This window comes from Coloeus monedula (assembly GCF_965178545.1).
Source record: "Coloeus monedula genome assembly, chromosome: 2".
Classification (NCBI taxonomy): domain Eukaryota; kingdom Metazoa; phylum Chordata; class Aves; order Passeriformes; family Corvidae; genus Coloeus; species Coloeus monedula.
In genome coordinates, this window is record NC_138782.1 from 29,493,864 (window position 1) to 29,565,952 (window position 72,089).

General features: G+C 44.7%; 1 protein-coding gene across 1 annotated transcript; it reads right to left on the reverse strand.

The window, feature by feature from the left end:
- Nucleotides 1-8,789: 8,789 nt before the first annotated feature.
- On the reverse strand, nt 8,790-13,501 carry SIX2 (SIX homeobox 2). Its single transcript, XM_082276991.1, has 2 exons — nt 12,535-13,501; nt 8,790-9,978 (listed from the first exon to the last, which is right to left on the reverse strand). Exons 1-2 carry the CDS (start codon nt 13,092-13,094, stop codon nt 9,675-9,677), a joined length of 864 nt encoding a protein of 287 aa, XP_082133117.1. The 5' UTR covers nt 13,095-13,501; the 3' UTR covers nt 8,790-9,674.
- Between the last annotated feature and the right edge of the window lie 58,588 nt (nt 13,502-72,089).

A 72,089-nucleotide genomic window follows, 5' to 3' on the forward strand; every position in this document is an offset into this window, starting at 1 on the left:
TGAAATGGTTGAAAAGCTTTGGAGAGGTCTTTTGAAATGGAGTAGCGGTTTTAAATTTAGATTAATATACAGTGCATACATAGAGTAATATTTTTAGAAAGAGGCTGAGATTGTGTTCACCATTATACGAACAAGAAAAAATAGATTGAGATTTGCAACATTTTCTAAGATTTTTTTTCAGTGTCCTGTTTCTTTAACTTCTTTTAGATTTTCCGTGTCTAAAAATAGGTGACACCAAACTAAACTGGTTTTGACCCGAGCTGCCCTTGTCACCAAAATTGTCCTCGGAAAGCACTGACTTTCACCGGCTCCACATTCATCTAGGGATGATTTGAACATGTGTTTTGCGTTCAAGAATGCCCTGTAAATATAAACAACTATTACTACTGGAGTACATTTAATGACAAAAATGTGCTAATGCCGTGCTGACGACATTCGCCCTTGAATTACATTCCTTATAAGGGCGATGCTGCTCGACCCGGCCGGGCGGGCTGCGGGGCGGCCCCTGCCGCACTACCGTGGCTCCCCTCACATCTTTGTCCGCAGTAAAATAACCTAAAGCAAAGGTGTGTGCCCCACCCTCCCAGGGTACCCCTTCCCAGCCCCCTGCAGGGACGCTCACCGACGGTGCCTCACGGGGTCACCGGGAAACGTGACAGCAAACCCACCTCTCACCCTAAAACCCTTGCTCATCCGAGCCGCGAAGAAATAATAAAATGTTTTTGGAAAATAATAAAAATAATAATAAAAAAGAGACCCTCGGCCCCTCGCCGCCGCAGGACCGAGAAGGGCAGCACGGGCAGCTCCCGCGGGTGTGCGGGCAGCGGCCACGCGTGTGCTGACGACTCGGTCCTGTCCTTCTTTCTCCCAGCTCGCAGGGCAGAACGAGGTGCGGGATGGTGTCCCCGGGGGCTTTTGGGGTTAGAGGCCGTGGTCCCGCTTGGTAGCCCGGCCCCCCGAGGCCCGAGCGCCGACACCGAAGGGCTGCTGAGGGCTGCCCAGCTCCCGGGGCCGCTGCAAGGGAAGCACCTGCCTACCGAGGCACTGCTTTTAATTAGACGCGGTAATGACCTTCTCCTCGGCCAGGGGAGGCGAGTCAAGTGCTTTTGCACTCCCGGCCGCGATCCTGCTTTCAATGACGGCTTTGCCCGGACTGCTCTTAAAGTTGCGGCAACAGAATGGTTAAAAAAGCCCCCGGAGCCCCGGTCGCCGGAGGGGCCCTCGCCGCGTCAGTGACCCCCGGGTCCCACCGGCAGCGGGCGGCGGCAGCGCGGGGCGACGGGCGGGCCCCTGTGCCCCACGTCTTTCTCTGGCACCCTGATACTGCTTCAGATGCAGACCCCTCTCCTGTCTCTCACACGACCCAAAATGACAGAGAGGGGCAACGGGTTTGTTCTCCTGTTTTCACATTTCGAGGAAAAAATCCACTTTTCCCGGCGTTCCCGCTTCAACGTCTTCTCTGAAGGAAAAAGAAAAATCCCGGCGAGGCCCTTGGGCCGGCTCAAGGCAGACGGGTGGGTTACTGCAAGGCCGCCACCGCGGCCCGGGGCTGACGGTCCCAAGGAGGAGCCCCGCGGTGTCCCAGCCGATGTCCCCCGCCTCAGACCCGGGCACGTCGGCGTTCGCCCGGCCACCGAGCGCCGGAGCTAGAGCTTGTCCCTGCTGCTTGCGCTGCAGACAAGCTGTCTCGGAAGGTACTCAGGGCTTGAGGAGCGAGTGGGGAGCCCGCACCCAGGCGGGTTAAGCGGGGGCACGGCAGCTGCCGGGACCTGCCCCCGCCAACATCAAACCGGCACGCGGGGCTTTGTCGGCTCGATTGGCCCCTCTGAGGGGGCATCTTTCGAGAACTGCAAAGAAAATACTGTCTTGCAGTCACCGTAATCCACGGTTTTCATTTACTATTATTCAATCAGGATTTATCTCTGTTTTTTTAGGAGGCTACTTTTCCAGGGCTGTTACTCGATACTGATCCATTAAATCATTCCAGCTGAGAGATTAAATGTATGATTTGCAACCAGCTGGATTTCTTAAATGGTGTCTTCGCCTCCCTTCAGAGTATGAGCAGACCCGACGAGAAAACACTGCTTTGGCATGGAAACTCTCTCATTTGCCCGAAAATTACCACACGGAGTTCATTCAATGCCAACAGTATTCTCTTCCTTTCTCTTCACTGGATTAGATTTCCCCCAGCCATAAAATGACTCCAAAAGCGAGATACCATCGAAATGGCAACGCATGCCAAGCGGGCGGGTAGGCAGCAGGCTTAAGCCTTCCCTCGTTCTAACACCGCAGCCGCTCTCTGCGTCTCTCAGGGCTGCCCCGGCTCCAGCGAGCCCATACAAGCAGCGCCGGGCCCGGGGAGGGGGAGTCGGGTCTCCGCTGGGTACTTACGGGGGGCTGGAGTCCCCCCGCAACGCAATCCTCGGCGCCGATGGCAGGGGCGTTCTGTGTCCTCTAAGGGTGGCGGGGGTCAAGGGCAGGCTGGGGAGCCTACGCGCCCCGGACAGAGCTCCCCGTTGTGCCCCAGCGGGGCGATGTGGAGGCAGGAGCGACCCCTTCCTACCGACACTGTCGAGATAATAAAAACACTCGATTCAGGGTAATTACAGGACAGCGGCTGGCCGCCCTTCACCTACGCAGATCCCCCGTGGGGATGGTATCTCGGAGACCGGCCATCAGATCTCAAATACCCGATAGGTGGGAAATCCATCGTCCCTTTGGCTGTGCCAGTCTCACCCGAAAAAAACAAAAGAACAAAAAACCTCTCTAAGCTAAAAGGGATCTGGGACTTTTCTCCGACAGAAACCACACCGTAGAGACACCACACCTGCGGGGATTTGCCGCAGCTATGAGGGAGAAAGCATTTTCTGGGCACGTTCGGGGAGACGGAGCTGGATCCGCACACACCAGCAGCAACAGAGCCCCGTGTCAGTCAGCGACTTCTCTTCCCTCTGACCGCTTCGGTTTCTGCTAAAAGCGCCAGTGACGTGGGATCATCCACTAATTCGGGGAAGCAGCGAGGTGACCTACTCAGGGACAAAGCCCAATCCCACGCCACTCTCTCCACGGCTACCCGTGGGGCCCCCGCCGCCCAGTTCCGCGCCCTACTCAGCCCTGCCAACATCTCTCTTCCCCACGTCTGGTTTCGTTTGGTTCCGGGCGGTTTCCTAACTGTCCTGCCTTTCCAGTTTTTGATATTTTTGTTGGGTGTGCTCTCGACACGGTCTTAAGAACGATGTCCCAAACTCTTCATAATTTTTCAATGTCCCCTCATTTTCCCCGCTCCAGCCGCGGCCTCGCTCGCTGCGCGGTGCATTGCCCCGAGCAGCTATTGGGCTCCTGGGTAACCGAATGTCTCAGAGCACGGAGAGAAACCCAGCCGTCCCTGGCCCGGCAGCAGCCTGGGAGCCCCGTTCACCGGCTCCGGGAGCCCCTGTGCCCAGGGGAGGCCGTGCCCTTGCCCCGCTCCCCCGGCTTTGGTGGTGGGCGGCGAAGCGGCGCGGGCCGGGAGGAAAGGGCTGCAGGGCGCAGATCCCGCTCCTGACCCGGGCGTGCCCCGACAGTCGGGAACAGCCGGGGCGCTCCGCGGCACGGACAGCCCCCGACGGCCGCTTGGTTCCACGGCGTCGGGGGAAATGGAAGACGGGTCCCGGAGCGGCCCTGCTCGGTTGTCAGGTCGGGCCTTACTCGAGGAAGTCACTACCTCGGTCTCTGGTAATGGCCCGTCACGCAGTTCCCCGGTGACAAAAAGAGGACGGTATTTAGTCACTTTCAATCAAACGCATGCCATTGAACCAGAGGTGTTCAGTCACCTGCCCCCCTCGCGGCAGCACTCCAGCTGTGCAGGGAGAGATGTCTCACCCGCGGGTGACTGACTGGCCGTGCACCTTCGCCGCTCCTTCTGAAAGACCGTGTGTCCCCACGCCGAGGGGGCCACTTCCCCCGGGGCACCTGCCGCCGGCGTTTCCAAAGCACCGGGCAAAAGCCGGGCCCCGCGGCGGAGACAACAGATGGTCACCTTCCGGAGGAGGTGGGAAGGAACGGGAAGGAAAGTGGGGAGCGGGATTGGATGTCCCGTCGGAGCCTGCCCGCGCTGTGTTCGGCTCCGTGGAGATGGTGGCCGGGGTTCGGGAGGAGGAACGATGAAACCTTTACTGCTAAAGTTCTCTCTGATCGAATTCCCTGCTCTCTCCCCCGATCTTCAGCACGACTACATTGCTTTGGAACGGCGCGGTTGGGAGTACCTCTGCCCAGACCCAAACTCCTGCACGACTAGAAATCGCTCTTCCAATATGATTTATTGGACCTTGTCCAACTTTGCAAAAAACTGTAGTCTTGATAAAGTCCCTCTTTATAACTCTTCACACACCCCGTTTTTTTTCTTCCTCCCTGTTGCCAGCCAGTCTTGCCTGGGTTGACACCCAGACGAGCTCCTGACAGTCACTTTTCAGACTCAGATATTCGTCTCACACACGTCAGATCCAAATGCTGCCTCGGTTTTCATGCAGCATATTTTTGGAGAGCAGGGCAGCGCAAATTAATAGTCCTGATGAAGGTGACTTTCAACGGATTCTTTACAAAATCTATTCCCCCTTCCTTCCTCCCACCCCCTGGGTACACACGCACCATACCGAGGTTTGCATTTTTCATGGCGGGACAAGTAAGTCTATAAAAGGCATGTTTGTTTTTCCTGGCTGTTTCAAATATGTATTTCCTGGAGGACTTCGCATCTGATGGGGTCATCAGAAGCACATGTGCGATTTTCATCTTTCCAAGTGATTTCTCCTCTCCTACCGTCCTTTCCTTACCAGCACGGTATGCTGATTTGACATTTTACCTGTCCGTCCACCTTAGCTAAACCAACCTCTCCGTCCCAAACTCTTGGTGAGGTCCCAATTTGTTTCCGTGTGTCTGATTGGGTGGTGTTTTTTTGCTTTTGTTTGTTTTTTGTTTTTGTTTTTGTTTGGTTGTTTGGTTGTTTGTTTTGGGGGGGGGGGGTGTTAAAAGTGATTATTTTCTTTCCTCTCTCTCTTTTCTTTTTTTCTTTTCTTTTTCCTACACTACTTGGGCTAGAGGTGGTCTGCCGGCCAGCTGCACACCGGGACTCCGGATAAAGGCGGATCTGATATTTAGAGCTGAGATGGAGCGTTCTTACCCAAGCCCGGCAAAAAAAAAATCGCTTATAAATAACACCCGCCTCCCGTTTATTTTAATGGTAATGGATGGACCTTCTTCCCGAGCAAGGAGGCGCCTCCTCGATGCACGGAGGGAAAGCTTTGAGCACCACTCCCCGCAGCAAAATAGGAAGAATGTTATCCCGCAGCCCAGCTCCGAGGTTTATGTATTTTTTCCAAATCCCAGAGCTACTCTCCTTCAGACAAAACCCTCACCTTTTCCTTGTGTACTGAAGCACTGAAAGTTCCCTTCAGTATATTTTTCTTGGCTGCCTGAGCCTCAGCGTTTTGATTCACTAAGCAGAAGACGTTAAAGAGCTCTGCAGTAAGGGCCAGTGCCCAGTGTTTTCATCGCCACCCCCCTACATTATTTGTCATGCTCAAGTGAGGGTTTGTTCAAGGCAAAAGCCTGCTCATACTGGGCTGCATTTGTTTCTCCTAAAGAAGGCAAGAGATTTTGTTTCCGGGTCTGGTAACAGGAGCCCCAGTGCCTTACACAAACATCGCTGGATAAGGCAGGGGCACTCCCAAGGCTTTTCGTTCCGGGGCTGCAGCAGCCCCCCTCAAACACACATTGAGACCTTGGTTAGGCCCAAGCTGCTGCACCAGGTCTGGGGAGAAGAGGCGAAGTATCTTTCTCCAGGGTAGCCCACAAATACATGCCGAGCGGGCGACTTCTCTCCTGTGGATCATGTCGAGTGTCTCCAAAACGGCTTATATTATCCAAAGGAGAATGCAGCCACCCAGCCTTGTAGATGAGAGTCCTGGTTACCCCCAAGAGCCTGCAAGGGCTCATAGATGGAAGGTGTTCAGCCAGCAAGCTGTGGCATATGCTTTCCTACACATAGGAAGGCTCTTGCTCCTATAAACTTGCTACCTGTCCCCAGAAGTGTCGGAAAATGTGCCACATCTCCAGTAGCCTGTCGGGATGCTCTCTCATCGCATCCATCAGTATTTCACCGTCAGGGAGACGAGTTGCGCTTTGTCAGGATGGACAGAACCGTTTTCTGTCTCAAATGAGCTATTTTTCTCACGGCTCTCTTTGGCACAGCACCAGGCCCGTGAACGCTCATACAGTAAAATACAGCAGAAAAAAAAATCCGCCCTGGTACACGTGAATATTCAGCTCCCTGCTACCTAAAGGAATGGCTCCATTCACAGTTTGGGGGGCCGCAAATGCTGAATATATTGTGTAATTTGGTAAGATTTTAGTTCGAGGGCAATTACTGCCTACACATATATTATATGTAAACATACATACATATATAGGCGTGTGTATGTATATAAAGGGGTGTGTGTGTGCATATATGAGACAGACAGAGAGTGCGGTTCTTCCCCAAATCGTCCAAGCTATAGGGGATCGGCCGTGCAGTTTGCCCGCCACGTCCTGGCCTCAGTCCGAGGATAGCCAGGGGGAGTTTCACGGACAAAACCTGCCGGAACCGAACCGTCTTTTGATTTATGCCCCGAAACCCATGCGGGCACCCCAGGAGCAACTAACCCTGAGATGAGATATGTCCCATGTAACCTAATGCTAGTGAATCATAACTAATCTGTTTAAAACCAAGGATTAGTCACGTCAGTTTCGGCATATTCCTCTATCAGGAACTTTTTTTGTGCGTGGAAAATTGGAGGGATTTGGACTAATTTACCAAACATCAGTACTAAGGCAAGTACGGTCTGATAAAATGAGTCTTAACATGTTCGGGTTTTCAGGTTGCATTATACACGTCCCATCATTGGGGCTTTGAGCTGTGTGCGCCCTTAATGCCAGATTGACCTGCAGATTTTTTCCCTACTGCATGATTTCTGTTTCTAGCCATCTTTAACTGGCCTCAGCGACTAGCCCTCTCTTAATTTCTCCATACATAAATGATCCTCACTGAAATGTACGAGTTTTCACAGATCCCACTCTCTCAAAGGGCCTTTCTCACCGTGTCAGCTCTCAATTTACTTTCCCCGATCGAATTCTGCCTCCTCTGTGCAATATGACCTTTTATTAATCACGTAAACCCCATCCTGTTTTCATACTGCCTCTTTAAATATTCCCCATCTTGGCTTTACTCTTTCTCATTTTTTCTATCTCCAGCAGGCAAAGCCTTAAGGCTTTATTTCGGTTTCGAGGCCATGTTTTATTAACCCAGACATTCTGTTTTTCTTCCCAAACTCATTTTTATCTACAAAAATACAAAATAATTAACTAGCCAATTAATTAATTCTTTGCAATATTGCACCACTGCATGTGTTATTTTACAGGGAGCAGAGATCTTCTCTAGCTCTAGGAAGCAGTGGTTCCTCTACTTGCAAAATGTTTATTTTCAAAGAATTAAAATCCATAGCTAAAATATTAGATGCCTCTCATTGGCAATAACAGGATCTTCTATTTAGACCCTAATGCACGTAAGGCCACACTGGTATGCTCCCACAGCACAGGCATCATCCACATCATCTCTGCTACTGTAAAAATCACCCCCAAGAGCAGAAGTGGGGGAAACACAAACTCGAATATACCGCATTGCCTCCGATAAAATACTGTGCCCCGCTGCACCCCAGCATAACGAGGAAACTGGATTTATAACCGCGACTAAGGGAGAGCTTTTTTCCGGAGGCCGAGTCTCCCCATTACCGACATCCATACATTCCCTCCTACAGGCTTTTAACGGGACCTCAGAGAAATGTGCTTTTCGCGGACACCCGCAAACGCACAGAGGCGCTAATCCAGACCCAGATTACACCAAATTAGGCCACTGCCCGCACAATACTCCCACTGATTGAAATTTCAGCCAGCATCTGAAACCTGGACAAGATCTTCGCTGATCTACACATACTTCTACCCCGCTTGAAGCCATATCGTTTTCTTGGTTTATTGTTCACAAGAAATTTATTTTAAAGATTTAAAGAAAAAACCAAAAGGAAGATATAAAACCCTTTGCAAGCTCTGAGAACATTTTAAGCACGTAACACATTCGGCTTCTAGCGAAGACGAATAGCGAGGGTGCAAGCTGCAAGGGTCCTGAGCTCTCTTAATGGGGCAAACTGGCAAGCAACCTGCCTGTCTCTTGCCACCCGGTGCTTACAGGAAAGGAAATTAAAAAGAAAGAAAGAAAAAGGAGAGGAATAGAGAAATCCCTTTCCCAGCATCACTCCCGCAGGCGCCGGAAAGGCGTTTGCAGCCCAGCCGTGCTGGACCCGGGAGCGTGGTCTGGCCACGCTCGGTTTGCCCACCCGCCCTCAGGGCGAGGTGGGGAGAGAGGGGGCGGCTTTTTACCGGGGCAGGCGGACACTGGGGCAGAAAAGCCTGCAGCCTGTACGGCCGTGCCCTCGGGAAGCAGGTGGGCGACCTCTCCTCTTCCCTCTGGGCCCTCACCGCCTGTCTCTCCCCGTGCCCTTGGCTCTCCGCTCCCGCAGGGAGACTTCAGCTCTCCCCGGCGCTCGCAGCTTCCCCGGACCGGGCCGGCAAGGGCCCCGACGTGCCCGGGCCAAACGGGGCAGGGTGGCGGGGCTCTGACCACCCGACACCGCCCTCCCGGCGTCCCCACCAGGACGCCCGCTCTGCTCCGCTCAGGACTGAGCCCGAAAACACCCCGCGGGCGAGAGAAGCAACCATACGCCGAGTTAAATTTCTAAATTTTATTATAAAATAAAAGCAGAAATATTTTCCAAATAATGTATTCACATAATATAAACAATAAACAAAACTAAGGTGAGTGACTTGCGGTTGATACTGTCGTTTAGGTCTACACTTGAGCAGCAATTCCTCTTTTCTTTTTAAAGCCCCCTTCAGCCCGCGTTGCACACCGAGGGGAAAATCTACTTCTTCCTTCCTTCGGGCCGGAGCCGGGCCATCACTTCCTTTCCCACCCAGCAAATGGCGAAAGCACCACATGGACAAGGCCAAAGAAGCTGTCTCTCTGCATAGCATCAGCTACAAGAAGATTACGGAGTCTGCCTAGAGCGCGTGTTGCTGCTATATCTTGACTACAACTTTTGAATTCTTAGTTGAAATTGTACATCGTACACCTGCCACGGATACATAACTATAATAGAATAACGGGAGCGATGTGTAACTTTCAAACAGGCATGGCAAGAGCAGCCTTGCGCTCCCCTTTCTTCCCCACCCCCCGAAAAAAAAAAAAATTACGGTGTGCCTCTTCCCACACAGACCGGCCCGATCGAGTGACACCACTGAGAGATTCGTGAAGTTAAGGCTGGAATGAGCTGCTACACCGATCAGCCTTACAGCCAGCCGTGAAAATCACGGCTCCTGTCCAACAGTCCTTACACACCTGAAAACGCCTGTAAGCAACCCTTAAGGCTTTTCACAACATCAGCGGAGTCCACTACCTTGCAAACCTGCAGCCAGCCTGCTGCCAAAGGGCACAACATATCCATTAAAGTGTTTGTCATTGCTTTCAAAGTCCCTGGTAAGATTAAGGGGGGAAAAAAGGAAAAAAATAAGTAAAGGAGGGCTGGCGCGGGGGAGGGAGCGTGTACACGGTTTTAAGAGCCCAGATCGACCAAGTTAGATGACATGGGGTTGAGAATGGAGTCCTGCAAGCTGTGGTGGTGCATGGGGTCGGCGCTGGGCACGGGGATGGCGCTGGGGCCCTGGGGGTGGCCCAGGCCGTGCAGGGGCTGCAGCCCGGGGTTGGAGCTGAGCAGCAGCGCGGGGCTGGAGGAGGTGTGATCCGGGGTCCCTGACGGCGTCTTCTCGTCCTCTGAGCTCCCCAAAACTGTCTTATTCCCGTTCATTGACGCCGAGAGCGGGTTGTGGCTGTTGGAGTTGGAATTCTCGTTGTTTTCCCTATAGGAAACACAAAAGAGGGAGGGAAATCACCATGTGGCCGTCGCTCCGGGGTGCGTACCGCGGGAGCGGGGGCGGCGGGGAGCTGGCTCCGGGGAGCAGCGAGCGGAGGGGAGAGCAAAAACAGTAGGTTTAAAAACTCTGCAAGCCTCCAAGGCCTCTTCATCTGGCACTTAGGTCTAAGGTCCGCTGAGCTTGTAAACAGAGTCTCTCACTAGCCCAGTGGAAAGTGTCACTTTGCCAAACCGTAATTTTCTGCTTCCAAAGGGTTTGCACAGCATGAGGAGGGGGGCGGAAGGGAAGGGAGGAAGACATTACAAGGAAAAAAAAAAAAAGACTTTTTAACTTTAAAACTGCTCTAGGAGCTGAAGAGATGTTCGGCCATGATTTCTCCTGGGAAGGCCAAAGCCCGACGAGCTGCAGGCAGGATGGCTCCGTGCAGGAGAACAGCCTCCCGGGCTCACATCAGGAGGGAAAGTCTTTTGCTTAAGTAACTGGACATGTTTTTTTCTTTTCCCCCCTCGCCGTGAGCTTAAAGCTCCAAACATACCCCAATATGGACGATAAGGAAAGCGAGCAGAGTTAACCCGCTGATTTCCCCGACTCTCGCGGGAAACGCTTGGCACGCCCGCCGCTGCTCCTCCGTCCTCTCCTCGGGCGGCGTGGGCGCAGCCAGGATGGCCCTCGCACGGCTCCGCGGCGGGGGCAGCCGGCACCACCGGTGCGCCTGCCAACAAAGGCTCGGAAAGGCAGGACATGGTTTCGAAATTCATCACCCGGTAAATACCAAGAAATCGCTGGAGGCTGGCCAAGCCCTTGCAGATATATCTATATATTTATATATCTATATATGGGGTTTTTTTTTCGGAAATGTGAGTGGCAAGAGCTGGTCGGGGCTGCTGTCCAGGCAAGGCCTCCAGACACAGCCCTCGTAGAAATAGCTTAGACACCGTTCTGCCTGAAATACTGAAGGCAATACAAGTCTATTTAAAAGCTTCTGCGGAAGTTTTGAAACACACTATCTGGCAGAGGGGCCCTATCCTGCAGGATTTGGTCGAGAGAAGTTAAGCCATTGCACTGGCGGGTTTTCCTCACTAAGGGCTGCAGGATGTGGCTGGAGACACTTAGTGCCAAAAAAATAAAAACAGACAAGAAAGCTCTGTTTGAACAAGTTTCCTTGAGTGGATGGCAATCCCATGAACGGTCTGTTTTCCAGCGTCTGGAGTGTAATATTAGGTTGAGTGTATTTTTCAATGTCAAAAATCTTATTTGTCTCTGGAGACCTTTAAAATTTGATTCCCCGGGAAAAAAAAAAAAAAAGGAATGGAATAAGTGTAACCTTCATTTCCTTTGGATATTTGAAGGTGAGTCCCTGCTATCAGCAATAAAAAAGATCTCTAACATCTCGTAAAACCAACACTTGCGAGGATTTGAAGGAAAATTAAAGCGCTAGCACCATTTTGGGAAATGAATAGAGCAAATCTGTGCCTGAATTTGCCGGGCTGCACAACAGCACGGCCTCGGCGCTGCCCGTTTCCAAAGCACGGTTGGCAGAAACCAAAGATAGAATTCTCCTCGGAGGCGCGGATCTACAGGAGATTTCTGAGCCGCTAATTAACCGCGCAGATCATACGATCATACGACTGTACAGACCGGGCAAGCCAGTGAACTAGAAAGCAGTGAGAGGACCCTTTTTGCTTCTTCGAACCGTCTTCCTAAGGCACAGGGACTGTTGATGGAAAAGTCAACCCGAATAGCCAGGGATGTAGGCATTAACCTCTTCCCGGCGATTAATGGTCCCTTCACTCCACTTAACGTGAAAAACACAGATGCAGAGTCATACTCGGCCTAAGAACATACACCTACTGACATGCGTTCGTGAGCACCTTGCTCGGTAGCAAACAAGAACTGCAATGTCATGAGCGTGGAAAGAAGTTGCTCCACTCAGTCCCTGTCCAGGTCTCCGGCCGCACGCCAGGAGACCACGACAGAGGACATGTTTGCTACCAGCGTTCAGACCCACGCGTTGCCGGCTGCCCCCCGGCTGTCCCTTTCTGCACCAGGGTAACCCTCAAGGACACGCTCTGAGCTGTGCGGGGTGCGGAGCCCTTGTCCTTGGGCCCCGCAGCCGCCGGCCTCTCCCGACGGGCCGCGGACTCGCACGGGCACCTCCGGCCACGGCGCCTGGCTGAGCTCCACGCCGGGTTGCGGCGGGGAGGAGACGGCAACGCTGCTTAACCAGGAGTCGCCGCCGGCCCTAGTGAAGCGTCCCGGGCAGCACGGGCTGCCCCGGGGCCGCCGCGCCGGCTGTGCGGGGAGTGGGGCGTCCGTGGGGAAGGGGTCTCGGCCGCCTCTCCCGGGGCTACTTTTGGCGGACAGACGCCTTCGCCGAGCGCCCAGCTCGCTCGCCTCTGGTTCTCTGGGCGCCCCCGAGGCGGAGAGCCCGTCCCCTCCCGGCGGGCCTTTCGCAGCAGGGGCCGGGACAGAGAGGAAGGCTCGGGACCACCACCGGGGTCGGGGAGCCGCGGGCGTCGGGGGAGCCGTGGGGAGCCGTACCTTTCCTTGGCCTCGGCGGCGCGGTCCCGCTGCCGGCGGTTCTTGAACCAGTTGCTGACCTGGGTGGTGGTGAGGCCGGTGGCCTCGGCCAGCTCCCGCTTCTCGCGGGGGGACGGGTAGGGGTTGTGGGCGTACCACTCTCGGAGGACGCTGCGGCTCTTCTCCTTGAAGCAGTAGCTGGTCTCCTCGCCGTCCCAGATGGAGCGGGGCAGCGGGAACTTGCGGCGCACCCGGTACTTGCCCACCGCCCCTAGGGGTCGCCCCCGCAGCTTCTCCGCCTCGATGTAGTGCGCCTTCAGCCAGAGCTGCTGCAGCTTGGGGTGGTTGTGCGCCGAGAACTGGTGGCTCTCCAGGATCTTGTAGAGCTCGCGGAAGTTGCCCCGGTGGAAGGCCACCACCGCCTTGGCCTTCAGGACGCTCTCGTTCTTGTGGAGGTGCTCGCAGGCAGGGAGGGACCAGAGGAACCGCCCCAGCCGCTCGATGTTGCCGCCTTGCTGGAGCACCTCGCAGACGCAGGCCACTTGCTCTTGGGTGAAGCCAAAAGTCGGGAGCATCGACATGGTGAGCCCTGCCCCGCCGCGCGCCCTACGGCCGCATAGAGGGGAGCGGCGCGGGGCGGCGGGCAGCGCCCGGCATGCGGGGCCGGCCCCGGGGCGGCGGCGCCCGGCGGGGCCCGCTTGGGCGTCACGGCCGGGCGCGGGGGGCCGCGGCCATCGGCGGCGCCCGGCCCCGGGGCGGTCGCGGGAGCCGGGGAAAAAATGCGAAGAGCGACGAAAAAAGTCTCGAGAGCCCGAGCGCAGGCGGCTTTCCCCCCCGGCCGCCGCCTCGTTTTTGTAAGTCCAAGTTGCGAGAGTAACTTCGTGCCTCTTTTGTCTCCTATCTGCAGCGCTCGCAGCGGCCGCGGCTCTCACACCCCCACCCCCCTCGGCCGCCGGTTTGGGATCTCCCTGCTTCCCCCCCCACCCCCCAACGCCAGATCCCACATAATATAGTGCTAAAGCCCTGCTCACTCGCTCCTCTCCCTCTCGGAGTTCCCCCCCCTTTCTTTCTCTCTCCTTTTTTTTTTTTTTTTTTTTTAATAATATTATTCTAAGCTGGCATGAAAAGTGATTATCCGCGCTGTGATTGGTCCGGTTATCTGACCCGGGGACTGCCAGGAGAAGACAATAGTTTTAGTCAAATTATTTGCCATGGTGACGCTGTCAATCAGGGGTAACCCGATCTGTTTTGAGGTGGCTCCCCGGCTGGGTTGACAGATTGCTCAGATCCACTCAGAGGCGGCCCTGCGAGCTGAGATATTAGCTAGCGAGGGAGAAATTTCCGTCGTGATTGACGCTGCAGGCGCCCATCGGGGGAGAGGGGGAGCGCCAAAGCGCGGAGCCCGGGCCCCTGCTCCTCGCCGCAGGGCACTGCGGCGCGGCGGGACGGAGCCGCCGTCCCGGCCGGGCCCCTCCGCCCCATCTGGATCCCGCAGCCCCATCCCGGCCCTGCCGCTCTGGACAGCGGGCTTTGCCGTCCCTGGCACCCGCGGCTGCGGTTGGGGGGAAAAGCCCGTCTCCGGCCCTTGCAAAAAACTTTATTTCTAAATACGTTCCCTTGTAGCCCCCCTCCCCAGCGCCCAGCAACCACTGTTAAGAGAGTTTTATAAGGAAGGGGCCTCTCATGTACAATGGAGACCCTGTTCATGACCTGGGATCCCATTACGCTTCTCGTACCTGCCCGGGAGCGAGAAGAAGGCAGGATGATACGGGGCCGGAGAGGGATTGCCTCTCCATGAATAGCCCGCCGTGCCCCACCACGCTCCGGCGTGAAGGGCGCTGGCATCTGTGATCACGGGATGCTGCACATTTATTTATGCTCGATTTCCAAGAGCGTGTCGGGGTGTTTCATCCAGGAGAGGAGCACGCGTAAAAGTGCAAAAGTCAGAGACACTTCGCTTGATTAAACGGACCCTTATCACCCACGCGTGCCCTTTGCACACGGCGTTTTAAGTTTACCGACTCTGTGGGGCAGGGACTCGCATTGTTTCCCGTCCCTCATCGGTCTACACAAAGTGAAAGGCGAGGGAGAGAGGTTGTGCAAGCTGCAAGGTCGAGGGAGAGGGTGCGATGAGCGGGTTAAGGGAGCCGCGGTGCCTTCTCGGGAGCGGCGCACGGGGTGGCGGCCAAACGGGACCGCCGGGGCGGAGGCTGGCGCCGGGGATCGCCCAGGTGAGGGCACTCGGGAGGAGCCTCCCGGCCACAAACTCAGGGTGCCTTCCATGGCCTGTTATGTTCCCCTTTTGCTGAGAAACAATGATTAATCCCACAAGCTCTTTCTACGCTGTTTGCAGTCCTGACAGGAGAGGTCTCTGCAATTGTGGGTTCCTGCCACGGTACCTTTTTAGCCGCCCCGGCGCGTCAGGGATTTAGCGAAGCCACAAGAGACCGGACTGCGGCTTCCCGCCTCTCAGCCTGAGCCTCCGCGGCAGCCGGACCGAGCCTCCGTGCCGGCCCGGGCGGGAGCAGCGGCCGTCCCCGGGGGGAGGCGAGGCTGGGGCGGCGGCGCGCAGCCCGGCGGCTCCCGGCGGCGGCGGCTCCCGGCGAGAAGCCGCGCCAGGGCTGCGGCCAGGGGAAATGCGGCGGGGGAGGGAGGCAGGAGGAGGAGGAGGAGGAAGAGGGCGGGGTAGGGGGGCAGCGGATCAACCGTGTCCAGCTCCCAGCATGTCCGAACACTTGTGAATATCTGCGGCGTATGCTCCTACTTTCTCGAGTGCACGCCGCTATGGAAGCTGCGTGTCCTCCTACCTGTCCGGCCGGCATTTTCACGAGTGCTGCCGTAAGGAAACAGCGGCAAGCGGGCGGTTCCCGCCCTGGTTCCTCCGGGGATGGAAAATAGAGGCTTCTTTTTCAGGTCGAGAAAAGAACAACTCAAATTCGTTTAAAACAAAATCGGGCATGTTGGTGATGGGTCGGTAAAGCCCCCTCACATGATGGTCCCTCCGTTCCTTTACAAAATGAGCTCTCGACCGTTTAGTGCCTCGATTCCGGCCGATCTCCGCAGGATTCAAACTGTGCTTGTTTGTAAACGAAAGCATCCCAACCCCAGCGCTTCCTAGCCGACCTAAGCTGCCGGATAGTTCACGGCCGCAGCTGTAGCGAGCAGTGACGGGATGGGACAACCGCTCCCCTTCAAACACTGCTCTGAGCAGAAACAGCAACAGAAACACAAATCCCCTCTCCTGTCCCCGACCTCTGCGCGCACACACCGTGTGCCTTCCGCTCCCTCCCGGAATGGGGACCGTGGAAATAATGAAAAGTGCTAGCGAGGTCTGAGCTGTGTCTCCCGCCTCCCCGCTACCATGCTCGGTCGCCCCACGTTTATTAGGGATATATATACCTGATTCCTCTTCCTCTCCTTCCGTCTCACAACTACAGTGGTTGAATCTGAACGGGAGCAGCTGTTAGCCCTAGCTGGAAAGGAGATGCCAAAACCTGTTGCATAGATTTAGACCTGAAAAAGAGTCTTCTTAGCACCCTAAAATGTGAGTACAGGGTTTACACTCCAGCTCCTCCGCAGGCGCTTTCACTTTAGGCTGCTTCAGCCGGGCTGCAGCTTGCATGTAAACGTAAGTTCACTTCCCAGAGAGCTGGGCAGAGGCAGGGCTACCCCCTTCCCGGGCACCCTGTATCAGCTTGCGTCCTAGAGCAATTGTAAATTAGTGACATCTGGATCCAAATTCTGCATAACTGCTTTTATCTTTAGGGAAAGAGAAAAACTTTCCTACGTGCTGGAAGTCAGAGAAGATAACTGGCTGCAAAGCCGCGGCACGGGGCGAATCGCATTGTAGAGCCTTGCGAGGGAAACAGGCGACCGGGAGAGGAGTTTTTTTTGGCATTTGTGAAGGCTCTCGTTCCCTGCCATTATATTTCAGAGCAGGAGGAGCGAATCGCCTGCTCACGTTTGCCCCCGGACCGACGAGATCGTTTCTCCTGGCTGCTGCCAGTTCTCTCCCCTTTAGCTGTCGTGGAAAGTTTTTGCTGAGCGGACCCAAATATTTGCTCAGCCCCGCTGCCGCCGGGCGGAGAAGGCCGGGGTTTCATCCCGGTCCGGCCACGGCTGTCACTTTGCCGAGGCCCCGCTCGGGAAGCGCCTCACCCCTCCGCGCAGCAGAGTGCGAGACCGTCAGTGTCAACACGATCTTTGGGAAACACGAGTGAAATAAAAAGGTGGTTTTTATCGCGACGCTCCTTTCATTAGCTGTGAAGCAGACTGAATGAGGAACGGGGTGTGGGCGGCCGGTTTTCTTGCGAGGAGCCTTTCCTTGCCCGGAACTGCTCCGTGCTCACGAGTTAGTGTCTAAGTAGAGCTGCAATTATCTGGAAATCGCCTTTTCGGCTCTGCCTTCACCGTCCCCTTGTAGACAACAGCCCGTGGTGGGAGGCTACAGGCCCGCATCGTTGCTGTTAAAGACGGGAGCCGATTCACCCAAGCTCCTGCCGGACACCTTTCCGCCAGCCTCCTCGACCACTGCCTTTGGGGAGCCCCTCATCCCTTTCACCGAGCTGAGCTCGGGACAAACCTGTCACCCGCTCTCACAGGACACGTTCGCTCCTGCCAGCCAGCCTCGGCTCCACCATGGGCAGGGCAGGGAGACAGGGCCCCTCCAAGGGCGCTTTTATCGCAAGGGTAGCGAAAAAATGGTAAACCCCACAACTTTCACATGCCAGAAAAAAACACATCTTCCTCGCAGATGTCCACTACCGTGGCGAGAACTGTAGCGAGAGCAAAAAAAATGACAGACAACCCCAAGTTTTCGTTTCTTTCTTTCCTTTATTTCTTTCCTTTTTTTTTTTCTTCTTTATTCCGTTTTTTCTTTCTTTTTTTTTTTTTTTTAATTTACAATAAGTTTTTATTTCCTTTTGATGGCACGGCAATATGCTTTCCCCTTAAAACCGGTGGGGTTTACTGAGACCGAAAGCCTGCCGCAATTAAGCTGCGCTACTCTGGCTAGGTTTTTCTGTATTTTTTTTTTTTTTTTAATGAATCATAGCGACCTTTGCCGTGATACTGGGCCTACCTGCCCCACACTCGCCAACTCGGGGGCTCAGCTCAGTTTCCCCGGGCTCACACGTTTTTCCGTGGCGAGACTAGGGCTCCTTTAGGGGGCCAAAGCTCACCCGTGATTCCCGGAGGCAGTTTTGCAACCCGGATCCGCGGGTTGTTCCCCCCGCCCTCACGCTATTTATTCACGCTTTTATTTATTTTTGCGTTTTGTTTAAAACCCGAATCTATCCCATCAGAGATAGCACTATGATCCTGTCTCGACTGAAAAAAAGAACACAGCAGACGATCATTGCACATAACTAAATTAAGACAAACAACAATTGCTTGTTGTTCTCTGATTTGGGGAGAAAGGAATAATTCAAAGCTTTCGCTGCACGCAATGCACCGTTCCTCAAGGGGACGGGTCAAGGATTTCAGATATGTAGCGAGTAACTCGATTATGCTAACAAACTCCGCTTGAAAGAGAACGCTGGTGGGTGCGGAGCGGGGTGCTGGGGACTGGGAGGACTCTGCTGGGAGCCGACGGGAGCGGCGCTTCTGTCCTCCGGAGCCGCCCCGCTCCCCGCGCCCGCAGCTCCGCCGCTCCTCTCCAGCACGGAGCCTTTCCCCCACCGGCTGGACAAGAGACGCTCGAATAACATCTTCGCAAGAGATGTATTAATTAGGAGATGGGACTGATGGGGGCCTGATGGGACTGACCTGGCCTCGGTGAACCTTCCCGCCCCCGCCTCCCGGCCGCCCCCCGGTGAAATGGGACTCCGGGGGCGGCACTGTGTTCCCAGCTCAAGGCGCTGTAACCTCCCGAGCGCCCCACGAAAGACGATAGCCCCCCCAGCCGATTAATGCGGCCGGTCCCGATTATTTTTATATTATCCTTTCTCCGTCTAGGGCGAGGGGCTGAGAGTTTTCACCCACTTCTGCCATCAGCACCCTCACGCCCGTTACCCCCAGCATCGATATTTATTTGGGGTGTTCCCCCTCCGCGGCTCCTCCACAGATCCCGCGGAGTACATAGACGGCTGGGGGGAGGACCGGGGGGAGCAGGAGGGGGGCCTGAGCCGGTGCCCACCCAGCCCCCGCCCCACTCCCGGCTGCGGGGACCGCCTCAGATGCTCCGCGGCACAAGGGGACTCTCTCAGCACACAGTGCACTGCTAACAGACAAGACAACAACAACAAAAGGCACATATGGTTAAAATAAAGACAGAGAGAGAGAGCGCTTTCTGCCTTAGGGGATTGGCAGTAACTAGCCAGAAATGCAGGCTATTGAATCCAAACTTCTGGTGGGCTTCTGCGGGATTGACAACTTAAATCACACTACAAGCATCAATTTGACAATATTTGTAAACTTCTTGTTTCCAGGGATCTTCTTGATCAGAGATAGACCAGGTTGGTATGAGCTCCAGCCACGAAGGTCTCTTTTTTTCCCTCCTCCTTTCCCCTCTTCCGAGTTGATGAATAGCGATCATGTTTCTTTTAATGGCTGCCCCCTATTCTCACAGCCTCCCACAACTAACCCAAGAGCCTGTTTCCTCGACCTCAGTTAATTCCGCTGATTATTCCAAGATGATGAGGAAAGCACGAAGATTGTTCACTGTTCCTACCGATTCAAGGCATTTTCGTTACCATCTCCATCCCTGCCTCACGGGGATTTGACCGGGGAGTATTTTTAGGAAGAGGCTGCCCTCCCTTCCCTCTTGCCTTCCCTCCCCAGGCAGCAGACAGCTCCGGGGGCTCCGCCAGGCTCCTGTCGCTGTGGGTGCGCGATCCCCGCCGCAGGGGCCGAGAGCAGGCACCCTCCGTGCAGCGGCAGCAGCGGCGGCCGGGGGGGCCCGGGCCGGGGCACCGCCGGCATCTCTGGGCCGCTCAGGTGGCGGCGGCGCAGGTGATCGGCGCTCCCGCGGGACCTTTTCCTGAGGGGAACAAACCGCCCGCCATCTCCCGCAGCACCAAAGGGAATTTCGGTTCTCCCCGAGGAAGGAAAGTGACTCCTTCGGCCCCACGGGCTGGAGGCGGGGATCCACTCCGAGAAACCTCACTAGAGGGCTCTAATACTCAGCTCTGTTCGCTGCTGAGAGGAAACAAGGCTCGTCCTTAACATCCTTTAGTCTTCCAGATAGATTAAGCCTCCTAAAGTCTTCCCCAGTCTGTCAAAGGTGGTTCACAGACGTCGACACAATGGCAAGAAATCCCTTATCTTAGTAGCAACCACCAACCATCCTGCCTACCTGCAAGTGAGTGGAACTCATGCCCCCCTCCTGGTGCATGATACAAGAGGATTTTGGGGGTTCCTTCCTCTTCTGTGTCCACGGCAAGAGAAGGAAGTGCAGCCTCTAAAACAACCAAGGGCCCCAGACACAGGTATCTTTGCCAAGATTTAGGAACCAAGCACTATACACAGATATGTAGACTTTTTTCCCCTTCACTATAGAAAGACCTCGTGTAAGTTCTTCCATGGTCTGTGCTATGTGGTATGCTCATAAACATATCCATCTTTTAAATTCTGCATGGTCGAGGCAAGCTGAAATGTAATGTAGTGTTGGCAAGTAATACACAGAGATATTAACGTCAAATACTTACGGATTTAGCTATGGTTTGTTCAGTTTCAAGATAGTTTTTTTTTTTTCTTTTTAAATAATTGCTATGATTTGCCGTTGGGGGAAAAAAATAAAAACAAACAAGACAGTATAAACTAAAACTAAAGCAATTTTTTGTTGTAAGGGAAACTCCATAGCATTTCAGAATGCATTCAGCTTGTTTCAACTCCAAATAGCTTTTGTAATAAATAAGTAAATTGCCTTATTTGCAGAAATTAGGAAGTGCAATTTAGTTGCTTGTCATGTCTTGCAATTTTTCTGAGAAATTTTGTGTACAGATCAAAACTACAGGCACAGTTTTGTGGAAAACTAGATAGTTTAAATAACATCAGTTTAAAACTAATCAACTTTCCCGTGGAAAATTTGCTACTTCTGAACTTGTGACAATGTTCTGTATTTTCCTCTGTGGATTGTTTCAACCTCCTTTTTGCTGAGTTAATTCTGTCTCTGTCCTTTGATGTCTTCTCTGCTTTACTTCATAGGTTCTTGAATCAGTTCAAATACGCTGGGGACCTTTTACTTCCCAGAGAAAAACCTGGTATCCCTTTTCATTCCTTTCTTTTTTCATCAGTTTTATTCTCCTTATGAACAAGGACTTTATTACTAGACTAAGATTGACTTTGTTGCTTATTTAAGATATAGAAAAGGCCAACCCAGTGAAACCAACGGAATTGGTTTCAGTCAGTTAAGTTCTGCAGGCAGGACTGAGGTTGTGTACCGTACTGGTTAAGAAACTGCTGCTGGGGTCCCATACCCACATCATATTTCCTCCAACCAAGTCATGTGTGCATGGTGAGGTGCATAAGGGCACAAAATCTCCCCTGGAAGCAGATGCTGATGGCAGCAAACACTGATGCTACATAATGCAAGGAGAGGGCATGAGCTAAGCACACCATTTCGCTGCTACCAGGCACCAGGCACAACTTTGGTTGTACTGGATGGCACCTGGTTTGACTCCCTCTGTCCTGCACTATTCTAGTCCTCCAACACACTTCCAGAAGCTTTTGCTGTCCCAGGAACCCTTCCATGCTCTCAGTCCACTCCCTCCTTTAGCATCCTTCTATGAAAATATCCCTTGAACAATTTACAATGCATTCCCTTATATTATCTCTGATACCCAGAACTAGAACCCCACAAGGAATAGGTGGGGTTTTTTTTTAACTACAGAGGCACCAAAAGACCCAAAGACCTAGTGACAAATTCCGCTTAGCCTCAGGAACAGAGAGGGGTTCTCAGCCCATTTTATTTAGCCATAGAGACATAGTTCAAACACCTTTTCAAAGTGGGACTTCACTTTGCACCGTCTTGAGACTCAGTAGTTCTTCGTTCTTCTAACAGAGTTTAGTCACTGCTGCAGTAATTTTTAGTTGTTTCATTCTCACCATAGCTTGCTGAAGAAGCTGATACTAGACATAGGGCTGAAGATTTCACTGAGTGGCAGTGAGCTGCAAAACGTGGGATTCTTTTGCAACTACAATTTCTCTATATCTGCTGCCTGCTATGGGCAGAAAACAATAAGGAAATTACTCTTTAAAGTGTGTAAATACACACACACACCCATATGCATGAATTTATGTGTATTTATGTAGTCTGGCTGTTTTAATTAAAATTTGTTTAATTTTAATTCATGGGAAAACAGATTGTAATTTATTTAAATCCAAAACTTTCCTTAAACAGTAGGATAACAACATCAGAGTGACATAACCTGGCAAACATTACCTTAATTTTGAACTCTTTTTCACTTCAATCATATAAGTGGTGGAAGAAATGAACAGAACATGAGATAAGCGGAACAAAGTCTAGGAAGAATTTTAAAGAAGAATTTTAAAGAACAATAGAATTTTTCTCCTTTTTTTTTTTTTTTTTTTTTTTTTGATCAACACCCTATAACAGATGCAGTTCTGAGTGAAGGTGATGTGTTCCTGTTTATTTTTAAGTGGAAGGAGATTAGCAGCAGCATTTGGCATGCACTGAAGTCTGAAAACTGAGCCTTACAGTCATCATGAAGGGAGCTTCAGCTTTTAAGAAGAGAAGTAGTAAAGAAGTGTAATTGGGTGAGTTATGTGAATTATGATGTGGAAGCTGTAATGTAATGAGCATGTTTAATGCACATAAGGGAAGGAAATGTTCTCAGTGCCAAACTGGATGCCAGATTTGTGGCTGGCAGAGGTGAATGAGTGGTATGAGTACCCCAAGGAGAGGGATGTGCCTGAAGATGGTTTTCTTAACCCACCTAACTGTTCTTTGAGACATTTGAATACAGAGGACAAAGGTGGGGCCTTTAGTCTGAAGGATCAAGGCAAAAAGAATGAACAAAGAATGCAAACTGATAGGTTCAAGCATGGTCCCAGCAACATCCCAGAGGAGGGTGTGTAGATGTCACAAATGATCCAGGGATTGCTGGAGGCTAGCCCAGGGTAACTGCAGAGATCACCGGTCTTAAATAAGATGAAGTCTTCAGCTAGGTGAGAGACCATTGGCGGGTTAGGACAGTATAAATTTTGTTGATAAGACATCTCTTTTCTCCACAGCTGCATAATGAATGAGGATGTTACACCAGGGGGCAAGGTTTCAGCTAGAGGGAGTTCAAGGAGACAGAGTGCCTGTGGTCCCCTCAAAATCCTCTGTGGCCTGGGGACACAGACAGTGGAGTAGGAGCCAGGAGCTCTTTTTATTTTTATACACTCGTTTTCAAAGGCAATAGCTTTATTCTTTTTGTCCAGCTCCAGAAGGTTCTGAAAATCTCTGTTGAATAAATAAGCTGTGGCCAACTCCAAGGTAGAAGTGTGCAATATAAATCTAAAGCACATTGACTGCTTTCAGGTAATTGGAGGGCTTACAGTTTGCTTGACATTAGTGGCACAGGACAAAAAGCTCTGTGCTGATGAGTGATGCATCTCTGACAGAGTTTTGAGAACATCTTTGGACCTCGCTCCTCATTCTCATATCCCATCAGATACTTTGTATTTACTGTCATTAATAATGCAAATTATTTAACCTTGTAACATGTGTCCAGAGACTAGGAAAGACTTCTGCTAGTCCCCTACCTTAGCTGTGCAGTGGGGAAAATACCCTAACCACAGGAAGTTGATGGAGTGAGTCTCAATAGGTCTGTGAACTCTGGATCAGGATTCTGAAGCAGTTGAAAGAGTACGGGGGAAAGAGGATTTGCCATGATATAAAAAGTAGAAGGAGGTTTATGAAAGTAAAAGTTTGAACTTGTGTTGATGAACCTCTCTCAGGCATCTACCAATCAGGCATCTGGCACACAGAATGGCAGACAGTCTAGGATGGCAGAAATCTTGGCAGTATTATGGGACTAGCATTGTCACAAGGAGGAACTGCTTCTGAACAATGCATAAACCTTTTTTCTTCAGTGTCAGGCAAGAATTTTAGAAGAGAAGTCACATTATTATTAATTATTATAAAATTATGATTCTTAAATTGATTCTTTTCCTTGGGGACAAGAAGATGAACTTATATGTCTCTGGTTATGTCTCTTAGAGTACACTAAAAGCAGCTAAGAAGTGTAAGATCTTGTTCCTGGCATGTATTTCCTTTGTGCCAGTCTTTCACGACTCTGAAGGTGCTGAGATATTGTTGATATTATGTAACCTTCATCAATTAAGCACAACGTAAGTGTTTATTTTTCTCCTGAGAAATCTTATTTGGTCTCTGGAGACCCATGATGTGAATCTTGCTCGACCATTTTGAGCATAAAGGGCACTTTTCTAAGTACAATAGAAGCTGCAAAGTTTAAATGATCATGATATTTAGAATTTGATGAAGCAAGCGTGTTCCTGCCACATGTTAAATGAACAACTAGTTACTGTGTACAGTGTGGTGATACAGGTTGATAATCTGATGCTGAATAATATGATGTTATGTGAAGACTTGAACTATTTCCTTATATAGTGCCCAAGAAATAATATTTTCTTTGCCCACATCTGAAAATTCACAGGCAAACATGCAACTAATCAAATCTTGCACAAATGTTAACACCCAGATGTGAGTGTTTCTGCATGGAATTAATGTACAGCTAGCAGAACTGTTGGATAGAGAAATCCTGTAAAAATACAGATTAAGCACACATAAGTTAAATATGTCTAAATAGTCTGCCAAGAATGTATAGTTTTATGAAATCTGTTTTAGGTACAGAACTCTCAATATTTCCTTCTAAAAACTTTCCATTAGTATACAAAAAGGAGAGAGTAGATTTCTGTAATAATCAGCAGAACCTTCCCATTTAATATAAACAAACCAAAAGAACCATATGACCTTACTTCCAAGGGTCAACCCTTGCCCTCCAAACTCCCATTAGAAGTCAGAACTTGAGTAATCCTATCTTTCAATGATAAACTCTACAATAAACCCACCCTATTTAGCAATAATTATTAATAGTAATTTGCATGTTGGGTAGAACATTTTGAGAAAGGCTTTCCAGTATTTGCTATGCTAAAATCCAGCAGTACTTGATTTGACCATTTAGAGTGACAATTTAAATTCATAATAAAAGGGGGAAAGAGTGCAAATAGAGAGAAAATACCCATATCTGAGAAGACCTGTGTCTTGTTCAGCTTGATACACCTTATATCCTCAGTAAATTAGAAGGGGTATTTTAAATTCAGAGAGCCACAGGGGGTCAGAATCAGATAATCCTCAGAACGGAAACCCAGGGTAAATTCTTGCTGAAGTGCAAGCCTTCATGCCTTACAAGCTTCCATTTTAGACAATAACTAATTAGCCAGGAAAATAAAGGAAAGATTTCTCTCTGTGTGCCTGTATGTGTTGCACATGTACATATATAATGCATGCACACATGCACACACACATGTGTACCCAGATGTAATATTTTTATAAATGTGGCCTGAACCTTGCCTGCATCTTCTCATTAAATCAGTGGGAAGTTTGCTGAAACAAAGAGTTCTGAATATTGCCACATCGGATCTATTTCTTTCACAAATGATGAAACATGCAGGAGAGTTGGCAAGCACACACTGTTGTGGTGGAGCTACTGACCATTTGAAGCCAGCAAACAGAATATGCTCTTTATTGATGTGCAAGTTAAATTCTTTCATTGCCACCTGGTTTGTTGAAAAAATTGGTGAAAAAGTGGGTCAGTACTGAATAGATTTTTCTGTAATATCTTCACTGCCATACCAGCTTGAGTTAGAAGGCCAGTGAAGAAGAAGAAAAATCAGCAGGAAACAATACATGTTGCAATATACATTTGAAACATGGATATGTAACGTAAGAGTTTTTTGCACTTCTCTTAGTGCTCTCTACTGCCATGCATCACATTAATCTAGAGTCAGTTTAAGAAAGATAATGAGTTAAAATTTATGGCATATACAGGGCTATTTATCTCTTCCTAAATGCAAAGTACTAAGCATTCATGCTTACCTCCAACAGAAAGATGAGTTCCTTTTCTGCCTGTAGAACTAATATGCCCCAACAAATGGGAGAACCACCAGCAAACCCCATGACCGCCAGTGGGAACTGGTTTTCTCCATTCCTTCGTGTCTGTGTTTTGAGTTCCTTGTAGAAATGGACTCAGATATTAATTTCATATTAAGAAGATTCATCCTTTTGGACATGTAAAAATATAGTTTAGTCTGAATTGATATATTAGGGTCAAAACAAAGCAAAGCTGCAGGATTTTAAATCCAGTCTAAACTCTGGAGTTCAAGGCAGGTTTACCTCATTCTAATGATGTGACTATTCAGCATGCTGTTAGTGCTCTTCTCATCCGTCTCTGATCCAGTGACCTTGATTACCTGAAGTGGTGTCTTTTTTGAGAAAGGCTGAATGATCTTGCCCATGAAAGTTCCCATTTCTGGCCTCACTCTGGCACAGTGCACTTTTCATGGGCAGATGGTCACTAATCTCAGTATTTTCTGGGTATCTTCTGATGGCTATTCAAGCCCAGAAACAAAAAGGGAAAGTTGCCAAGTCCATTTGCTGTATGTGACTCCCCACTTCAGTCACACAAGAAAAGGCCTTGCCTCTTTAACCTGGGCAGTTGATGACTGGGTTTTCTCTTCATGTGTATCCTCTAAAACTGAACTGTGGATTTGAGAGGAAACAAGCTTAATATGCCATGTGCTTCCTATTTGTTGGAGGCATCAATGCTGAAGCTCTGTTGGCATGCTAAAATGTGAACGTTTTTACAATGTAGCAGGTTATGGAAGCTGCTCTTGATAAATTCCAGTAACGGCATTTTGCACTCCATGTGTTCCTTTCTGTGAATGACAGATTGCACTATTATGTCTCCTAAGAAGCTCTTGACAAGGGTGATTCAGGCACAAAGAAAGTGGAACACGTGTCTAATTCAGTGTTTCTACATTCCCTAGCGCATTTACACAGGACTGTGATCTTGTTCTCTCTGATGCACTAGAGCAAGAAAAAACACTGTTCAGTGTGAGTTAAACACTCCCTAATAACATCAGAGCCTCTACTGATGTGAACCTAAAAAGAAACCTATGAATGTGCTTACCTCTCCTTCACTCTTGACTGAATCTAGTGTCAGATGTAGAAATCCACCAGGCTTTTTTCCTCTTAGCTGGGCAGTAGAAGAAGGGACTGTGGCAGATGGACAAGAGGTAGATGATGTGGCTTGTTGGATAGCTGGGGTTAGAGATTATCCAGCCTACCTGAGTAACTACTAGCAGTCTTCATGTTGAAAATAGAGTAACCAGGTATAAATGACACACATTCTGTATTCTGAAAGTGCTTCTTGCAAGAAGGTAGTTCAAAACCTTACCCAGTAGGACTCTTCCAGGCATAGAAATCACTGCTGGTTTTATCCATTTGGTAGAACCAACGGGAACAAATTTCAAAGATATTTTATTGTTTGTGATTGACTAAATACTTAAAACACATATCATTAACCACTAGGTGCTCTCTAAAAACAGCACAGAGATCCAGCTGTAAATACTAGAAATACTGTGCCTGATTTGGAAACATTCAAAATAATCCCAGCATTCCTCAAATGCACAGTTCTAACTTTGCTCAGGTCTGTTTTGTGGTTTATTCTTCAGCCTTCTAGGTGGATGCATGAGTTTCCATTTCAAGTTTTAGCTTAATGACTTCACTTCAGAAACAGGAGAAAAGGAAAGCTCTATGAATTAAACATTACATAGGATTTGGCAAAGCACTTACAGGAATTCCATAAGGAAGAGTAAAAAAACCCAATCCCTACACAGTTGCACAAAGTTAGCAGTAACAACGAATAGTGCTGTTACCCTCTAAAAGTACACACTTTACAGTCAGCCTTGGCTGGTGAAATGCAGAAGCTTCATGTGGATTGCACTTTTTTAAAATCTTTCAACATCAAAAAATAGAAGAGCTGTAGTGTGTTGGTTTCAGAGTACTTTGCATGCAATCTCAAGATAAATTTGAGATACTGATTGTGTTTGTACCTGTGCCAGATGTTGTCGTTAGATATTTCTGGTTTGTTTCGTCAGCCAGATGAACTTACCCAGGGACATTGATCAAATACCTACATTTAAAAGAACACACTGTCAAATTAGTGGATAGAAAGAGCACATTATGAGAGAGAAATTATCTGGTGAAAGATTTAAAGACTGACTCACTTGTGTTTTGTTTCATTAAATGTGGGGTAGTCCCTTTTCATTTTCCATTTAGCAGGAGCATTCTTGTACTCCATTAGAGTATCAGCCTTATAAGAAACTAACTGGCTTGGGATACACATGAGCCTCCTTGGAAAAAATACGACTTCCCTTATTACAGATTCTAGATTACCTTAAAATATCTATAGCTGATCCCACAGGCCTTCCTGGAGATACTCCCTTGTACTCCAGTAGGTCTCATGGCTGCAAAGTTTCATGGTGCACTGCAGTAGTCTTCCCAGAAGGCCAGGGTGGTGGCTGCTTCTCGAAAGGGAAGGGCTTGGGACAGCAAGGGGGGGCATCCACCCCTCTCAGGGACACAGAATATATTCCCAAGAGGAAAATACGAAAATCCATAGGAAAACTATTCAGACATTTTCTTTCCCCTCCTCCCTCTTAGATGCTCTTGGAAGAAAATCTTGATTCTTGCACTTGGGGTCAAGGGAGCAGCTCGTGGTGGTAATGGAGGGGTGAGGATGGGGCTGGAGAGTGAGCACACATGAGTTAGGGGAGATCCAGATGAGCAGAAAAAAGAATAAAATGGATTGGAAAAAGCTTCAGAAGTTACAGCTGAGAGTATTTTATCTTTGTTTTGGTAACACTGGGTAATGTTTTCATTCAGGTTGGCTACAAACGCTTGCTCTTCAAAAGAGTTGTCAAAGATTTATTTTACAAAAATACAAACAAAAGACACACTAAACACTTTGTGTTTCATGTCTTTTTAAGCCTTTGTCTCAGTAGTAATTTCTTGCTGTCTTATTTATCATACACTAAGTATTTCTAGATAGAAAATACTTCTGTTTTCTGATTGATACCTATATGCTACCCGTCTATTTCTCTCTGTATATGTGATCTGTATGTATGTACAGAACCCAGTGGACCCTGGAGCCCACTCCCATCCTGCACAGCCAGAGCAGGCCATTGCTGGCCCAGGCAAGAACTCAGACACCTCTATTCGTTTTCATCTCAGTGGCAGATGCTCAAAGGCATTTGCCTGATGTTGCAAAGAACCCCTAAGGTGGGGTGCCTTGGGAGAACCATCTGACTGTAGCTGAGGCCATTCCCCATGTGTGCTTGCCTGCTTTCTGCCCTCCAAATGTCATAACATTCCTACTTTGGTGCAATACTGTGGTCCAAGACTACAATGTGTCATTAAGTGCTTCGGTTGCTTGCCGAGGCCATGCTCACCTTCAAGCCCCACACCTCAGGTATCTGGAAGCTAAGTAAGCAGGCTTGAAAAGGTTCACAGAAGGCTTTCACATGGTAGAAACCCAGTGTTACTAGTCTTATACTTGCCTATTAGCCCTCACAGCCAGTTGGATATTGGAGCACTAATGTGAGCTCCTTTCTGTGAGGGATCCTGGCAAATGGGCCGCTCCCCTTGCTGAGGAGGAGTTTCCTAATCTGGGCAGTACCCAGACAGTTGCCATTCCAAAGCCAGACTTCATGGCTCAAACTCACACTTCATAGAGAAAGTGCCCTGTATAAATTGTCAGCTTTGAAGCCAAACCCTTCCCCACTTAGCTTGCACAGTAAATCAAGCTTTGGTGCTACTTTCCATCCAGCTCCATTACACAAGTAGTCTGATTTAGTTTTATGGTAGAAATGTGTTTCAGCTAAAATGGTATTTTTCACAGAGTGGGGGATAAACATGACTGTTTTATTTGTAAAGTGAAAGGCTATGAGATGGTAACAGGCAAGCACAGTGAGTGCAGGTGCAGTTTCAAATCCCTGCCTGGCTGTCTCAGTACCTGGGCTTGGTGCCTGAATTCTCTCATACTCAGATCTACAGCAGCACCACAACAAATCAGAACCTTCCATGAAAGCTTGTGAAAGTTCATATTCAAAAGGACATTTCCATTAGTGCCTGTGAAATTTTGCCCTACATCTTTTGGAAGTGAAAAGAGCCAGCCCCCAGAACTACTGTACCATCCCTGTTCCCCAGAAAAGTTAATTCATCACTAAAATTATTAAACAGTAAATGGCTGAGATGTGTTATTACAATCTTGAAGTATTTCCTTTGATTGTTTAAAAACCTCTGTTTTAATTTGAGTAATCTATTTTTTTGCCTTTTACAGTTTTGAGTGCTCTATCTTACCATATGTGAAACATTTCTTAAAGGTGTCAAAGTGACTTGTCATGGGTTTGGAATGAGAACTAAATTAAATGTCCATACTGTAGCATACTTATATAAATAATGAGATATTCCAGTATAAACCATTCATTTGGCAGTCATTTCTACATCAGCAAGTACTAAGTGCTATAGAATTCCTGCCTAACTTTGACACATGCAGAGAAAATCAGGAAGGAAAATGTGTGTGTGTGTGTGTTTAGAATTTTATAGAAAAAGACAGCCCCTTTTAGTCCATTGCCATGAATCTATTTCTTACATTTTTGGAAATAGTGCAAGGAGTTTAACAAAATACTCTGGATTCACAGCAAAATGCTGGAGCATTCATCTGTCTCCCACCGAACTCCAAAACTTGTTTCCATAATTCAGAAACAGAAATGGATAAAAAAGACATTAATGAGCACAAGAATGATTTATTATGGGTGACATAGTGTCACTGCTTTTAAGAAAAAATACATTAAATAAGAATTCTTCATAAAATAAAAAGTGTTTCCTATTGAACATTGTTCGGAATTTGCTTATTAGTGTATTATATCACCACATTGCCAGGTCTGGCACTTCTCATCCAAATAATGTTTCAAAGTGCCAGCAAGACTTGTGGGCTGCAGAGCAAACCATGTTAGGAATAATGCATGTACAGAAACAAAATTAGTTTTCCTGGGATTCTGGAAATAGTTAGCACTGGAAGGCCCTTTTGTCTTGTATCAGCTTCAGCAGGCTAACAACAATCAAAAATGGATAATATGCACTTAGTTCTAAACTGCCTTTCAAACTGCCCAGCTGATTTAAGCCAGTTTTTAGGCTAAAATTCTTTCACACTCAAAGGCCCATGCATTTATAGCATGCATGGTAAACAAACCTTGTACTCCATATGAATTTTATCTTCAGACAAAAGGCATCCACTCTCTGTTCTAATGGCATCCTGGTTTGATGGCATCAGATCCTGCACCTACTGAAGAGCATGTCCCAGAGCCCCAGTCTGACAGAGACTGACAGTCTGGCCCAAAGCAACCACAGAACTTCCTTAAATTAAATTAAAGGCACAATTCAGGTTTAAGCCTGAGTTGGGCTGGTTGGGACCAAGAGGGATTTTTCGCTGGCACCAGGCATGGCATAGCTGTCTATCTGTCTTTGTATCTGCCCATGATTCATCTCCAAAAACTGTAACTAATATCTTGGATGATCTCTGAAACCTCTCTGGATTAAGAAGTAAATAAATCACCCATTCCACTATCTGTCTATGCCTCAGTGACTTAAAAGATTGAAATAGTTTGTCACTTGGAATCAAAGTTCATAAATAGAGCTATTAACTTGTAGCTTTTCAGACTTCTTTGTGTGAATGCAGAAGTGTTTCTAAGTAGTTTACAGGTGCATTTCAGTTATCTTCAAAACATGGCTAGTTACATGAATTCACAAGCTTCCAGCAAATAATTTGATCTTGTGTCAATCTTCACTGAATCATGTAAAATAAGATTATTTTTTGTCTTTATTGCAACCAATAGCTGAAGTTTATGGCCAGGAAGCACAAGCCTTCCACTGAAATCTTCACAATTGTGTCCCCAGCCTATCATGAAGAGAAAAAAATCTATCTGTGGTGGAATTTGGGGAGCACCAGAGTCCTAGCAAGGGTAGTGGTGTGCCTAAGACATCTACCCATGGTCTGGGTTGCACCTCCAACATAGAGGAGAGCATGACGGCACCAGGCACCCGAGATGACTCCAGAGCAAATGAACAGGACTTTCACTAGTTGTTAAGTTAGACTCATGAGGTGTATTGGAATAGGAACTATTAGCTTCTTTCATGCTCTTGGTGTCCTCAACACACTCTTGCAGGACTTTTTTTCCCCATCTCTCTAGTAGGGGTAATTTAATGACAGTTAATTGCTCACTTGTCCACGGGTTGTACAGATTTCATTAATTAAACACCTATTTTTATAAAGATTTTAGACCTATATAAAGCAACAAAGTCTCTATGAGCTTTTTGCTTAAAATCCTCTCTGACAGGAATCTCACTAAATATTTGCTGATCTCAACTATGTTCCTATGGCTTAAAAACCTGTATCAATAACTCAAGGGTACAAATGTGTCAAGTGGTTGCAATTATCTTCTAAACAAATATTGGAAAAGAAAAAAGGCACAAGCTAAGCCATAGAAAAACATGGTTAATGCACTCCAATTTACCTTGTCCAATAGTGATTCCATTGCATAATGATGTATTTATGATGAGTGTATAGCAGAGTCTGAAACCTTATTTTTTAAAAACTGCTCAGCTTGCTTTTTTTTTTTTTTCTTTTTTTTTCTTTTCCCCCTCCTTAATGGTGTAATGACTCAGAGTGGAATTAAAGACAACTAGAGCCATATTGCACAATCAGGTTTTAAGCACATTTGCTACAGAATGTGATGCATCCCACATGGAAAAAATCCTTTCAGTTCCTGCTGCCCACTCTGCACTAAACTGCATGAACACACCAAGTGGGACAGCTGTGGAAAGTGATTTTTTGTGGGTACCAAAGCACTTAGGACCTCTGCTCCATCATCACGTCCTCTAAACATGGGCCGGAAGGTATCTTGTTTCAGGGACTGTTGGGTTAAAGAGATGAATGGGAAAGCTGATTATGTATTGGCTACTGGTTCCAACTCTGTAGAGAGGTAAAAGTCAAATAAAATTCATTATTTTGTAACATTGTCATGGTCTTTTAAATATATTACACTCTGAAGACTTCTGGAAGTCCCAGAGCAGTATTTTGATATGTTAATTTGAAAAAAATGCATTTTAAGAGAGTTCATGGAGACCTAATATTTTCTTATGTTAGCATTTCTATTTTTACATTGCCTTGCTTTCCCCTCAAATTTTATTTCTCCATTAATTTTAATTAGGTTCTCACTGGATTTCAAATACAGTAAAAGTACAGAAATGGGAAAGGGTTCTTGTCAAGACTGACCAAGATGTCACATAGTCCCACATCCTCCCACTCTTCATGTCTAAGGGTTATATTTTCAGTCCAACACATACCCCTCTCCTGCTCCTCTGCCCCAGATCCAAACACTGATGGAATCTGTAGTGTGTTGACAAGTTCTTGTATTAATAAGATAGCTATTTATCAAACTGCAACACAGACGCTCAAATTTCCTCTTGTCTCTTAATACATTGCGTTGTGCCATTTAAGAAATATTGGTGGTGTCAGATTCTCAGTGCTGGGAGAACGACACAAAGGGGCACTAAATCAATGTCACTGGCACCTTGAAACAGCTGGTGGAGGAAGCAGTGCCCTCCAAACCAAGGAGTGCAGCCCCCTAAGCCAAAGTAGGTTTCTGGAACCATGGGCAAACCTGTGGGTCTGGGAATCTCTGAGGTGGCTCTGGTAGCATTGTATCCAGGTTTGCTGCCAGTTGGTCACAGTGCTTGGGAAGAGTGAAGGCGATAGCGTAGCATCTGTGCTCCATGGATTTGGCTTTGGACTAAGTAGGGTCATGCTCATCAACATGTATGTGTGTGTTCTCACCATAGCCAGACAAACCACTGGCCATGTCGAAAGATAAAATGCAGGAGACATTCATGAAAGATAGTTTCTATCAGTGATGTGGGATAAGAGTGGAGCCTAAAAATGATACATTCGTTCTGATTACTAACAATGTGTTCTCCTGCATGAGATGTTGTAAGGAGATACTGTTTCCTGCACCTTAAATCACAGCCACATTAGACTTCAATTTTAAAGGGACAAGGCAAACCTTTTCTGCCTGAAGCTGTGGTTAGCTGGAACAATGTCACCTTCACAAGGCTGAACTGAACAGAACAGTCTCTGGGTTGTCCAGAGGAGCACTTTAAATTTCTTTTCAGTGCAACCATGAGGGATATGTGTGTGGAATGGGTTATGGAGAGGGGACTCCTCCTGGCTGTGTACCTGTCCCCTACCTGGCTCTTGTGGGGCAGCCCCCTCCCCATCCCCTCAGCTACCCAATACCATGTTTTCTGCAATGGAAATCCCACTCAGAGCACTTCCCTCCTCTGCTGACCAGGGCTGAGCTCCAGGGCATTTCCCCCTCACCTCTCTTTCTGTAACACCTGGCCAAAAGAGGAAAAGAAAGAGAGGAGATGAAAAGACCTAGAGCCCTGGCTGCTATCTTATCTTTCCCCACCACCTGGATCAGGGAGAAGGGAAAGCAATTGGAGCTCTGCTCCTTGGCAGCATCCCTTCCCCAGCCAAGTCTGGGGCAGAGGCTCAGAGGTACAAAAGTGTGGTTGGGACTGCACACCTGACACGGGCAGTAGGAAAAACTTTTTCCTGGTACAGTCTGCTATATGGGAATGACATCTCCTTTGGGTGAAGTTGCTTTTAATGCTATAGAAGTACTGTATGCCCTTGTGTGAGATGCTGAGAACTTTCTTGTCTCTTAGGCAGACCCTAGAGAAGAAGAAATATAGAAATGCAAACTAACAGAATTCCCCACTACTGGAAAGTCCTTGAACAGGATCCAAATGATGTGGGCTCATGAGAAAGGAAGATTGAGCCATGGTTACAAGTTAGGGTCTGCTTCAAGACCACTTCTACTCAGACAAATATTTACTTCCCCCAGACACAGAGATACACATTCTGTAAGACGCTGCATTACCTTCCAGTATTTGGAATCACCTGATCTGTGTTTGGTTGATCTGATAGCTCTCTGAGTATAGGTCTCAATGAGTTATCACACTTCTCTGGCAGCACTGAGTGGAAGGAAAAAGCTGTAAGAGAATGATCTATAGCCTTCAATTGCATGAACTTGGAATGGCAGATAAGAAGCAGATCCATTATTTCCATCTGCAGAAGGCAGGCATCTTCTATCTCCATGATCTTTACTGTAGATAAAGGTGAAATAAACCTCTTGCCTTACAGAAAGCTCTCTGTCCTTTTGGTTTAGAGCATAAACCCTGGCAGTGTAACAGGCATAACAGTGAAAAAGCAGACTTTTATTAATACCTCCCAAAGAGAATATGCTTCATTTTAAGCTTGTGCTTGAACTTCTATCACTTTTTAATTTTGGATGGTAATAAAAATGCTTTGTGAGATCAAGTGAGTAATTCATAAGTATATTTATTGCTATTATTTCCCAATTCACTCAATTTCCAACCAGTTCTTTTTGGCAAAGAGAGGTGTGGGGTTTTCTGTCACTGCTAGGTTTCCACAACAACGAAGGTCTCCTTTCAGTCTCTTTCCAACAAGATTGGATTGATTAACTATGCTACTGTTTATTTTGCTGTACCTGCCAAGTATATGGCAATGCAGAAATAGGAAAAATTAGCCTAATGTGAATATGTGGACAACAGAGAATGCCAGAACAAATATCATCCCTGAACATGCAACAATTCCCATTTGATTTCATTTCAGGACACCCATGTTTAAGATGCACCTCCCAGACAAAGAAAACATCAGTTTCTAATTCAAGTTGGTCATTTTGTAACAAAATGAGTTGAGAACACTCACCAGAAAACAGTTTTATTGGAAAGTAAATTATGCAATTTTCCTTCCTTTCTTTCTTTCTTTTCTTTCTTTCTTTCTTTCTTTCTTTCTTTCTTTCTTTCTTTCTTTCTTTCTTTCTTTCTTTCTTTCTTTCTTTCTTTCTTTCTTTCTTTCTTTCTTTCTTTCTTTCTTTCTTTCTTTCTTTCTTTCTTTCTTTCTTTCTTTCTTTCTTTCTTTCTTTCTTTCTTTCTTTCTTTCTTTCTTCCTTTCTTCCTTTCTTCCTTTCTTCCTTTCTTCCTTTCTTCCTTTCTTCCTTTCTTCCTTTCTTCCTTTCTTCCTTTCTTCCTTTCTCCCTTTCTCCCTTTCTCCCTTTCTCCCTTTCTCCCTTTCTCCCTTTCTCCCTTTCTCCCTTTCTCCCTTTCTCCCTTTCTCCCTTTCTCCCTTTCTTTCTCCCTTTCTTTCTCCCTTTCTTTCTCCCTTTCTCCCTTTCTTTCTGCCTTTCTTTCTTTCTCCCTTTCTTTCTTTCTCCCTTTCTTTCTCCCTTTCTTTCTCCCTTTCTTTCTCCCTTCCTTCCGAATTCCGAATTCCGAATTCCTTCCTTCCGAATTCCGAATTCCTTCCTTCCGAATTCCTTCCTTCCTTCCGAATTCCTTCCTTCCGAATTCCTTCCTTCTTTTTCTTCTTTTTCTTCTTCTTTTTCTTCTTCTTCTTCTTTTTCTTCTTCTTTTTCTTCTTCTTCTTTTTCTTCTTCTTTTCCTTCTTCTTTTTATTTTCCTTCTTCTTCTTCTTCTTCTTCTTCTTCTTCTTCTTCTTCTTCTTCTTCTTCTTCTTCTTCTTCTTCTTCTTCTTCTTCTTCTTCTTCTTCTTCTTCTTCTTCTTCTTCTTCTTTTTCTTCTTCTTCTTCTTCTTCTTTTTATTTTCCTTCTTCTTCTTCTTCTTCTTCTTTTTCTTCTTCTTCTTCTTTTTCTTCTTGTTCTTGTTCTTGTTCTTGTTCTTCTTGTTCTTCTTCTTGTTGTTCTTCTTGTTCTTCTTGTTCTTCTTCTTTTCTCTTGTCTTGTCTTGTTTTCCCCCTCAACAGGGCCAGGTTTGCCCAACAAGAACCCTTATGGGAAACAGAGAAGTGTATGTTCAGAAAGGTAAGGTCAGGTAAGTAAGGAGAGCTGGAGACACAGTATGCTTTCAGAGCCTTAGGATCCTGTTTTAGGATTAGGATCCCAAAACAATGTTCATCTTAGGAGAAGTAAGTAACAGAGTTAGAGAAGACAGGAAACTGCAAGACAAAGAAACATTTCTGCTCCTTCTTGTCAACTTGATGTTGCATGAGGCGAAATACTGAAGAGTGCCAAAGACAGAGAGGAAGAAGGTGGTCTTCCAAGCTGGAAAGTCAACCCTCTTCTCACTTTTCCCTTTCTCCTGTCCCTCACCATACTAACCCATCAGCAGTACTCTGGATATGTGGCTGGACACTTCAGCATGAACCTGTCATCATCTCTTGATGCCCTCCAATTTCAATGAAACTTTTCTATGGAAACACTCAAAGAATTGAGGCAAGAAAAGGCAGGAAACAGAAATTTCTGCAGCCATTTCCTTTCAGATGGAACAGTCATCATTTAGATAACAATTACAACTGTTTTTCTTCTGATTGTAATATCAGTAGCATTCTCAGAAAATGGGTCTGAGGTCAGAGCCGAGATTCAGGATATGTACTGCATAGAGTACATAAATATTGCTATATATCCCAACCTCACTCACAAAAAGTCTGAACTTATTTACTGCTGACAAAATTTTACTAAGAGTTCACATCAAATTTTAGGAGCAACCACTGGATTTTGAATGGTTTGGATCAGAGATGGGAGCAGTATTTCATACTCAGTTCTTACAGCCACAGTGGATCAAATCAAAAGCCTGTTTCACATTTTCTTTGAGTTATGAGTGTTCAAATTCCAGATCATAGCTCTGCTGTTCAGTGGATATATATTCATTGGCATTAGTGTTTCTGAGTGGATTAACTCAGCCATTGTGGAACACAGATCCGACAGTTTGCTTCAAGATAAGCATGAACAGTGTTAGAGCAAACATTTTGGATGCCTTCCAAGGGAAAAGGCTCACTCATGGAAACTAAGTGTTCTGTAGAGAAGTTGTGAATATGATGAGTCTGTTGAAAGCAGTCCAGCAAGTGTCTGACCAAAACCTGATTATTTTTCAGTCGGTTCACCTATGTTCCTTTTCCCTCCCAGGCTCCACCAAACTCCATGGACCCACAGAACCCCACAGAAGAACTGGGAAAAATCAAGGGCAGCCTTGGGCTTCTGGGGAGCATATTTTGCACTACAGGTCCAGAAAGCTTTACAGTGACAATGCTTGACTCTCCCTCAGGTAGAGTACTCTAGGATTTTTGGATACACTTTCAACAAGAAACATGAAAATTTCCTCTAAAAATGTTTCTGTTCTCCCATGAGAGGAAATTAATTCTTGACATGTAATTTTGTGTCATAGTGCCAATCCACCAGAGTTCTGCATCAGCAATCACTGAGGGATGTAGAAGCTGTTTCCAGGTTGCTGATGTCTCGACTTTGCCACCAGGATCAGACTCACTGGAGAAAGCTAGGCCAGCATGTGCTCCAGCTTTCCACAACACACTGGTGGGAATTGAGCTGTTCAGGTTCTTGGGCTGGGACTAACTCCTCTCCTGATTTATCCTAAACCCAAAGAGGCCTCAAATGCAGCATCATGGGTCTTTTGTGTACCAGAGAGAACAGCTCAGCAGAGGGTACCAACTATGTCCAAAGAGCCAGTAGATGGAAATAAACATTGGTAGTTACTGAGACATACTAGATATGACCTCATTACCTATAAATGGAAGGCTTTCTATGTAAGCCATTTACTCAAGTAAAATTATGCCACAAGAAGGAATATGCTTACTTTTCACCATCTCTATTTATTAAAAACATTGCTAACATGTTCCTTGATAACTTGATTTATGAAGTTTGTGACAAATTGCTTTCTTAATTGAAATACGTCAGGTTTCTAAATACTGAAGTTAATTATCCCTCCTTTTCTAGTTGAAGGCTGACCTTTAATTACACAATATTAATCCACATATTGTATGGATTATGTGAAATATCCATTTTGTATGTAGAGGGAGACATGTATGTGTTATTGTAGTGGAGTACAGTTACATAATTATTTTTAATTTAGGATACCATTTTAATTAAATACTTGCAGAAACCAAGCTTTTTCAGGAAATTTGCAATTACAATCAATTTGAATGTACAGCTACATTAATATGGTGACAAGCCCAATAATAAAAACGAACTAAGTAATTATGGGCAGGTGCTGAACAGATGTGTAAATAGAAGGTCTCTGCATGGAACATTGTTATATATCATTTTGAAAAGCACAAGAAACCTGTTATCCATAGTCATTCATATATGCAGTTATAAACCGTCACAAAAAAAGTTAGTTCTTTCAATTTAGATAAATCACTTAAAAATGTGTATGGCACTTAGGCTTTCATTTTCTGTTTCTGGAAAGAAAGTCTAGTTGATTGAAGACTGCTGCTCTACTGTACTCAAAGAGTCTGCCGCACCATTGAAATATATTCTTCTTTCAACACGTTTATGATGAGTGGGTTTTCAGTTTGGAATGGTTTAACAGTCAAAACAATTCACATTCCATATTAAAAGTTGAGCTTTATTTAAAGAAGGGGGGAGGTTAAGACTAGTTTAGAGTTGTTTGCTCAAGTTATCAGATTGCCAAAAACCCAATTTAACCTCCAAATAGTTGGAAAACAATGACATTGCATTACTACTGTGAATTGCTTTTAGACAGATTTACAGTGAGGGATTTTTGTGCATTTTAGGTTTTTTTTTCCAAGCCAGTATATTACAATATACTTTTTCAAGTCTTCTATTTTTGTGTGGTGTGTGAGAAATAATTATATCTCTGATGTAAGCAACTAAGCTAAACTGAAATATTTTATATAGCAATCATACAGAGAACCCGAGGACAGACTGGAATCTAAGGAAACATGAACGTGAACCATTGCTTTGTACGGAACAGGATGCCCTAAGCTGTCTATGGAAGATCACAATATCTAAAGTAGCCATGTCTAAGCAAGGGGCATGTCTGAACTAGACTCTTTCATGAACTTAGATGCTTTTTTCCAAACTGCAGAGGTCTGTCTTCCTCTGCCCAAGGTTTATGGCTCTGAAATGGATCCCAGTGGCCAAGCCAGACCCTTCTCAAGCAATACTGGAACAGCAGTAAGGTACTTTTCCTCATTCTCAGAAATAGTCACTCCAGCTGTTGGCACTATGGAAAGCTGTGAGAGGCAGCTGGAGTTGTGCACCATTCTCTTTCTTATCCCACCATGTGCAGGGCCATCATCTTATCTGGAAATGGAACAACTGACATGTCTGGAGAGAGATTAATAAGGGAGCAGTGCTGCTGCAATAAAAACTGTCTGGAGAGATTCCACTCATCTATTTCATTTGTAAAAGGGCAAACTTCTAAAGCATAAATTTGTATTCCAAATGTGCTATGAAATACTTCAGGTGGGGAGGGTGAAGTGGGGACCTCACAGCGTTGTATCCTGCAGTCCTCTGCAGCTGAACAGGCCCCATGGATGACATAAACAGCAGGGACGTTTACACTGTGTGCTGGTGCAGTACTCTTCCACACTATCACATGGCCATACTCAGCCTGCAGACTGTATTAGAGCAGAAATATGATAATATAAGTGTAACAACCTTTCTCTCAATTCCAAACTCCAAGATACGCCAAACATCGCGTATAAAACATGAAAAATGAAGCAATAATTATTTCCTAGGAAGAATGAACAAATCCAAAGCAGTGGAGAGGATAAAACAGTCTCAGTTTTGAAGAGGAAATCCTCAGGATGCTTATTTACACCATGTGCCCTCCTTGCTACAGGAGCATGGCTGAAGGGATGGGCAGGCTCTTAATGCTCATCGTGCCTCAGCTACTGGACAGGGGAGGTCTATTTTAATGAAAGACTTTGTGTTTCCAGTCAGAAAAGTTGGAACACAGATTTTGTCTTTGTCAGAGGAGCATCTATTAGTTAGTCAGGCTTCGAAAAGGAGTTGTGAGGAAGAGATGAGTGCAGTGTTTGGCGGCATATGATGTCTGGATTTTCTTTATTCATGAAGTCCAGTAAGGCAGGATATAAAACAAACTTCATACATTCTGGCATGGAACGATTCTGCTCTTCATTTCAAAACCAAAGTGGTTTGAATTTCCTGCACTGCCACAGTTAGCCACACATGCCTCTGCCTAACTCTGCTTGCATTCCCTTTCCAACTGCTCCCATAATCTCCCAATTCATCCATGTTTGGTGTCTGAGGAGGCAAAAAGGGAGATTTCAGAGGAATTTGTGGCAGATCCATGCTACAGGTGCAGAGAAACACAAGTCAGCTCACACCCAAGGGCAGTGCAAGTCCTTGTGACCCACATGAATCAGCACCAGCACCAGAAGCAAGATTCTTGTTTCATCACCATACTGAGCCAACCTGGCCATATCCTTCTCCAACTGCACCAGCAACCGTGTGTGACTCCACAGCACACTCTAGTAGTGTTAGGGCAGGAATCTTTGCAGAGTACTTGGGGCACTTGTGGCCTCAGTCCCCTCATCAGAGAACCCAGTGCCTTCAGCTGCATTTTAGTTGTGTGGGAATTGTTTGAGCTCACTCCTGTTGCCACAGATGCTTTAGGAAAACATTTAGTTAGAGATGAGGGTGAGGACACATTATAGATGTAAGCATATGGCTGTCAAACTGCTGCCCAACAGCTTCTATAGATATGTGGCACGTTATGTTATCCAAAGCACTTGAAATTTTTCAGATAACAAAAGCTAATGAAGGCAGCTCTTACAGCTTTATGTGGCACTTGCTTCCTGATAGAGTTGCCAATCCAGCTCTTTGAATTCTGTGCCAACAGCTTTGACACAAGTGAAAGAGCAAGCTGTGCTTTTAACAGATGCGAATGCTTTGGTTGCAGTGATCGCTGCTTTTTCAAAATCATTATCACATATGGGGGATTGCAGATGCACACTTTTTCCAAAGTGACAACACCCAGACAGTAACTTTTGGAGTAACTTTCGTTGGAATAATTGGAATAATTTGCACTGGCAAGCCGTTAAGAAGCAAAAACAAGTGGCATCATCTAGCAATTATTTTACTGTCCTGCAAGGGCTTGTATTGAGCAGACGCACAACACGTGGCTGGCATGGCTGGCAATGTCCTGCATTGCAGCCAAACTGTTACACCAGCAGCAAGCCATGCTGCTGAATTCCAGGGAATCTGCTGTCCTTTCATGACTGCAGAATGAAGACAAACACAACAGCATTATACATAAAATTACTGGTTAAATAGTCTCAATTTGAGGACAGTTCACCAGTTTTTAAGACATCTAGTTTTAGCCTGTCCCAGTCTATTTTTTTAGCCTAGGGAATGGCTGCTGAGATAGGGTAACATTTCTTGCTCTGCTTGAACAATGTTGTCATAATATCCTAAGAACCGGATTCTATCTATTTAGTTCTTTTCATGGCAATTTTAGCAAGGAAATGGCAATTTTTATGTCTAGAGATACTGGAATGCAGAAGACTCTCTTCCACGAGAAAACCTCGTCAGCCAGGAGTGCCTGATGTTTCTTCAAAAGGCTGGGGCCGACAAACAGTTCTTTTGCAGAAGGTGTGCTCTGGCTGAGGAGCTGTGCCCCAGGTGAAGGAGCTACAGGAAGACATGAACAGGCTATTGTAGTATTTGAGTAAATGGGCAAGAGATAGACCAATTGTTTTCAGAGATGCTACAGTCTCAAGGCTCTCTGGGGACTCGAACTTCCATTGTAGTAGAGAAGCAGACGGACTATCATGGAACACTGCAGGGTACTTAGTCAAGGGACTGTTAGTCAAGGATCTGTTAAAGATGAAGGCTGGATATTAGGAAAAGGCTCTTCACCCAGAGGGTGTTTGGGAACTGGAACAGGCTCCCAGGGAAGTGCTCACAGCACCAAGCCTGACAGAGTTCGAGAAGTGTTTGGACAATGCTCTCAGGCACGTGGTGTGATTCTTGGGGTGTCTTGTGTAGGGACAGGAGTTGGACTTGATGATCCTTGTGGACTCAATGGTCCCTTCCAACTCAGCGTATTCTGTGATTCTGTGAAGTACATCATCAATTCTAAACCTTTGCTTCACACAGACAGGATGTGGCATATCTTGGCACTCTGTGCTATTTGTCAAAGAAAGAAATAGTCCAGACATCATAAAGCCTTTACTCTTGAAGTGTTTGTGTTGGGCTTTAGATGGCACATGGTGTGCAGTTCAATGCAAGTGAAGGTTTGGCTGAGGAGCCAGTGAGATTCTGCTTTGAGTCATCTGCTGAACAGAAGCAGGTCCTACAACAATTCCTTACTTCAACAGATTCATCACTAAAGCAAAGCATGATCTGATTGAGGAAAGCCATGCCAAAAATTCCGTTTTTTTGGTTGGCTGGGAAAAGCAATTTTCCTGTCATCTTTTTTAAGCTTTGTTATAAATGAGAAAAACCCATATTTTTCTAAATGAAACCTTTTTTTAAGGTAAAAGCCCCCAAGTTTTCTTGACTTTTTATTTTTCCTACAATCTTTGCCATCTTTTAGTCAGTAAAAACAATGTAATGAAGTTAGCACAGATTCTCCGGAACATACTGTTTAGGAGGAAAATGAAAAGGGATTCAGAAAAATTTTACTCTACTGACATGAAAAGCCATGTCACAGAGTTAAAAGACTGAATCTTCAGGTAGAGACATTCAGCCTGTGCCCTTTGCAGAATAACTGACCAAGGAATTGTGCTCTCATCAGCTCCTGCTCCCCTAATATTTTTCTTTCTTCTTTCCATTAATGGATTTCTTCACATTCAAGCTGTTATTTCTGAATGTGTGACTTTCAGATTAATGCATAAATAAATAAAAATGTTACTCATGATCAAATTCTCTCTGATCAGAACACTTCCTTAGTGACTGTTCCAGTCCAAGTCACAAACAAAGTACAGAAACAGTTCCTGCTCCTTCTTTGTTTAAAAAAAAAATTGCAGAAGTTGGTCTGCACATACAAGGTGCAAAGTAACTCTGACAGAACAGGAGGGTTTATCCCAAGAATAAAAGACATCCTTTCTGAGCATAGGTTCTCTTTGAGCTTTTATGTTGTCCATTTAATAGAAGCAGAACCTTTACAAGGTTCTCTTATCCAATCAAATCACCAGGTAATTTAACGACTTTTCTGTCATTTTCTTACTTCCATCATTTCGCTTACTGCAAAGACCAATGACCAATCTGCTTTAATTGTCTATAACAGCACCATAATGCACTGACTCTACGGACCAGAGTGTCATTCCTCCCTAGCTGCACCTTACGTCACTCTAGTATCAGGTAGGACATGCCAGAGGATATGGCAGGAAGTTGAATGTAGGTGGCAGGCAGGAGGTTGGCTCAGGAGCCCCTGAGCTCATCTTTTGTCAGCAGAGCTTGTTTGTAAGTTCACACTGGCCAGGACAGCTGCACACTTCAAGCCATGCAGAACCTAGAATGACCTTGTAATCAGGGCACTCACATTTAATTTACAAGTGTCCTATCACACTTCAGTTGATGAAAAAGACTTTCTCCTACAGTTCCTCGTTTCAGTGGACATGGTATCCTCCCTGAAAAATGCAAGGAGATGCAGGAAGACTCTGATTACAGACTTGCAGTGGGTTTCCACATAGGCATCCATCTTCCCTGATTGCACAGATGCTTCTCACTTGTTTATGTCCATAAATGACACTGCCTACTCAAACAGGCTACTTCAGACTTTAACATGAGGTAAGATTCAGAGTGCCTAAGACACCTGGATACATAAGGTACTCAGAATATCCTTCCTAAGATATCCCCTGTTAGGGCTCTCCATGCCAGGGCTCTAGAAGACCTTGCTCCCAAACCTTCTCCTAGGGTATTTAGCTATAAGCCAAGACAACTCACTAAACCAATGCGTAAACCTCTAAAATGTTCAATATGTATCACAACATAGATACATCTAGCATTAGGCAAGGCTTTTGAGCTCCAGAGTATACACAAAGTCCAGTATTAGATTGGTTCTTCATTAGCCCAACATCTGGCTCTCAGCTTCTCTCACGGTAGTATGTGGTTGGGATGCTACCTCAACTTGCATTTTCATAAGCCACACTGTTTAGTGATTTATATCAGTCTGCTTTTAATCACATCATGCCCAAATTAACCAACTGTAATTGTCACCCAGGGTAGGCTGCCTTCTGGAAAGGCCATAAATGAGATTAACTATGAGGGCAGGATGCAGCTGCATGGCTATGAAGTGGAGGAGCAATCTGTACACTAGCTCGGCCTCTACCCCATTATGTACATGAAAGAACATGGCCCTAATGAGGAGAAAGGAAGACCGAAGTATCTGTGACTTCATGCTTTCCCCACCTTCTCCCCCCAGTTTTCATTATGTATCTTTTTCAGCTGAAGAGAAATGAAAACATCTCTATTTTCGTTTTATTTCTCAACCACTGTTTACAAGATCAATTAAAATATTTAACTCCAAATCTCAAAGTACTTCCCCCTCTTCCTCCCATAATTTCAGTTTGTCAGCAAAAATGCACCCATAAACTCATCATGTTCACAGATGTGCGTACAGCATCCAAACCACACTGTGCTCTGCAGCACAGTGAGAGTTTTGCATAGCTGGAAGGAGCAGAGGAAAGGGATCTGAAAGGTGGGAAACCTTTGGAGCGTAACTTTTCCCTTTTTGTGCTTCAGACCCAGCACCGACTGAAGTCAGAAAGTGATCTTCTAGCAGCTTCAGCAGGCTTTGGAACAGGCTCTAACAATGGAGTTAGCAGAAGATAATGGTTAAGACATCAGCTTCATAGCAGTTGCCAATATTTTTTTAACTAGGAAATATTAGCAAATGCGATAACACAGTAAAATGTGGTGACAATAGGAATGCTGTTCATATCTTGTTCATTCAAGTTATGACACAAAGTAGAAAATACAATTAAAACCATATGGTGATCTTAAAATATCTGGCTTTGTTTAAAATGACTCTTTTTTTGCAAGATCAAATGTAAAACATAGTCTTTACAAATAATTTTGTTAATCAGACAATGGTGGCACAAAGATCACTGTAAGCACAAAAGGGAGAGTGAGCCTGGCTTTTGTCCTGCACTGCAGAAGTGGAGGGAAAAGGGATTGGAACAGAGAAAATGGGAGAAGAAGAGCCTTCCTCTCCCTCTTCAATGATCTCTCTGCATAAACCAGCCATATGAGTGGACTCTTGGAGGTCTTTCCTGGAGGGAAAGAAAGAGGTTATCATACAGTTAGCTGGCTTTAGAGCTAAAAAGAAAACTGCCACATGAGCCCAGCCTTGAAATACAACCAATGTAGCCAGTAATCAGTAACAGCTTTCCCCTTCAGTGGAAGATGCAAGAAACCCACAGCACGTTCTCAGCAATAGTTTTGATGCATGCCTTGCTATAAAGCTGTTCAAAGAGAAACTTAGAGCCCAAAACTGTTACAGCTATACTCTATACCCTACAGAGCTAGATCCTATAATCCCATTGATGTATCTTCCTTTTTTCTTATGGTCAAAGGTCTGCCAGATAAAGACTGATTTATTGTTTATGCTTCTATAATTACCTCATGGAATAGAAGCCCTTAGATCTAGCAAACACCTCCTCTTGTAACATCACACCTATTCTTTCCTCTTTCTCTTTTCCTGTCTTCTCACATCTTTGCTTCTTGTATCTCGATCCTTTGATGTTCAAACCACTGTCATAATTAACATGTGCCAACTGGTCCCTATCCCCATCCTGCTCCCCTGTGAGTGGGAAGGTAGGGAAGCATTGCCCACTCACTGCGCTTATCCCTCTTGGGCCTTTTCTCCTTGATGTGCAGAAGAGGAGCAAGTGGAAACCAGCTGGTGTTTCTGCTTGTACATGTCCATGGATGAATGTGAATAGTCAGTAAAGGTCAGATGGAATAAAGAGCCCCAGACAAACTCAATGCATCCTGACAGAGTGTCTACTAACTACAGGCAAAAGCCACCAGCAGAAAAGTTGACTACAATCTTCCTGAGCCATTGATGGCTCTTTAGTAGAGAACAACAGCAAAAGAGACTGCTGAAATCAATGTTATTAATATGCCTGCTATCCTGGAGGTATCCTTTATGGCCATTATCCAAGGCAGCTCCAGATTTTATTTATGAAGACCAACAAATGAGACTTTGAAGGAGCTTCCTCTTTTAGATGGAAGGATGGACTCAATGCAGTGACACTTGGCAGATAAATGTGTAAACTGAAGTTCTGCCAAAGCAGAATTGAAAACTAATCTCCAGAACAAAGAGTAAATTTCATTTAGGCCTAAATCAGCTATGAGGAAATTGCAGATAGTATGACTTTACCTAGACAAAAATGTGATTACTAATTTTGTACGTACGACATTGGACCCAGTTTAGAAAGTCATTCCATAAGCAAAGACTTCATATCTGTACACAGGAAAAGGCCCCATGACTGAAGCTCTCAGCAGTTATACACTACTGCTAAAGGCGCACTGCAGGTGAATTTTCAAGGACACTCAGCAACAGAGTACCTCTGGTTCCTTGGTACAATTCCTGCTGACTTCTGCTGGAGTAGAAATAGGACAATGCAAATCAATTTTTAGAAGACTTCACACACACTAGTGTTGTTGCTCTGGCTTTACCCAGTGAGAACTGCCAAAGGGACAAGTACTGCGAAGGGGGAGCCAAGCACAGCAATTCCAGGCAAGAATGGGCTGTCATATATAAATTAAAAGGTGGACTTTTAAGCCTGAAGCAATTGAGGTGTCCTTATTACTAGATAGCTTACGTGGTGTTTGGCTCAGGAAATTCCCAACCCCAGGGCTCAGACTTGTGGCTGAGTTTTTTCAGACTAACAAGTTGCTGAAACATAGTATATGTCTCTATTTCAAGCCACAGAAAAACTTTAGTTTGATTTATTCAGTAAAAATGGCACACACAGAGACAGTCACTGAAAATTTCTGAAGTGTTTTGTCTTATTCTAGTCCATAGTGAAAGCCAGTTGCACACAAAAAGCTTTTCTGGCCCAGAAAGCAGTGTATATTTGGCACACATTTGACAAGCATCTTGTATGATCCCATCAAATTACCTTTTGAAATAGATCTTAATTCCAAGAGCATGGGTTTATGGCACATGAGAAGCACACTTTACCCCATGGTGTTCAGGACTTTGCTCAGCCAGTAGTGCATTTTGACAACATTTCACGCATATATCACAGAATCACAGGAAGGTTAAGGATGGAAGGGACCACGGGAAGTCATCTAGTCAAACCTCCCTGCTTGGGTCCCATAGAGCAACAACTCAGGATTGTGTCCAGAATGCTTTTGAGTATCTCCAGAGATGGAGACTCTACATGCTCTCTGGACAATCTGTTCCACTGCTTGGCTACTTGCACAGGAAAGAGGAAGTTCTTTCTCATGTTCAAGTGGAACTTCCTGTCCATCAGTTTCTGCCTGTTGCCTCTGGTCCTTTTACTTGGCACTACCACGGACAGCCTGACTCCTCTTGATGCCCTCCCTTCAGATACTTACAGTCACTGACAAGGTCCCCTCTCAGTCATCTCTTCTCAAGGCTAAGCAGGCCCAGCTTCCTCAACCTTTCCTCATAAGTAAGAGGAAATATATGCAGGGGAAAGCATGTCACAATTTAGTCCATTTCTTCCAATTAGGACTGTCTTTCACAGGTAACCAATTTATATTAGGAAGTCCTTATTTCCTGAAATCTTGCTAATATTTTTCAGGTAGAGTGTTTAAAATATTTATGTAAAGTCCTAATCTTTATTATTATAGACTCAGCTTCCAGCTGAGAAGCCTCCTTTTGCATAGGAAATCTCTACTAACTATGACACACTGGACATCTACCACGACACTTATCAGAGAGGCTCAAGAATTGGTACAAGTTGGTACAGAGCACCTGGAAGTAAATCAACTACAAGTACTCCAAGTTCTGGCACAACTCTTGAGTTAGACTAATTTTCTCAGCTGAGAATTGCTCCCAGGTCAAAAATCCAGGCTTTGGAGCAAGCACAGCAAAAATATTACTAGCAGAAAGATAATATCTGAATCAATGATGAGTCTCCAGCATACATGATCACCTTATAGTTCAAATACGAAAGAAGGGCTTTTATTAGTTTAACAGTTGTGAGTAATATTTTCAAGTAGTGCCAAATGTGTTACAGATGTTGATAGGAGCAACTGCTGACTACAGAGTGCTCCAATACAGAGCCAAACTACTTTGGAGAAATCCAGATCAGAACTTTGCAGCCAGCCTCCCTGCAAATCACACACAGCAAAATACTGTAAATAATACCAAGCCAGTGCAGAATCCTACATCCAATTCAAGCTTTGGGGGAATTAGTTAACTTTGCTGACAGCTGCTAGTGAAGGGCTGAAGCAATGTTCTCCATCTTAAAACAACACAACTTGATGGAAGTCCTGTCTTGGAGCTGCGTACAGAACAGGGAATCTTGTTAAAGTGCCGTCAGGGTAATCAATGTGACGTAATAGATGTTATGTACTGCATTAAACTATTTTGCACACCAAATATTGACTCTATGGAAAAGAAGACACACCATATTCCAGTGCATGATGAAGATGATGCCTTAAAGGCGAGGGAGCAAAGAGTGAACACCAGTATAAAATTCACCATGTCTTGAGCTAACCTGAGAGACCAAATGGTACTGCTTCAGGAAAGACCAGTTTGCCAACCAGGCACAGTAAATGTGACCATTATAACGGGAGGCAGAGTGTCCCTCATTCTCTGTAAAGAAGATATGAATGGTATATATTTTCAAGTGCTTTGAGCTGTTTTACTCTGACCTTCCTGTCCAGGATATATGTCACCAATTCCACTTGGGACAAGGCTCCAGAGACCAATAGAGCTTGTTCCAAGGAAATAGTTTTAAAATCCAAGTCCAAATTTTTCATCTTTCCATCTTCAAAACTGACCTCTTAAAGTTCATTGTAACATTATGTCACATGCATAAATTTTTAAGCAGTCTGCTGAGATAATACATTTCTGATTATTGAAGTAACTCATGAACTGCATAAAAGTAACACGACAAAACTAAAAACGAACCCGTCTTCCACGTGTCAGTCTTTTAATGCTACTTAGATGTCTGCTTTTACACCTCTGTAGTTCCATTCTGATTTTCAGCTTATATAAAGGCCTGGAAATATATTGCTTCAGAATGGAAGAATTGTAATGCACAGTGGAAATTCTTGCTTAAAATGGCACATGCACACCTCTGATCTAGATTTTGGGATGCGGAAGGTTTCTTCATAATCACTTATTTTAAACTCTCAGCAACATATCTTACAGTCTGATTTCTAGGCATCTTGACTTTGCCACTAATAGCATTTATTACAGTTTTCATGTGAGCCAGCTCTAATATCAGACACATTCATGTTTTCCATTACACAAGGGAAATATCTGGTGATAATTGGAATAGCCTAGATAAATGTCTTGCTAGTAAGTCAAACTGTGACAATTACCAATTTTCCAGGCGAATTCAGGAATGATCAAGAGCATAGCAGGACTCAAAAAGGATTAGAAATGTATAAGGATAATGACACAATTACAGCAGATCAGAAAAAAAATTAGATAGAAGAGCAGTCATGTATAAACCCATGAACTGCTTTGGCCTGCAGTCCTTCTTAGGCTCAGTGGCTTATCGTGCTCCATCATCACTGCGTCATTCAGGCCATGCAGGACACACTACAGGGCTAAGACTTTGGTCTGGGAAGAAACTCCTGTCTGGAATGTTTTTTCTATAAAGATCTATCATGTATGTTTCTTGGGCTTTTCATGGGAACTTTGAGTTATTCAGTGAAATCCTGCTGCTGAATAAAAGTGGTTTAAAAGTCTGAAACATGAAGTCCTAAACTGCAACAGTTCAGAATTTACTTTTTATGCTAAATTTTCTCTGAACTCCTATTTATGACAGTGAAAAAGAGCTCTGTAAAAGTATTTTGTATCCCATACTCACACAATTAATATTTATGTAAATTAAACAAAATAAGGAAAGCTAATGACATGGGAGAGATTATGGAATTACATAACAATTTGGAACTAACACTCCGTCTTACCATGCTCTAAAGAATATGTGGGGTTTGTTGATCCTTCTGAAGATGACAGGCTTTATTTATCATGTGAAAAGTACAGTACATCCTGGTAGCATCTACTGAGTCATCTTGTCCACTTTGTGCTACTTTGTTAACGTGGCCTCATTGTGGTTAGGGAGACATAGAAGACAGAAAGAGGCATTTAAGATTCTGTGCCCTTACATTAATTTGTGAGGGTTTCTAGCTGTGATAGAAGCACCTGTCTTCCAAATACAGGAACAAGAATAGCTCTTCATGTGCATACACTGGACTGCACACCCACACATTTAATATATCAACAGTACATCCTACTGCCAGGTCTTCAGCTAAATGTTAGAGAAAATTCACATCATTCTGCTGAATAATGGAACCACCGTGTTGCCAGTGATCTAATATATCTGTGTGTGTGTGTGTGTGTGTGTATACATGTGTGTGTGTCGATATGTATGTATCAGAGAGAAAAGAACCCTGAAAGTAGGGTTCTACCACACAAGATGAGCTGTAAGGGTGTTGCTCTGTGAACTCTCTAAATAGCAGGATGTTTGTCAGACATATAAACAACTTGGATTCTCATGAAAAGAGAGCAAGGGAGAGTAAGAATGGTTTCCAGAGTATGGAAATGCACTCTTTGGGTTGGTTTTGGCTCCTCTTGGTGAACCTGTCATGTCTGTTAATTACAATGATATTTTGGTTGCTGCTGATACTGAAAGGATAATGAGATGGATATGTTCTGGTAGAAAAAGTGGCAGAGATGCACATAAAAAATTTGCTTTCCTTCAGGAAACATTTATTTCTAAGCAAGATGCAAAAAGACTCACTGGGATTATCATGCAGCCATTTCCAATATTATTATGTACCACACCTGCACCGCCTTTCCAAACAAACAATAAGATGTGATATTGCCATTTTAACATTATCCTTGATATTTTACTTCATAGTCAAAATATTACAGTCAAAATTTTAAATGTGTGGGGTTTTCCCACAGTTCAATCTCACTGTAGCTTATCACAGCTACAAGTCCATATGAAGTTTTCTGGTATTGAGCTCAGAATGCATAGTCTTCTCCCTCTCCCCCTCGGGCTCCTTGGTATTATCTACCTGTGCTGCTCTTTCCCTGCACTTTTGTTCAGTGCTCTGTCCCTACCCACGTTTATCCATTTCTAATCTCCTTCAGGCCAGCAGCCAGATAATGGAGCATGATGGACACTGCTACTGTGGTCATTGCCATAGTGCATGAGTTACTGCTCCTAATTTCATCTGCAGCCTTGTGGTTTATTTACTCATCCTTTTGCAGGAGCTTTTGGCCTCTTTTGCCTCAGACCCTACACAGTAATAACTGCAGCTTTAATTTAACAGTCCTGTGCTGGTCAGGAAATTTTACAAACTGATAACTAACTGCAGCTACTCCGTAAATACCTCTGCCTCTGATGTGAAAGGCAATAACCCTCAAGAGGACCAGAGGAGAGCCTGCTGCATGCAACAAGTCCTTGCAGCAGGCAGAGAAAGTATGGCAGAGCTTTAGGTAAGTGGGATATAATTAGCCATGTTGGAATTTGACCAGGATATCAGGGTTAACACCGCTGCTCCTGTGGGAAGTGCCTTGGGAGTTCCTCAGCAGCAGGCAGCCAGGACCTCTTGTTTTCATCACATTCCAGGCACTACATGACAGCTACCCAAATACACTTCGCCTTAATGAAACAGAAATGCACATATGATACCTACAATTTGGAACCAAGGTATGGACTTTATCCCAGAATGGATTGATTCAGATTTGTGAATTATTCAGAGTGAAAAATGACTTCTGTATTTTGGTTCTGGACCTTATCTATTGTGAAATGGTAATGACAAAATCAGTCACTGGTGAAACTGTGGAGCCCATGGGTTTATTGAACGGCTCGATCTGCTTGTGGCTGACTGGTGAGTCTAGAGGTGGGCATTTCTTGCATTGAGCTTTTATGCATTGCCTGCATAACCTGTTTGGAAAGAGCTTTGGTCACAGGCATCACACAGAGCTCTGGGCTGTGTATGGAGATTGATGTGCAGGCAGAAGTGCCAGTACTTACAGCATCCCAGAAGACTCACCCAGCTGCTTCCTCTGCCTGTGCCTTTCAACTGCTTATGTTACTATCTTGCATGAGCTGCTCTAGCTGTTGCACTATGAGCTTGTTGCCTTCCTGAGGTCTTTTCTAGTCACAGGTTTTTATTACTTTCCTATGAGTCATGCATACCATGGATCGATGCAGCTCTGCCCTGCCCAGGAAGACTGCAGGGCCAAACAGCTGCTGGTGGTGGGAGGAAAGAAGCTTCTTTAATTCTTACAGTAAATCTCTGCTTGCTACCAGCAACAGCCAGAGGGTTATGGAAAAGTAGCCAAGAATTCCGCACTGATTAATGTACAGACAGAGAGATTTGCTGTATACCAATATATTCCATAACCCAAAATTATTAAACTGGGTAAACTGTATTCACCTAGGTTCAAACTAGTACATTTGTCACCAGAAATTACCAAACAATTCCATTATTCCTCCACAGAGAAGAGATTGTGAACACTGGCAAAGTTTAGACTTTCCCATTTTATACATGTTTCCATATGTTGGGCATGGAAGAGAAACATATCATTTCTCTCCCAAATGTATTCCCTCCTGTGTAATGTGAATGTATTACGTGTAATCATATTCCAAGGCAATAAGATTAGACAAATTACTGTACTCTAAAAAGTGACATTAAAAATTGCCTCTCCATCTTTATTAGCTTACTTTTTCTCAGCCAAATATGTTTGGCTTACAAGAAAAACAATGTTTTTCATTCTGACCTCAGGCTTCCCAAATTCAAACAGAGCTATGGGTCAATAGCTGAATGAGAAAAGGTTTGTCAGAATGATTCAGATCCTTTTTGACACCTCAGCATCTTCAAATTACTGCTTATGTCAGGCATTGGTTATGCCTGACAGTGAAAGGCTGGGAACAAGCACATGGTTCAGATGATGATCTGTGTGCAGGAATTCAGATAATCTCATGGTAGCTCTGCTCCACTCCACGTGAAATGAAAAAAGAACATAACTTTTTTTGATCACTGTAGTTAAAGCAGAAGAGTAAGACAAAAGTCAGCCAATGTAATGAGTTAGAAATGTTTTATATTAGCTTGACATAGCAGAGTGAATGTGAATCTTTTCTCCATGTTTTGTGCCAAAAAGTGTTTTGGGGACTCTCTGTAGGCAATACATGCCAGGGAAAGTGATTTTGTTACATGGTTATTAAAAAACTACTGTCACAATTGCTTGGATAGACAGGGCTATACAGAAGCTGTCTTCTTTCTGATGGCTTTGGACAGCAGCAGAAGTCAGGGACTCCACATGGGCCTTCTGTGTCATTGCAAACCCGACAGGTCTCCCTCCAACGGCAGGACCCCAGGAGCAGCTTCCCACGTCTGTCCAGGCCCTGCAGAAGGACGGGTGTTTGGTAGAAAAATGGAATGATCTGCTTTTCAGTTTCATGGTAATTTTAATAAAGTGTTTCTAGAGCTGAGAATGTAGGTTTTGGCCTAGAAATCACCACTGGCCACAAGATGAAGAGCAAAAATAAGATATCCATAAAGTGGCGCATCCAAGGCGATTCACAACAACCCACAGCTGGAGCTCCATTTAGAGACAGCCATCTCCTGATGTGCCTGGGCTAACCCCCCATTTCTGGGCACAGAGGGTATGTATGGTTGCTGCAGCCTTGCTGCAGGATTGGGGACCCTTCATGAAAGCAGGCAGGGGACCTCCTCTTCCATCCTCTAACTGCGGGGCACTGGGAGCTGAAACAGTGACTAAAGAGAGAGATGTTTGCTCTGGAGTCAGGAAAAAAGGGCAGTTAAGGAGAAGAAATATTGAATCAAAGGAAACAAACAAGTAGCCAAAATACAGCAGCTCCTGGTGAGGTGGAGGAGATGGTGGCCAGTTCCACACCACTGGCTCAGCATAGCTTTACACTGTGGATGGGCTGTTTGTGGTTCTTCAGGCTCAGTGCCTTTGAACAAAGGGCACAATTGCAGGGATGGTTGCTGGCAGGCCTTGGTTGCGGCTGAAGGCAGATGTCCAGGCTGTGTGAAGACACCTGGTGGGTCAGAGCAGTGGAGCAGTGACATGTGGGTGGGACAGGCTGGCCACCATCACTGCTGCTGGTAGGTGGGGGTGCCACAGCTGCCCCTCCTCACACTGGCAAATTCAGCTGTCTCACAGGCAACCAGGGGATGGCAAAACTCTCCAGCCTGGCTGGAAATGGCTGGGTGGCAACCCTTGAAGGAGACCATAGAAATGCTGCAATGTAGAGGCCATGTGGTCTATTCTGTTTCATTGCAACCAGCACATGGCTGGAACTCAATAAGCATTAGCTAACATGAGCTGTTTTGTGCCTTCAGTCAGGACTCTCTCTGTATGCTTTAGTTCTTGCATTTTCCATCTTCTGGGCATTGACAGAAAGCTGTAAATAGGAGAACCTGGGCTGAGCACCAGGCAGGAAAACAGGAGTTCCCCAATGGTCATCCATGTTCTCTGTTGTGCCCCAAGGCAACTCACTCAGTATGACATCATATCGACTTCCACTTGTGAAAGTGGGAATAATACTCACTTCCCCCCTTCCCATAACCAGTCTGTTTGCACAGGGCTGGGAAATCCTAAAATTGCTTCTTGAGCATATGTCATTTCTTTCCTGGAAATCCCCAGGATGACAGTACATCAGCAAAAAGTATTGACATGGTCTGGGTGCCCCCAGATGTGCTGTGACAGGAGGCTTCACTGTTAATGATACTGTCACAGCCCAGGTAACTGGCACAGCAAGGGCAAATGGAAAAAGTACACAGGGTGGGGTATTTTTTGGTTATTGAGTAAACTGGAGAAACTCAGTCCACAGAGCTGCTTTTCTTTCCAGCAGGAGTATTGTGATGTGGGATTTTGTTCCCTGATTGTTTCATGTAAAACATTTGCTGAAAATTAAAACAACTAATTTGAACAGGTCACAGGCAGCCTGGGCAAGTAAGTGAACTGTGTTTTAACAAAGTGTAATTACATCGGCTTGCAGCTGGCATTCTGAATTTTGGAAAGCTCGTTCCGCTTTAAGGTTTAGCACTTGGGATTAAAGACAGTACTGTATAACTTAAAAGATTTAAGAATTATACTCTAGGAAGTCATGCTGTAATAAGCTTTAGATCAACAGTTCATATAGCATCATGGGATTCTCAGACCCCCAAGAGAAAGAGTCCTAATATACTGTAACCTACAACTTTCCCCTTGAAATGTCTTAGTTCTACAAAGCAATAAACCAGTCTGGACTAAGTTACTGAAGGTCTTTGAAGTACTGGAAGACCCATAAATAAGGTGAGTACTTTGGAAGGGGGGGCTCATTTTGTGGTGTACATATACAACTATTTCATAGTCAAGTTGATTTGTAGCTGCCTGTATGTCAGTTTCCTGGGAGCAATAAATCTTCATTCAAGCAAAACTAAAATGTCACCAGTATTTATTTCATGCATTTTTTACCCCGTCAGGAGAAGAAAAAGTCAGCATTCATGTAAACTTCTATGCCCAACTTGCAGCCCTGTGCTAAAACTATGCTTCATAGTATGAAATTTTTATAAATCTGAAATGTAAACATTGGGTAACAGATGTACCATTGCATGGCCAAAAAAGAGTGGTAACTGTCACTGGAGAAATAAAACTGAGTTATTGTTTCCAGTTTCAAAAGAACAGCAACAAGTCTAAAAAACTATATGTGATCTTTGTCCTTTTTTCCCCCTCAGACACCTGCACTCATCTAATGTTTCACTGAGCCCTGAAAAATAAATGCATAGCTTCAGTCTCCTAATCCATGTGGCTCCAGAGACCACTGTTACATGAGAACTTAAACTGATGATGCTGAGCGTCCTAGGGGCAGCTTAATCTTTTTTAATTCAAATCAACTGAGTCCCATGTGGCGCTAGGATGATACTCTATATGCTGCAATCAGACTGACCTAGACTTCTTGTGCTCTAAATGATTAATGAAACTGCCTCCTAGTTTGTTTCTATGGTGATCCGAAACTTGACACGATGTAGGAATCTGCCATTCACGCTGAATGAAACGAGGAGGAGATAGCCCAGGAACAAAACTCCATCAGTTGTACAGAGAGGGCTCAATTTTAAGTCATTAGTCTCCTTGTACTTGGGTTGTTGACTCTTGAAAATAAGAGTGAGATAAAATATCCTAGTTAATATAGCTTTAATTGGGTAGTTTACTAGTAAATTGTTTCAGTATTAGAAAAATGAGGTACACTGTAAAGGGCTTTCTAAGTTTTCTTTAGATGGGCAAATGTGGGACAATGCTAGAGCAATAGCTACAGAGTTTGCAGCTTCCTATAAAGAAGCTGATTCAACTGTGAAAGCCCTGCAATGCCTTTAAAAACTGTAAATAATGCCCCAAGAAAAAAAGAAAAACAAAAGAAAAAAAAAAATCTATGTTCAGGTTTATTGAGTCCATGAAGAAGACTTCTTGTATCCTGCATTTTGGTACTGACATTTCAAATAAGGAGTGGTTTACTTCACTACAGTGCTTTGAGGCTCTCAGGGCAAATAAATTACTTTCAATTTCATTTCCAGAGGGAGCACATTACCAAACTTTTAAATATTTTAGTTAGTCCTGGAACCACTGATGAGCATCTTCAGTCACACTTAGGTCTATCTACAGGGCTAAGGTGAAAAACACTTGAAAAATCATCAGTAAATTAATGTAGCTGCCTCACCAGCCACATCATCATGAAGCCCAGATCAAACCATCTGCTTGAAATTTTACTCAGAGACCCAGGGTAGCAGCCCACTCTAGATTCCAAGAGGCTATTAGCTAAATGCTAAATAACGCATTTGAGCCCTTGTTGAGCCAAACCTCAAAGACCATCTAAAGATGTGCAAAATCAAAGGTTTTCTGAATAAAGAGAGAGCAGTGGAGCCCTACAAGCTCTGAGATAATTTGGGGTGCTCTTTCTGCCTCTGTCACTCAACACTGTTACAGTGTGGATACTGCAACACGTGTATCAGACAATGAGGCCTGTGGAAAAGTAATATTTATGGACAGATTCTTGCTAGCTGTTTCAGAGATGTTTATTTCTCCAGCCGCATGGCCGGGGCTCTGCCCAGGAGCTGTTCCAGTCACGGACCGAGGGTCCTTCTGCCCGCACAGGGAACACAAACCAACCCATGGGAACGAGGCTGAGCAGGGGCAGGGAAACCCCGTGTCTGTGCCCTCAGGGCCCCTCTGCCAGGGCTACATGGCAAGGGGGAGAGACCCCGACATTTCACCCCTTTATTTTTAACAAAAAGAGATTTAAAACTTAACATTGAAAACAACTGGATAAACATGAGATAACAAGAACAGTTTCAAAACAAAACAAGCCACCCTCCTGAGTCTTTAAATGTCCAAACAGATTCTCTGGAACATCTTAAGGCTGACAGAAGGGAGATAGGACTCTCCGGGCATGCTTTGTGGGGAAACTGAAGCAGGAGAGGGTTTCTTCCATTTGTACCTGTTGGAACTCTAAACAACAATAGTTAATTTCTTCCCTCCCCCTCTTCATCCCTCACTCGGCATTGGAAAGGGATTTTTGGGGAAACAATTGGCAAAGGCGTGGTTTTGTGAGGGAAACCATGGGTGAAAAAATGAATTAGGGATAAATCGGGGATGGGGTAAACTTAGGAAAGAGTTCATATTGGGTATAGGGTAAAAGGGGGAAGTAGGCTGTGGGTAGGGAAGCTGCTGGGATGGATATTGTTTATAACTTTTTGCACAACGGCTGCCTTTGACTGGAATGCCCCCAGGCCCAGTAACCTTTGCTGCTTGTAAACCCTTTTTTCGTTGTATTATATCAAACTGTACAACTTCCCCATCTCCTACACTTCGCAGGTAATTTTTAGGGTTATTCCTTTTAATGGCAGGTCTATGAACGAATATGTCTTGCTGGTTGTCACATCTTGTTATAAAATCATAATTTTGTTTAACATTATACCATTTTACTATTCCTAAAACCTTAGCTATGATGATTTTTTCCTTTTTCCGAGTGGTTGCTGTTTTCTGTCTCACTGTGTTTTTGCTTTCTCTTTCGCTCGCTCCCCTGTTGGAACTGCCAGGGTTGTCAGTGCTGCCGGGGCTGTCAGGGCTGCTCGTGCCTGTGCGCTCTCCCCGGGATCGCATTTGGGCCCACACGGGCCAGGCTGGGCTGCGCCACTCAGCTCCCCGCGCGTCGTCTCCTCTGGTCTCAGCTGCGCTGCCGCTGCCTGGCACAGCGCCCACGTCTCGGCCGGGCCCCTGAACAGCGACCCCCCGTGCCCTGCTCCAGCGTGCTTTTCAGCTAGGCACGGCTCTGCTCCACCACTGCCAGCCGCTGCCTGTGCGCTGCCCCTCTCGGTCGGGCGTTCACAGGGCTCTCTCCACCACGTGCTGCGCGGGGCTGGGTGGGCACCTCCGGGTTGCACCGCTCCCACTGCGCCTCGCTCTGCTGCCGACACTGCAGCTCACATCACTCCGCCCGCACGCGGGAACTGCCTCACTGCTGCTTGGAGAGCGCTCAGTCCACGTGGGCGAGGCTGCACGGTCCCTGCGCCAGGCTTCCCTTCGCCAGGACACAGCTGACATTGCTCAACAGTCTCAGTAATTAAATAATATTCATGAAAATATTCTTCCATAGGCATATATTTTGACTCAGAAATTAACTGTGTCCAAACGGTTTTCCAAAAGCCTTTGGTAAGAATCAAATCCCAAGAAACGTAGAAAAAGTTCTTAAACAACCATGAAAGGAAATGTTTCAGTTCCTTTTGAGCTTGAATTAAGCTAAAATTTACAAATCACTGTTCAAGAATCTTTTCAAGTTTAAGATAAATGACCATATGTGGCTCGGAGAGCCGAGAGTCTTCCCATGGTTCCTCCATAGTTTAGAGATGGAACAGCAAAACAAAAACAAGAAGAGAAATCCAGAGTTTACTCACAAATCAGTCGCTGTCCTTAGGGTTTGGGGATCATTCTGCTCGCATTATCCACAATTTGTTACAGTGGGGATATTGCAACACGTGTATCAGACAACGAGGCCTGTGGAAAAGAAATATCTATGGACTGATTCTTGGTAGATGTTTCAGAGATGTTTATTTCTCCAGCCGCATGGCCAGGATCTGCTGAGGAACTGTGGCAATCACAGGACCCGAGGGTCCTTCTGCCCGCGCAGGGGAACACAAAACAACCAATGGGGAACGAGGCTGAGCAGGGGCAGGGAAACCCCGTGCCTCCCCCCCAGGGCCCCTCTCCCAGGACCACATGGCGGGGTGGGAGACCCCCAACACAACACTGCCTTTATTGCCTCCCTTCCAAACTCCTGAGCACTGAGTACACCACTCAGTGTTTTTGTCCTTTCACCGGATCCTGTCTCTCCACCAACACAGTGAGAGATGCTGCAGCTCTTTTTCCTTCCGTGTCTGTTTAAAGGGAACACTGTAGGCTGTGCATTTGCCTCTGGTGAGGCTACTCCAGTACTAATCTCACTGCATCTCTCAACAGCTTTTCAGGAGGGCACAGCACACCCAAATCATCTCATCGCTTCATCTGGAATCAATCACAATAGGTCCACTGATGTCAAGAAAACTATGCTCATTTGCATCAGCACGTGACCTGGTCCTATCTCTTTGTGATCTTTAGATCAACAGTGCTCCCGTTGGGATTCATGATCTCAGAGGAATCTAAACCCACTTTCTAATGTATTTAACCACTGTCTGCCATTTTTATTTCCTATCATAAAAAACATTGTGGCCACTGACTCAAATTCATAACAACTCAAATACGTTTGATATGAATCTGAGGCATTTTTCTTAATATTGCACCCTGCAGTCTGAGACTTTAAGGATCCAGACTTAGCAGAGGGTCTAAATGATACTGTGTTTCTTAATAAATCAATTACCTTTGCAGATGTAAAATACTTCATGTCCAGGATTTTGAAAGGAATCTGAAGTACTTAGCATCTGCAAACATGACTTGATACACATTGCCCCTGTATTTCTTCAGCTGTTTTTGAAAATCCTTGTTTATGTAATTGCCACATGAAGATATTATGGTGCAATGGCTTGCATTTTTACCAAGTTTTATCTCTGGGATCAGACAACACTGTAAGTACTTCAATTATCATTTTTAGAAGAAAAGGCAGAAAGAAACAGAAATTCTTTAGGATTCCCCAGCGAAGAGAATCTACTACGCTGTACCCAGATTCCATTTTTAAGACAATTCTTACTTGAAGGAAGAGTTTGAACTAGTTTTGAATATCTTTGATTAACAATAACAACCCTGTAAGTACGTCTCACTGGGCTTCTTAGAAGGATTATTGGAAAAACAAGTCATTTTCCTTGGAAAAAAAAGTTTTTGTTTGTTTTTGCAAGAAACAGAGAGGAAAGGAGTTCAAACAGAATAAAAATGTTCAATGGCTATACAGGTCTCTTTGGAAGTGTGTGAGACCATGTACCTGTGCTGCCTGTTTGGGAGAAGACTCCCTTTGTTGATTTCCGAATACTAAGCCTTTGGGTTCTGTTTATTTTACTTTACTCTTATCAAAATAATTTATCAGATCAGTGGGAGAGGGACAGTAGCAGCCTTCTTATCAGGCCACTCACCTGGGATGTAGGAGACCCAAGTTCAATTTACTACTTCAAACCATATGGGCCAAATTCCTGCAATTTGTGTCTGCAGAACAGCCCTTCTCAGATGAGGATCCAGTGACCATAATGATTACAGGCCCTGTCTCTTTCATGGATAAAACCACCCAGGAAGGAGGTGAGAAACTGGACAACATTATTTTGGCTCATATCCTTTTTTGGAGGTAATTCTGCATGACAAACCATAGTGTCCCTCTGCCACTACCATTCCAGGGAAGCAGCCTGGTTCCTGGGAGGGTGAACTAAGTGAATCCTAATTTATGTCTGTGTGTGTCCTTTCCAAGCAATTAAGCCTGAGCCTCTAGGGCAAAAATTAAGAACTTGTTTACGTGGGTGAGCAGCAGAGTTGCCTTGCTGAGGATCCTGCCAGGACAGCCAGGTGAATTTGATGCCACCTGCCAGAAGCCACACTGACAGAAATTTTCATCCTCTGAACTTAAGGCCTAGGTTCATTTTGGAATAAAGCGGTGCATTGATCAATGTATCAGTGGGACTATGCTTCTTACATGTGGCACATTTTTGGGAAACCAAGGCTTTGCATCCTCTCAGCAGGAGAATGCTCACTCTCCTGGCAAATGCTTCACAACACAGTGAGAGCCACAAGCTCTCCCAGGAGACATTAGCAGACTTCATGCCAGTGTTTGAAGAAAATTATATCCTGTGACCCTCATAGGAACAGAAAATACTTGTTTCCAGTTCAGGGACACAGTGCCAGAAAGCAGACATGAAGAACAAAGTCCAAACAGGACTATAATGATAACACCATTGATCCCTTGAATCTTCATGACACGAATCTGTCTTGTTACAATGGCTCCAGTAATATTTTCCCTAGGATAAGGATAATTTCCATTACTCTCATACCTCTTTCTACATCTTCTGCAGACTATGTGTGCAGAGGGGAAGGGTGAACCTTCATTTTTGGATGAGAGTTGAGGTATCGGTTTGAAATCACTCACAGCTGGTGAGTGACACATACTTAAATATGAGGACAGAAGCTGGCAGTCTGGTTAGGAAGGGAGCATTGCATACCTTTTTTTTGTACAGAGCAGCTCCTGTCTGCTCCTGTTGGCAGCTGAGGGAAAGCCTGTGTTAGCTTACACAGGCTGGACTTACAGAGCAGTGTGAGGATTTGCAGTGGCTAATTATTTGAATATGAATCAACAATGCAACACTGTGGCAAAACAAGGCAAATGCTCGGCATTGAGTCACATCAATAAGAATGTCATGCATAAAAGAAATGAGTTAATTATTCTGCTCTACTTCACTCGATAAGCCTCTGTTGGAACGCTGCATGCTGTTGTGAACACCACATTAAGAAAGAAATACATACAAATTGGAGAACTCAGAAGAGAACAACAAAAATGAGAAATGATTTGGAAAATAACCCTTATGTGTATGATTGTTCATAAACAGATGAAGTGCCATAAAAAAAGGAGCAATTATTCTTATTATCTTAATTCTATACTAATACAATCATTAAGTACAGAAGAAATTGAAATGGGCAATGCCAGGGTTACAGGCTGAAATGCAATCTAGAAACAATACTGTCAGAGCAAGAGGTTGGAGAACCTCTTGGCATCACCATCTGTGGAAACAGTTTGGACTAGCCTAGACACTAGAACTGCCTGAAGGACAATTGATTTCATTCTCCAAATGTTTCTGAGGTTTCCAAATTTCGCTTCATGTCAAATCAGAAAACGTCTACATTCTCTGTAAAGGAAAATGCTATGAAAATGGCACATTAACTAAATGTTTTCTGTTTGAAAAAAATGTATTTAAAATGAAATTGTTTTGCATTTCATGCTATAACGAAAAGTGATGTGGAAGGGAAAAAATCAAAGCAATTATCCTAAAGGTGATGAAATGGAATATATCCACAATATCCTCAAACATGAAAAGGAGATGTAAAAAGAATTCAAAAGTATGATACCATAAAATAATTTCAACTTTCAATTGAACATTATTTTTCAATTAAGTGTATGATTTATTTTACTTTATTTTACTTTATTTTGTTGTACCTTATTTTATTTTAATTCTTTTTTTAAGACAACTTTGTGAGACACATACTCATCAGGGAATGTTTAGAAATGTATCTCCTGTTTTGAGATGTGTAAAGTTATTGTATAGCAAGGGAAACAAAGGAAGGTCTCTGAGGGTTGCTCTTGAAATTAGGAGGTGCTTTTGGAGATGGTAGTCTTTACTTCTTCCAGATTTTAACAATTTATTTCTAGTACTTGTAAAATACCCGAGAAAGCACACAGATTTAAAATTTGTGCAGTGCTATTGATCAAACGAGCAATTTAACATACACAGTGTTTTCAGCAGTAAAACTGTCCAATTTAAAAGCTCATTATTGCTTTTTACATTTGTGTAGGCAAAAGCTGATTTTAGAAATATCCACTCTAAGCTACTAGAACAAACAATGAGAGGGACAATACAGCTGTATAAGACATATACTGGATGCTGCTTTTTGGCCCTCACAGTTATGCTGCCCCTTCTTGCCTTCAGATTGCTACATTAGCAAATTGCCCGGCAGTTCTCTGTGCGTGGCACTCGGCTTGTGCAGCCCTGGGGATATCAGTAACACAAAGATTGCCCCTTGCAAGCTGCAGTGACCTGTGCCCTACAGCTCTATCTATCACATAAAAATGTACTGCTCTGCTACCATCACTTTTCACAGCTCCATCTCAATATCTCTTTTCAGGTTTCCTGCTGACTGACAATGTCACTTACAACATTTCACACAATTTTTCTTCTCTATGTGTGAAATTACATATCCATGAACTGTGAAAAGAGAATCAGCAGGTTCCTGGTATTCTTTCTCTGTGAGGAAGAAGAACTAGCCACTATCTAAGAAAGCAGGACAGGGCAATAGCTCCAGGGAAAAAAAAAAATCTTTGAATACTTGTTCACATTTTAAAACACATCTGCTATGATTCTCCTCAAACTATTTGTTGTCAGAAAAGAAGGCTCACAGACACTGCTTAACTTAAGCAATTTTAAAAGATATTACCTGAGATTAATTCCTGAATTCTTAATTTTCATCATTTTGACTGGAAAGATGATTCTAAGAATAGTGTTTATCCAGACAGTTCCAAGTTTTGAATACTGCTTACTGACAACATACGGACTAAGAACAGTTTGCCTGATAATTTCACTTAAGTAAATATAGCAGGTTTATAAACAATGCGCAGGACAAAAAGGAGAAGAAATGTATTTACAGACAACCATTATCTTATTTCTTCTGTTCAGCAAAAGTAAAGTGAGGTAGGTGTTACAGCCTCAGGTCCATGGCTTTTTGTTCTACATCACTGACTTTGGAAAAACACAACTTGTTCACCAAAATACGACCAAGCCATTTTCATTATCTTCAGTGAACACACTGCACAGCTATTTCTCCCGACATGCGAGGGAGAGGTCAGGTGAGTGCACTGAGCATGGTGAAGATATGTGGAATGCCTTGCCACGTCTTACACCTCTGGCTTGGCTTTTTTGAGTCATTGAGATCATGCCCTTTGAGCCACAGCATCAGCACTGCTCGTAATGATAGGGCTATGGAGACTTAGATAGGGTGAGATGTGCAGTCCACATGTACATTTTCTCACATACTTCCCCTTCACAAAAAGTACCTCCAACCAAACCAACAAAGAAAAGGAAGATCAACACAAACAAATCCAATTTACAGTTAATCAGAGAGATGGAGCAAGGACTCACTCCAAAAACTTCCTTTCTGCTTGTAAAGCAGCAACCAAATCCCCACTTAGGAGGCATTTATGCCATCTATCTCAAATGCTTACACAGAAACACCAATGGCAAGAGGGCATTTTCTGTATTCTTTTTGTTCCCATTAATGCAATTGAACATTTGGGAAACAAGGACAAGAGGCAACTTCTTACTGATGGCATGAACTTATTCTGGGGGTGTTAGACTGAAATCTGAAGAAAACATTTGCTCTTGAAGGAGTATGGTGGAAATGGAAATGTGTGTGCCCTGCTGAAACCCTACCTGTAATGAACCAAGCAGGTGAGGTCATTGATAAAAATGACTGTCACATAACAATTCCCCACCCCTTCAAATAATTTTACAATAATTAATTCCTATTAATGCAAATTTGATTTTGTACAAGTTTTAAAATTGTATTTCTTGCTAGTGTTTGTTCTTCTCTTTGCCCATTTCCTTAGCAGTCCTTGCCACTAAAGCAATGTTTTTATGTATAAATTATGCTGCTCATAGCATCAAATTTCAGGCAGTCTTTAGTTCTGAAAAATTAGATATGTAACTTAGAGCTTCCCTGGGATACTCTTTGCACATGTTACCAGGACTTAACATACCAGACCAAAATAAGTCTTGCAGTCCTTGGAAGAGACCCGTGGGCTATATTTTTATGTGAATAAACTGTTCTTGTACACTTTCTCCAGTCCATTAACATGAACATTCTCTTCTTCAGTATTAGACACAAAAGTCCTCTCCAATTCTATCTGATTGTCACGGTGATGTATTTAACATATTGTGTGTTTTGTAACAATTTATGTCCATGTCCTAGAAAGTGCTAAAGAGGTTTTTATTTTAATTAGCAACAAGCACAGTCAATCTGGGTTTCATATCACACTGTGGCTTTTTTTCCTCTGCAGGTAACTGAAGAGTAAAGCAGAACTGCAGGACGATTGATGCCCTTCCTACACCTTCCTGTGTAAATTATTGCCCTGGAGACCTTAAGTGCCACAGGCAGCACTTGAATATCTCTAGAAACAAAGAAATATTTTAAACCCCAGAGACCCATTCAGGTTACAGATGATCTGGCACCTGTACTGGTAGATTTTCATGATGGATCCCAAGATTTGGACCTTCAAACCCAGTTTAGTCAGGGCTGGTATCTAAAAGTTAGTCTAGGAAGGAAAGGTGTACGTCAGTCTTGTTTTCTAGCATGTCCTAGTCACTGAAGAATTTTTCTTTTGCCTTTTGAAAACAGCAGTGTTCACTTTTATACATGGGTGTCCAGCTCTGAAAGGCCATTCTCTAGAACCAGTAATATTTCATCTTTTAAATGTGAGCTTTTGCTGCAGACTACCATGTTTCTGTGCTGTGTAGGATCAAACTACTTGGCAGGGCAGCAAATTTGATTTGCATTAGGAAAGGGATATTAGGCATATAAAATTTCACAGTTCATTTTATATCCTAATCATCAGAAGCCCTTATTTGAGGTCTGAACCAGAGGGATTTGCTGCTCAGAAAATCAGTGTATCCAATATCAAAATATTTCAAAAAGTTAATTTCATTTCATCCTTCCAAAGTCAGTTAATGAAAGGTGCAATTCTAGTGAACAGTCTTTGGTCACAAAACTCTCTGAGTCCTCTTTAGTTTCATTAAGAGAATGAATTAATGTAATGTTAGATGCTGACATTTAAGGGTCATTGCACTCCTATACATTGCAATAGAATGGATACCCATTATAAGTATTATAAGACTAATCCTGCAAAGGGTGAACCAGAAGCTGAGGATGCTCAGGCCTCCTTAGGCGCTACAGATTCCTAGGCAGATCTCTAATGACTGAGCTCTGCTCTTCTCATGCTCATGTTCTCCATCTTCTTGTGACTGCTACTTGTTCCTGGATCACTGTGAGCTTCGCAGGGATCAATACCCTGCCTTCAGGGAGGTGCCCAAACTCATATTCATTTCCACTGAAGAAATGATGATTATTGTTAGAAAAAACCCTGCTACTCAAAATTAGGTGAGCAAATGTCCTCTTTTTCCTTTGTTGAGGTAGTTCAGAAGGGAGGTGATTTGCAAACTCTGTCAGACAGACGTGTCAGCATTTTTCCTCATGGTTACAAAAAGCCAGGAAAAAAAGAGCAGAGTTACTTGGATGAGATTAATATGTCATGGTAACAGTATTTATTTTACTGACCTAAATCTTGGTTCTCCCACCTCTTCTCTCCACAGCTGTGGATCATTACTAATAAATCTTTATTCATTTATAACATTCCAAAGAAAAATAGCTTTAATGTTGCTGATTTTTGGAACTGAGTGTGTCTGAGACACTGTGCCACTGGCAGAGCACAGTTTGGTCTTCTGTACAACCCACACAAACCTTGGCTCAATAAAGTCTTTAACTGCTGCACCCGCACACTGGGTTCAAGATGCTGCAGCCCTGAAGCTGATGCAGGGGATGATAATCATATGGTCTCAGATCTGTTCTTCTGCCCCCATTAGTAGGTGTCTTCATTGTGGCTACTGAGCTCATCCAGCCCTTAGAGCCCCTCAATGTCTCACTGAGGGATGTGTAAAGTTGCTGGAAAATATATTCTATTTTTATAAAGAAAATGAAAAAGCTTTTCTCATAGGTCTGTCTTGGTGCTCTGTTCATGTGTTACTCTCTCAACATGATCTCAGCAGTTCAGGGTGCTCGGGCTGTCTTCTGACTGCTGTCACTGGCTTCTTGAGTAACAAAACCCCCTTCATTGTTCAGAGCTCCCTACCCAGACCTGAAGAACTGAACCTCTAAGTCCAATCCTTAGTTAGAGTCCTCTTAAAGCATGCACAAAAGCAGCAAGGGGAAGCTCAGAGCTGGATGCTGACCTGAGAGTCAGCATGGACCTGCAGTAAATTCAAAGCCAAGCCACTTCGTGTTCAGTTGTTCTATCTGTACTAATTTATCTCTGAACTCTGAAGACCATGACTGAGAAATGAATTCAGGCATCAAACCTAAGTACCAGCCTTAATAAAACCCTAACAGAAGAAAACCATTAAAACCTAACTAATATCCATACTTTGACACATACCTATGGAAAATTATTAACATTTTAATTATAATAAGCTACTTTGTGTCTTAAAATGTCAAAATAATAAAATCTGGTGGTTATGATTCATTCAGTCTTAAATCCCAATCCAGTTGGGATTAATTTAAACAATGTGGAACTTGATATAGCCATTAAATAGGGCAGGTTAAATCTCAGATACATTTAAAAATGCAAGTTACAGAATTTGCTTTGTTTTACCATCACATCTAGTTCCAAAAATCATGGTGTTGTAGAAAAAAATTACTTATTATATGCAAAGTGTTAATAGTTTTCAGATAGTTCCCTATATCTTTGTTACAATTTAAGTCTCTGAACTTCCATAGACTTTGTGGTGCTTGGTTAGGTGTCTGCTAAGCATGAACCTCCCTTGGAATGGAAATGAAACCACCTTCCCTCCAAATTATTGTAATTTTGAAATTAAGGGGCTTTCAGGCAAAGATGTGAAAAATACGAATAACAGTTCTTTACTAGTGTATATAACAAGGCAATAATACAGAAACACTGGCTTAACCTGCCAGAGTCAGGATATGACCTGACACCCAGTTGGTGTGTAGGTGGTGGTAGTAGTCCGATTAAGGGGTGGCTGTAGTCCTCTTGGGGTGAGAGATGTGGTTCTGTTGAAGTGGTGATCCTGTAGAAGGGTCTGGTCTTCCTCTGAAGGTCCAGAGGTGGTTATGTAGCTCTTGCCCTCTGGGAATCCAGTAGGTAAGGGCTCACTGTGGTGTTCCAAACTTCAGATTATATGCAGGTAGGAATGCCTGGCTCCTCTCCCTGGACAGAGCATCTCCCAGTGGGATGATGTAATTTTTTGGGTCATGCACTGAGGCTGGATGGCCCATTGACAGAAGATATTCCCCGGAGGGAGTTATCAGGGATGTGTCATGGAAGAGATAAAGAACACTGCCCCACCAGGTTTCAACAGATGGTGATAGAACATACTTTCGGTTACGTCTTACATTGTAACCTAAGACAGGTGTGCAAGTATAGAATGATCAAGAGAAATGAGTCCATAAATCTAAAATGAGCCCATCTAGCAGTTTCCAAATGATGCCTGTGCTGGAAGATGCAGTCCTTTAGGGTGTCTTCGTATGTACAGTACTATTGACAAGCCCCAGTTTTTGAAAGAAATACCTGCAAATCCTGCTTCAAGGCAGGACAACCATTTCAGCCCAAGAGCCAGAAGTTACTGCTAAAAATCCAGTTTCCAACCATGAGCTCACAGTTCTAAATGACTAGTTATACAGGGGAGCAGTAAAGCACATCAAACTCCTGGTCGTCATCAGCACCTCTCCCTTTCCACTTCCAATCCTGTCACTTCCTCACACAAGGTTTCATGTTGAAGTAGAAGACTGTCTGGGCAGTCACTCCTTGCAGTCATTTCTGCCTCTGAGATTGCATCAGCAGAGTCAACGGAGGAGAACAGATACATTGAGTTATTTTAGACAGGAAGCCAAGAAGCTACATGACCAACCTGGAAGAGTCTGCCTACATCACATCACAGGCCAGAATCAGGCCTGGGTTCTGTTGTATCATGCTTTGAAATTACTGTTAACAAAGTGAAAAACAATAGCCCTGTGACTATCTTTACATCTAGAGGACAGTACCAAAGAACTGTGCAAACTACAAGTCATCAAGATGTATAAATCAGTGTCAATATTTCGATACCACAGCTTGTGTCCAGCTAATTTTCTAGGCTTCTGCCAGCACTTGTAATGGCTCATTGACAACTAGCAGAGGAAGTGCACATTGGCTACAGGCCTACCAAGGATGCTAAGTATGAGCTCAGTTTTCAAAAATCCTTGAGAATTTGGGACAAATAGTCACACGCTGAGAGTTCCATCCATGATTCCTTGGTCTCCTGGTTGAGTGAAGGTAAATGGCATTTTTCTGCTACTGTGACCCCAGGAGGTAACCACATACTGTAACCACAGATGGTGACCACCCCTTCAGAGGAACTGCTCTTTCCCTCTTTCTTCCTCATACCTTCCCCTCAATAATTCTTATGCTACAAGGAACGCTTCCACAGGACTCTGTGGGTTTTATATACTGAAAGATCAAAGCCTTGTATGGAGAGCTATCAGATCAACCAGGCTGACTTTTTACAGTCCCTGGGCACCAAATTTCAAGACTCATTTTCCAAGCCCTTTTTCAAATAGGACACAGGAGAGTTTGTACAGTGCTGGTATCCTCACAGTTCAAGCACATATCTGAACAGAGAAAACATTCATCCTTTTTGTTGCAGACACCCAATTGGATATGCTACGTTCTTTCAACTGCTTGATTGCTATTTGGCAGTAGTTTCTGAGCAATTTCAAATTTAATAGTTGTGTGTATCAAATAAAATGCCTGCAGTAAAGCAGACTCCAAGAATATGCATATTGTATGCTTAGATCTAAAATTAATAACTGCTGTTAGTGCAAATAAAAAGTAATATGTCATCACTGGACTTTTGTTTAGACTAATTTGTGTGATGTCTGCTCTACATCATGCAATACAAACATTCTTCTCTCCAGTCCCAGTATTAGTACATACATTTAGGATGAAAACAGTATAAGATGAAAAGCAACCTGCCATCCTTTTGATTTTGACTAAAATTTTTTTTTCAGGAAAAAATGAATTTATTTTAGGTAGTAGAGAAATACTGTTGTTTACCTCAAGAACTTCCCAGGCTCTCCTCTGAAGCCATGGGGATTTGAAGATAGTCTGGGTTAATCCATAGGTAGGATTCAGTGAGGTGTAGAAAATATTCACTGTGAAACATATGTCCATCCATCCATCCATCCATCCTGAAAGTCACAATGCAGAACTAGAGAGGTGGTCAACACCAACCAGACAACTTGGAACCAAAGCACTGGGTCTTTCCTCTGCTTTCAGAGACTCATAAAATAAAGTGTTGCTAATTCAGCCATTGCTGATTTTAGTGAAATCAACTGAGAGGGGAGGTAGCAACCCATACCCAAGGGAAAGGATATTTGCCACTGCAGCAGTCTTGTGAACAAGAGGGAAATGCACAAAGGAAAGCCTTATATGTCATGGAGGTCTCTCCCTGTGGCTTGACAGAGCCTTACTGTGCACCATTTCCTCAGAAAGCCCTTCAGAAACACTTCAGGCACCCTTATATGATAACTATTCAGCTAGGTCCTCGGCAGAAAACCAAAGTTTTACCATAAATGACTGCTGTCTGCAGCAACTAGCAGGCTAGTCCATGGAGGGAGAAGCAATTTTTTTAGTCCTAAACAATACCTGGGGCCTCCTTCAAAATGAAGGATCAGTCTTTCTGACCAAAAAGCACTTGAAATCAATGTTCCTATAGCAGTGAACAGCCAAAATTGTATTTTTAGAAGGGGGAAGCACATAAAAGTGAGAAATCCTGTTAAAATGGAATTTAAAAGGAGAAACCAAAAAAAAGAAAATTTGCAGATCCTGTATTTATACACACTATTAAAGTTTCAGAGTAATTGTATATTACATATCTAAAAAAACCCTCAGAAACCAAATCTGAAAGGACCACACAAAAAGGGCAGCATGAGTGTATAATATAGTAAGGGCAGCTAACTGGGGTAAAAAGAAATCCTTCAAACAGTGGAGCTCATGGGGAGCAATGAAGAAAATAGCAAAGAACATAAACCATAATAGGTCAAATGTTACCCTGTAATAAAGCTGGCCAAAAAGATTGTAAGGAACAGCGGACGAAAGGAATAAAAAATAGCAATAACATTTTTTTTTCCCCAACCCATTAGAAGAAATTCTGTCAAAGACATTGTAGGTTTGAGAGATGATTGTGCTATAATAGTAGTGTTTATGAAAGACAAAGTAATATGCATGGGGTGAGGAACCCAAATAGCACACATTCAGTTATGAGCTCTAGATAAACTATTACCACTCAAAAAGAGACCTGGTAGTTTTTATTCTAGTGGGTAGTTCAGTCAAAGTGTCAGATCAGTGCTTAGTGGCTGCAGAGTACCAATTAGAATGTTAGAAATAATTGAGAAAGGAACAGAAAACATGTAGAAAATGCT

Coding starts and splice junctions, on each gene's coding strand:
- SIX2 (XM_082276991.1), bottom strand. CDS start 13,094: ATGTCGATGCTCCCGACTTTTGGCTTCACCCAAGAGCAAGTGGCCTGC. Junction 9,979..12,534: donor GCCGCCGAGGCCAAGGAAAG/GTACGGCTCCCC, acceptor TGTTTCCTATAG/GGAAAACAACGAGAATTCCA.